This window comes from Rattus rattus, chromosome 5, assembly GCF_011064425.1.
Source record: "Rattus rattus isolate New Zealand chromosome 5, Rrattus_CSIRO_v1, whole genome shotgun sequence".
In the NCBI taxonomy this organism is placed as follows: Eukaryota; Metazoa; Chordata; class Mammalia; order Rodentia; family Muridae; genus Rattus; species Rattus rattus.
In genome coordinates, this window is record NC_046158.1 from 71,457,831 (window position 1) to 71,529,919 (window position 72,089).

A 72,089-nucleotide genomic window follows, 5' to 3' on the forward strand; every position below is an offset into this window, starting at 1 on the left:
CAGCTATTAAAAACAATGACTTCATGAAATTCATAGGCAAATGGATGAAACTAGAAAATATCGTCCTGAGTGAGGTAACCCAATCACAAAAAACACACATGGTATGCAATCCCTGATAAAAGGATATTAGCCCAAAAGCTCAGAATATCCAAGATAAAATTTACAGACCACATGAAGTTCAAGAAGAAGGAAGACCAAAATGTGGATGCTTCAGTCCATCTTAGAAGAGGGATCAAAATACTCACAGGAGGAAATACAGAGATAAAATATGGAGCAGAGACTGAATGAAAAGTCACCCAGAGACTGCCTCACCTGGGATCCATCTCATATACCGAACCTAGACACTATCACAGGTGCCAAGAAGTGCATGTTGACAGGAGTCTAATATACCTGTCACCTGAGAGGTTCTCCCAAAGCCTAATAAATACAGAGTCAGATGTTCAAAACCAACCATTGGACTGAAAATGGGGTCCCCAACTGAGTAGATAGAAAAATTTTAAAGGAGCTGAAGGGGTTTGGAACCCCATAGGAAGAATAACAATATCAATCAACCAGATTCCTCAGAGCTCTCAGGGACTAAACCACCTACAGAAGAGTATACATGAAGCAACCCATGGCTCCAGCAGCATATGTAGCAGAGGCTGGCCTGATTGGGCACCAACGAGAGCAGAGTCCCTTGGTCCTGTGAAGGCTAGATGCCCCAGTATAGGGGAATTCCAAGGCAGGGAAATGGGAAGGAATAAGTAGGTGTGTGGGAGAGCACCCTCAGAGAAGCAGGGAGGGGGATGATAAGGGGTTGCTGGAGTGGAAACTGGGAAAGGGGTTAGCATTTGAAATGTAAATAAAGAAAATATCCAATAAAAGAAACAAAAAAGAAAGAATTTAAAGCATTTAGGAACCCTTATTAAAGTGGGTTTTGAAAAATGTAAGTCTACCCAATATGGCTACTTATAGACTACCTACACCAAAGCAAGAGTACAGGATAGCTATCCCTGAATCTTATCTAATGTGCAGAGGCATGGGTTAGGAAGAGTTGCCCTCTTGTCTCTGCCCTTGTGCTCTCCTACCCATTGTTTTCCTTGCCAGCTGCAGTGGGCACGAGAGCTGGCTGCAGGTCATAAGAGCTGGCCCTGTTCCTCATCTGCTGTACCACTCAGAAGAGCAGGCCCTGCACCTCTGCTGGGCAGCACAGTAGATCTGACCCTAGTGGCAAAGCACTGATGAAGTGTCCCAAAAGGTTGGATTGTGGGAGAGCTGGTACTGTGATGTGTCTTCCATCATGCAGTAGCACAGGAACAAGGGAGAGATTCTGTCTCCTCCTATCTGTAGTCCCTAATCACCTATGGCATGTGAGAGGGATGATCCTAGGGTCATAAAAGTGAGAGAACAGGCTTTGTCCCTCATCAGCTGCAGTATCTGTGATAGCTCTGAACCTTGACTGAGTAGCTCAGTAGAGCTTGCCCTGTTGGCTGGGAGTATATGAGCCGGTCCCAGGGACACAAGAACAGGAAACCTGGCTTTGCCCCTTGCTAGTTGCAACTTTGGGTAAACTAGCTGTGGCAAGACTGGTGGTGTGGGTGAAGGAGAGCTGGGTGGGCTGAGCAACTAAGATATCTCTCAGGCCCAGATCCAGGGCTTTGAGTTGGATCATCCCAACATCTACCCCATTGATGAACTGCTGGAGTTTAGGAAGGGGTCAGCCCTATAGATCCAAAACTATAGGATCTCCATGACACAGGGAAACAGCAGGATATCTAGTATGAGTCTCAGTGAGTTTCCAGCATTATGAGGTAGATGGCAGAGGCCCAAATCAAAGTAATGATTTATTACAACGAACATTTGCATGCAAAGTAGCATTGTCAAAAGGGAATACACTAGGATACACTACAACACCCACAAATTTTTTCCTTGTGTGTGTGGGGGGGTAGGTTGCAAGTGTGGAGAGTGAGGATGAGGAGACAGGGAACTGAGTAGGCTTTGGGTGCATAAAGTGAATTTCACAAAGAACCAATAAAACATTTTTTTAAGTTCTACACAATGACATCAGCTGATATGCCAATAAGGGTGAGGGAAATTACATGGGGCATCTAGCTCTGGATTGCACATTTATCAAAAGTGTGTCAGTTTTAAAATTCATTCTTAGGAACAGAACAAATGTGATACATTCTAGTACAGTTCAAAGATAAGTATCTCTGTCTTCTACATGACCTCAGAATGAGAAATCTTCCTCAGGGACACAACCTAAACAAACCCCTAGCTTGTTATCTATATAGTAATGGGAGTCATTCATCACCCTCAAGGGCTTATGAAATACATACTTCATTCCAAAATATCCAAAACCAGAGATTCAGACTTTTGGTAAATTAGTTTCAACTGCAGGGAAAAGAATTAATCGGTGAGTTGTGAAAAAACAAATATGTCAAAAAATATCTGTTTCTAAAATAAAATATAAAAAATTAAAAATAATTAATTCCTGGGAGGGCAAAAGTGAGAAAGATTCATCTATTAATAATGTCCTCAGTAGCCTTTCTACACACAATATTTTTCAGAACAAGCTATTTGCTCATTTTTATTTCATTGAAAAAATGAAATTGTTAGAAATATTTGTTCCTCTTGTTCTTTAGTTGTTGTTATAAGTACAGAAAATCAAAAGATTCTTTATATTTCCCCATGACTTACAGTTTCAAATTCAATGTAACATGTTTCTTCCTTTCCTTTTTCTTCTTTTCTTTTCAGTTTTTGTAAGAATTATAAATACATCAGATCTTTGAAATTGTTAAATGTATCTGAAACACTTATGTCATTTGATAGTGTCTCCTGAAGTATCATTAATCATTATAGATTTTGGACACATGCATTACATGAAATGCTGGCTAATGTATGTAATGATTACTATGTGTTTCCGAACACACTGGGCATTTTCAACTACAGCTGCATCCAAGGTAGGTTACCCAGAATTCTGGTTTTTAAGCTAGTTTATCATATTTTCATTCTCTTCCTGCAAGGATTTTATAATTAAAGTAATTAAATACCCTAACTATAAATGTATCTACAGATAATGTATGAAATCTAGGATTTATACAGAGGATGCAAAGAGAATTAAGAAGCCAGTAAGTTACAGAACTTTCTTCCTATGTAAGGTATGTGATCTGTGTTTGGTAGCCCATATAATGTATTAATTTATACAAAGCCATACCTACTATTTAATATATAAACTAGTAATTTTCAGGACATCTAAAAGGGAAATCTCACTTTATATCAATAGAGGTAGACACAGGATCCAACTGAGAAGTTTGAAATGCTCACTAAAAGTAGATCTGTGACAGGGATATGGCCTTTGCCACCAGGAAGGCAGGTCAGAGTGGGAAGAACTATTTGAACTCTTTTTTCAATGGAACCCTTTCAACTCTGAAGTTAATATCAAAAGATTGATGCCCTAAAAATTCTATTTTTAAGAGGAATGTGCATACTTTTAACCATGAATTGAAATAAGTCCTAAAATTCAGAATCAAGAACACTTTTAATTTTGTTTAAAACATTTTTGTATGTTGAGATGTGTTTCTCTTACAGCAGATAAAGCTCTAGCTATACAGTAAGATTTCTGCATTTTTTTGTTGTTGTTAAATTTTATTTTTATTGGATGCTTTATGTACTTACATTTCAAATGTTATCCCCTTTCCCCTCTCTCGCATATCCCTCCCCCCAACCCAGCTTCTATGAGGATGCTCTCCCCTATCCACTCCAACCTCAACACCCTGGTATTATCCTACATTGGGGAAATGAGACTTCACAGGACCAAGAGCTTTCCCTCCTATTGTTGCTGGACAATGCCATCCTCTGTTATGTATGTGGCTGGAGTCATGGGTCCCTCCATGTGTACTCATTGGTTGGTGGTTAGTCCTTGGGAGCTCTGGTGGGGTCTGGTTGGTTGATATTGTTGTTCTTCATATGATGTTGCAAACCCCTTCAGCTCCTTCAGTCTTTTCTGAAGGAAAAACGTCTCCATTGGGGTGTCCTTGTTCAGTCCAATGGTTAGCTGCAACCATCCTCATCTCTATCAGTAGGACTCTGGCAGAGCCTCTCAGGAGACACCCATATCTGGCTCCTGTCAGCAATCACTTCTTGGCTTCAGCAATAGTTTGCTGATTTGGTGGCTGCATATGGGATGGATTGCCAGGTAGGGCAGTCTCTGGATGACCTTTCCTTCAGTCCCTGCTCCACTCTTTGTCCCTGTATTTCCTCCCATGAGTATTTTGTTCTCCCTTCTAAGAAGAAATGAAGCATCCCCATTTTGGTCTTCCTTCTTCTTGGGTTTCATATGATCTGTGATTTTTTTCCTTAGGTATTCCAAGTCTTTGGATTAATACCCATTTATCAGTGAGTGCATACCATGTGTGTTCTTTTGTGACTGGGTGATTTCACTCAGGATGATATTTTCTTTTTTTTCTTTTAAAGATTTATTCATTTATTATATATGAGTACACTGTAGCTGTCTTCAGATACACCAGAAGAGGGCTTCGGATCTCTTTACAGATGGTTGTGAGCCACGATGTGGTTGCTGGGAATTGAACTCAGGACCTCTGGAAGAGCAGTCAGGTGCTCTTAACCCCTGAGCCATCTCTCCAGCCCAGGATGATATTTTCTAGCTCCATCCATTTACCTAAGAATTTCATGTAGTCATAAAATGGTTGTTTTTAATAGCTAAGTAGTACCCCACTGTATAGATGTACCACATTTTCTGTATCCATTCCTCTGTTGAAAGATATCTGGGTTCTTTCCAGCTTCTGCTATTATAAATAAGGCTGCTATGAACATAATGGAACATGCGTTCTTGTTTCTTAAAGCAAAATTTGGCTTTTTAAAGAATCAAGACAGCTTTTGGTAAGTACTTGTATATATTTATACCATGTCATCCTAAGAAAAGTGCGACCTGAAGTAGAAAATATCAGTGTTACAGTTTAGCAAACCTAGGCTGGTCAAGAACAACTTCTGTCATTGTTTGAAGAGCTCTGGTTCCTTGAAATTAATCTGCCTAGTATATAGCTTCTCAACTTTAACATGTGTATAAGCTGATCAAATACAAGGTACCCAAGGAATTTTTAATTGGTTATTTTATTTATTTACATTTAAAATGTTATCCCCTTCCCAGTTTCCCTCCACCAGCCCCCCATCCTTCCTCCCTCCCCCTGCCTCTATTAGAGTGCTCCCCCACCCACTCACCCACTCCTGCCTCAGTGGCCTAGCATTCCCCTATCCTGGGTCATCAAGCCTCCACAAGACCAAGGGGCTCCCCTCCTAGTGATGCCAGATAAGGCAATCCTCTGCTACATATCCAGCTGGAGCCATAGGTAACCCCTGTGTACCTTTGGTTGGTGGTTTAGTCCCTGGGAGCTTTGTGGGGTCTGATTGGTCAATTGTTTTTATTTCTTATGAGGTTGCAAATTTCTTCAGCTCCTACAGTCCTTGCCCTAACTTCCTCTTTGGGGTCCCTCTGCTCAGTCCAATGTTTGGCTGTGTAGATCTGCTCTGCATTGGTCCTGCTCTGGCAGAACCTCTCAGGGGACAGCTATACCAGGCTTCTGTCAGTAAGTACTTCTTGGCATCAGCAATCGTGTCTGTGTTTGGTGTCAGCAGATAGGATGAATCTTGAGGGGATGGGTCTCCTTCAGTTTCTGCTACACTCTCTGTCACTGCATTTCCTTTTGACAGGAGAAATTCTGGATTAGTATTTTTGAGGTGGGTGGCTGGCCCCATCCCTCAACTGGGGGGCAGTGCTTACCTACTGGATATGGGTTCTACAAGTTCTATCTCCCCTTTGTTGGGTCCTGGAAACTTCTTGGATCCCTAGCATCTGGTACTTTCTAGTGACTACCTCTAGTTCCCCCCCTCTGCTACTGCTATACACCTACTTTCAAATTCCTGACCCTCTGTACTTCTCCTCCAACTCCCTCCATATCTGAACTGACCCCCTTTTTCCCTTCCTCTCATCTCTCCCACCCAGATTGCTCTCTCCATCTACTTCCCAGAGATTATTCTGTTCCTGCTACTGAGTAGTTCTGTAGCATTCACACTTTGGTGTAATCTTCTTTCTTCTTGAGTTTCATATGGTCTGTGATTTGTATCATGTGTATTCTCAGACTCTTTTTGGCCAATATCCAATTATCAGTGAGTACATACCATGTGTGTTCATTTGTGACTGGGTTATCTCATTCAGCATGATATTTTCAAGTTGCATCCATTTGCCTACAAATTTAATGAAATCATTGTTTTTAATAGCTAAGTAGTACTCCATTGGATAAATGTACCACATTTTCTGAATCCATTCCTCTGTCAAAAGACATCTGGGTTGTTCCCAGCTTCTGGCTATTACAAATAAGGCTACTGTGAACACAGTGGAGCATATGCCCTTGTTATATGTTGGAACATCTTTTGGGTATATGCCCAGGAGTGGTATAGCTGAGTCCTCAGGTAGAATTACTCCCAATTTTCTGAAGAACCTCCAGAGTGATTGTACCAGCTTGCAATCCCACTAGCAATGGAGGAGTGTTCCCCTTTCTCCACATCCTCACCAACACCTGCTATCACCTGAGTTTTTGATCTTAGCCATTCTGACTGGTGTGAGGTGGAATCTCAGGGTTGTTTTGATTTGCATTTCCCTGATGACTAAGGATGTTGAACATTTCTTTAAGTGCTTCTCAGCCATTCAAAGTTTCCCAACTGAGAATTCTCTGTTTAACTCTGTACCTCATTTTTAATAAGGTTATTTGGTTGTCTGGAGCCTAACTTTTTAAGTTCTTTGTATATTTTGAATATTAGCCCACTATTGGATGTAGGTTTGGTAAAGATCTTTTCCCAATCTGTGAATTGTTGTTGTGTCCTATTGACAGTGTCTTTCCCCTTACAGAAGCTTTTCAATTTCATGAGGTCTCATCTGTCAATTCTTGATCTTAGAGCATAATTCCTTGGTGCTCTGTTCAGGAAAGTTTCCCCTGTGCCCATGTGTTCAAGGCTCTTCCCCACTTTCTCTCCTATTAGATTCAGTGTATCTGCTTATATGTGGAGGTCCTTGATTCACTTGGACTTGAGCTTTTTACAGGGTGAAAAGAATGGGTTGAACCCACACCATTTGTTGAAAATGCTGTCATTTTTCCTCTGGATGGTTTTGGCTCCTTTGTCAAAGATCAAGTGACCATAGTCATGTGGGTTCATTTCTGGGTCTTCAATTCTATTCCATTAATATATGTGTCTGTCTCTGTACCAATATAATTGCTTTTTATAACTATTGCTCTGTAGTATAACTTAAGATCAGGGATGGTGATTCCCCCAGAATTTCTTTTATTGTGGAAAATAGGATTTCTAATGTAAAGCTGTTCTATAGAATTGCAAACTAGAGACCTCATTTACCATCTGGCTTTCTTTCAGAGCTTAGCATAGTATTGTGGAGGTTTCCTGTGACTATAACTAGTGGTTTTAAGTACTAACTTACTTCTTTGCAATGCTGACCTTAAAAGTGAACTGATCTGTGTTGGAGACACAGGTGCTGAATAAATGCTAAACAGCTAAAGACAGGTATCCTAGATTTGAATACAGGGTCCTCTCTATTTTATAATTTGGACTTTAGGTAAGTCTTTTTTTTTTTTCTTAAAAATATACCTTCAATAGTGTTTGAACATTTTTGACACTGTTGTTAGGAACAGGTGAAATACTACACAGAAATCACTTAGTACAGTGCCTATGAATTGCCAGTGCTCAGTGTAAGGGTGTCCCACAGGAAGCTTGCACAGTCCCACAGGAAGCTTGCACATGGCAAGTAAGCCTCAGCATGCTGCACAAAACATGGGAAAGCAGAGCACAGCAAATGTTTCATGTCCAAACTTCTGAGCATAGGAATTTTAAAAAATGACCAGACCAGGTTTTCTCAGTTTGGAATTTGGTTATCCATTTAGATCCTTGCTTCTTCATTTACAGTCTTCTATAGAAGATCAATCTCTCCTCACTCCTCTACAAATACCACAGGGTATGTTATTAATCTTTGAACCAGTACAGTGAATGAAACTCATTGATTTCTTTACTCTTCCATTGAGCATTAAAGACATCAGTTTTGACATATGGCTTAGTTGTTCAGTTTGTCTTTGTTTCTACATGGTGTGAGGGAAAATGAGGAATCTGAGTGTTTTAAAAGAGAATTAAAATGTATTCAAATTATTTGAAAACTTTCAGGAAATGGAAATATTAACTGAAGTAATGATGGACATTCAAGGTCTAGATATTATATGTAGTTTTAATCATAAAATATGACTTTATCACAGACATTTGAGTGACTATAAAAAACATTTTAGTCCAGTTTTTGTTATCCAAAGGATTAACTCCTCTAGAAAATATCTAGCAATTAGAAATGCACTCCATTTTATTCTCAGGGGTTCTTGGTCCTAGGTGGATTCTCTGGTAGTTTTGACTATTTAGAAGGGAGGCCATAATCATGGGCTCAGTGCTGTAAAGTTATTGTGTCAATGTTCCATTCACTCATTCAAATAGAGTATGGTCTCCTTTCCCTGGTCTTAATTATATATCACATTCACATTAGATGGGGACAAATTGCTTTACTCTTCCTTTTATTCTAGGAACACAGAAAACAATGTACTAAACCTGAAGTTTAGGAAACTGTAAGATTTAATAATTGCAAAGTTTTAAATACTATTCTGAAGTATGGGTAATATATGCATCTTCATCAAATAAATAAAAGAGAATTTGTATCAAGTGACTACTACTTTACTCAAAGTAGAATGAATGGTCACCTATGTAAATCATTGTTGACTAATGATATTAGTCAAAATGAGAGAACAAATTTAGCTGGTACAATAAAGATGACATCCAGCACACATATACAAAAGCTTAATACCTAACATCCATATTTTGGAAGACATGTAACATTTTTCTTTTGGAGTGTGGGTTACTTTTTGTTGAGAGTTTATTTATTATTTTCAGTTTTGTTCCTTCTTTGCGGAGTTGATATGGAGGGGCTTGAAAAGACAGAACATAATTTGGGTGAATAGGAAGAGGAGAAGGATCTTGGAGGAGTTGGAGGAAGAGAAAAAACATGATCATAATATATGGTATAAAATATTTAATAAAAAGATGTCATTCAGGATAATGCTAGGTATTCTGCGAGACAGTCATGACAATCTCTCTGTTCTAATCTTCAAAATGATTCATAAATTAGTAATTAAAATTTCATAGGCACATTATGATATTATTTAACCATATTAAGGTATTTCCTAGGCTGCCATAATGTCCCAATGTAAAATTTCCAGTTTCATATCTCTTATTTTATTCAACTTGAATACTCATGTATTCAGTTACAGGACTTCAAGAAAAATATCAAGATCATATTTTTTCAATCTCAAAATTAATAGTGGGATCTGAAGAAATTTAGGAAATAAGTTATATAAAAATAAAAATGCCCATAATATATAAATATTATGGATATAAATATTATGAGATAAATATCCTAAATATATTAATTTATTTTCTAATTTTTCCCAGTGTAGGTCATGATGTGATGTTTCAACATATATTCATGGTATGTAGTTATCAAATCAGTGTAATTATTTGCTTTTCCAACTACACTGTGGAGCACACCTCAGTACTATCTTTGTACGTAACAGTCTTTATGGATCATTCTATCTTTATAGTGACTTTAATTTTAGTCACTATAAGAAAATGTAATATTTTGTGCCACCCATTATTCTAAAGATGTAAAGAAAAAAACTCATATAGATATAATTTAACATCTGTAAAATCCAATATATATAACAATTTGATTATAAATTTTTCAATTTTAGTTTAACTCTTGAAATAAATATGTAAAACATGGAGTCTTTGAATTAGTTTTTCACTATAGTCAAAAATAATCATTATCACTTTTACCTCTGCCATATTTATATTATTATGAATGGGGTAAAGGAACTATTTTGTGGTTTTTCTTTTTTTTTTCTTTTTTTCCGGAGCTGGGGACCGAACCCAGGGCCTTGCGCTTCCTAGGCAAGCGCTCTAACCACTGAGCTAAATCCCCAACCCCTATTTTGTGGTTTTAATTGATCTTGTTTCATATATAGTTTTAGATGTCTCTAATTTTTAAAATTATTTTTAATGGTTACAATGTTCTATAATTTCAGAGTAAACTGAAGATTTTAATTGCTCCTTTACCCCCAAAGAATGTTATTCCTTTTTTCCTCATGTCTTGTATCTTATAAGAATAATTTGAAGTTAAAAAAGTAAAAGACTAGAAAAGACAAATAAGTTTGAGATTTCCAGAAAATTTGAAAAAAAAATGGGGGATTTTATCTTTGAAAGCAGAAGGTAGTAAAGATGTTTATTTGAGAAATAAGTAATTATTTTTGATTCCTTTCTTTTCTAAAGGTAAATAGCCCTTTCTGGATTTAAAAATAAACTATACTGCACACATGGAAAATAAAAGGAATGTGACTGAGTTCATCTTGATAGGTCTTACACAGAACCCCCAAATGCAAAAAGTAGTGTTTGTGTCATTTTTGGTTTTGTACCTCATAACAATTTCAGGCAACCTGCTCATTGTGGTCACTGTCATCAACAGCAAGGCTCTGAGTTCCCCAATGTATTTCTTCCTGAGTCACCTGTCTTTAATAGATACAATTTACACTTCTTCTTCAGCTCCAAAGCTGATTGTGGACTCCCTTCAGGAGAACAAAGTCATCTCCTTTAATGGATGCATGGCTCAAGTCTATGCAGAGCACATTTTTGGCGCTACTGAGATCATCCTGTTGACAGTGATGGCCTATGACCGCTATGTGGCCATCTGCAAACCTCTGCACTATACGACCATCATGAACCACAAGCTATGCATTCTCCTGGTGGGTGTGGCCTGGACCGGAGGATTTCTCCATGCAACTATTCAGATCCTCTTTACAGTGTGGCCTTCCGTGGCCCCAACATCATAGACCATTTTTGTGTGATTTTGTACCTTGTTGGAACTTGTCTGCATGGACACACACACCCTTGGTCTCTTTGTTGCTGCCAACAGTGGGTTCATCTGCCTATTTAACTTCCTGCTCTTGATGGGATCCTATGTGATCATCTTGCGCTCTCTGAAAAACTATAGCTTAGAGGGCAGGCGTAAAGCCCTCTCCACCTGTGTGTCTCACATCACAGTAGTTGTCTTATCCTTTATTCCTTGCATATTTGTGTATCTACGCCCAGTGACCACCCTGCCAATTGATAAAGGTGTTGCTGTATTTTATACTATGGTGGCCCCTCTACTGAATCCTTTAATCTACACTCTCAGGAATTCTGAGGTAAAAAATGCAATAAGGAAGCTCTGGAGGAAAAAATTATAAATTCAAATAATAATTAAACAAGGGTCTTTGGACATTGCATACATGGGCAATGCATTAAACCTCTTGTTCAACTTTTTATTTATAGCTGGGAATATCAACTATAATGAATATTTGGACATTATTTGGAGATAGTTATTAGAGAAGAGGTTAAATTGGGATTGTAATCCATATCTTTTCTTTTTCTCATACTTTTATCATCATAATCAAATTCCTTTTTCTCTTTTGAATTTATTTGTTTATTTTATAAGTATATCTGTGTATCTGAATGCATGTGTGTGCACATAGTAGGAACACTTGTGCACGGAGGACAGAGAGGCCTTAGATGTCCCTGGAACTGAAGGTACAGGATTTTTTGAGCCACTCATGAGTTATCAGCAGCAAACCCTCATCTTCTACCAAAGGATCAACTGCTCTTAATTGCTGAATCATTTCTTCACTCACAATTGGTTGCTTTCTAGTAAATAAATATAAACTGGAAAAAAATCTCAATGTTTTTTAAAAAATAGAATATTAGACTGATATTTAAAATAATCTTATATAATATTGAGATTTTGCTTATTACACATGACTGAAAAGAATATGTTTAGTTATATTCTTTTTCTTTGGACTATTAGCTTCAGATAAATTCTTTGTGGATTTTATTATTTATTAAACATCAGTTGTATAGCAAAACAATATGACTGGTATTGTTTCCATACTTTATCATTTAGGGGCCAATTGACATAAACCAACTCAACACTTTGATTAAGAGAGCAAGGTTAAAACAGAGACTGAAGGAACACCATTCAGAGCCTGCCCCACATGTGCCCCATACATATACACAACCAATTGACAAGATGGATGAAGCAAAGAAGTGCAGACCGACAGGAGCCGGATGTAGATCGATCCTGAGAGACACAGCCAGAATACAGCAAATACAGAGGCAGCAAACCACTGAACTGAGAACAGGACCCCCCATTTGAAGGAATCAGAAAAGAACTGGAAGAGCTTGAAGGGGAGCTCGAGACCCTATATGGCTAACAATGCCAAGCAACCAGAGCTTCCAGGGACTAAGCCACTACCTAAAGACTATACATGGACTGACCCTGGACTCTGACCTCATAGGTAGCAATGAATATCCTAGTAAGAGCACCAGTGGAAGGGAAGCCCTGGGTCCTGCTAAGACTGAACCCCCAATGAACTAGACTGTCGGGGGGAGGGCGGCAATGGGGGGAGGGTGGGGAGGGGAACACCCATAAGGAAGGTGGGGAGGGAAGGGGATGTTTGCCCGGAAACGGGGAAAGGGAATAAGACTCGAAATGTACATAAGAAATATTCAAGTTAATAAAAAAAAAAAAAAAGGTTCTCATAGACCCCACCAAAGGACAGTTCCAATCTAGTGGTCACACAGACGACCCCATTTACATGAGATGGGTCATAAAGCAAAACCAGAGTCATGTATCTGGGAAAGAGACTGGGGTGGAGGCTGCTAGGAAAGGAGGGAGATAGGAGGGTGGGGCTAGAGGACAATCAGAATGTATTGTTTACACCTATGGAGTTGTCAAAGAACAGATGTAACTAATTAAAAACTACAATTAAAAGATAAGATTTTTGTTGACTCTAAAAAAAAGTGAAGTTTATGCACACTGAATTAATTTATTAATGAATTAATGATAGGAGATTAAAATATGCCCTGGGGTTGGGGATTTAGCTCAGTGGTAGAGCACTTGCCTAGCAAGCACAAGGCCCTGTGTTCGGTCCCCAGCTCCAAAGAAAGAAAAAAAATATGCCCTGAGTATATAAGATGGATATCTAAGTAAGGTACATATTTTAAGAGAAAGTTCTTTCCTGAAAAATGGCATTCTAATATACATATATATATTCATTTATTATGTGTAGTTGTTGTCTATCAAGTGGTGGACATATTCAATATATATTCTTTGTCCAGGACTAGTTTATAGTTCTTGGTCAGAAGCTTGTATATAAAAAATGATTCTGTTACTGTAAGTTGTGAGCCTTCCACCAGGATAACTGAGATTGATGGAAAGAAGCTATGTCCTAGATTGACAGTCTAGGATAAAAGGGTACCAATGATAGAACATGCCCAGTCCAGTACAGGTAGATGGAGGTCATGACATTGAAATGAAACGACGGATAAAAGGTAAGTCTGGTCTGAGTTAGACAAGTGAGTACAGATTAATATGATCAAAATGCATTCTACACATGTGTGAAATTCTCAAAGAATTTTAAAAAATGAGTTTATGGACAGCACAAATTGGATCAGGTACATGACAAAAAAATAAGTCCTATTTATTAAAGCATATGAAATTAAATATTCAGGAGTGCATTTAATTAGAGAGATGAAAGCTGGTAATATATGTACAATGAAGTCTATCAAATATTTATAGATGTCATTGAAGGTAATAATGCATAAATGAAAAGATATCCCCTGTCCATTAATTAAAAGTTAACAATATTAAAATCTCCATAATATGCAAAGTTAAGTTTCTTTCTAAATGAATGTGAGTTACTAAGAAAGCTGATGCCATGTGAATCATAGGGTGCCCTAAATCCAGTGCATAGATATAGGTATGGTTTCACAGTTGACTTATATTACAGAAAATGGGGTTTGTACCAGTATTAAGCCTGATATCTAGAAAAGTGATGCCATAAAATTTGGTTTTACCTACTGATTTCCCATTTTAATTTTATTTTCTTTTTTTTTAATTTTTATTAGATATATGTCTTTACTTAACATTTCAAAGGTTATTCCCCTTCCCAGTTTCCTGTCCATAAATCCCCATCCCCCCCCCCTGCATACAGGTATTTCCCCTTTACATCCCTCTTATTGCCCCCCATATTCCCCTGCACTGGGGGTCCAACCTTGGCAAGACCAAGGGCTTTCCCTTCCACTGGTGCTCCAACAAAGGTATTCACTGCTACCTATGCAGTTGGAGCCCTGGGTCAGTCCATGTATAGTCTTTGGTAGTGGTTTAGTCCCTGGGAGCTCTGGTTGGTTGGCATTGTTGTTTTGATGGGGTTGCAAGCTCCTTCATCTTTCAACACTTCCTCTAATTGCCCCAAGGGGGTCCTATTCTTAGTTCAGTGGTGTGCTGCTAGCATTGACCTCTGTATTGGACATGTTCTGGATGTGTCTCTGAGGAGAGATCTATATCCAGTCCCTTTCAGCATGCAGTTTTTAGCTTCATCAATATTATCTATCTAGTTTTGGTGCATATATATATATACATATACATATATATATATATATATAGGCTGCATGTGTGTCAGGCTCTGAATGGCCATTCCTTGAGTTGCTGCTCTAAACTTTGCTTCCATATCCCCTCCTATGAATATTTCCCCCTTTTAAGAAGGAGTTGGAGCATCTGCATTTTGGTCAACCTTCTTCTTGAGCTTCCTGTGGTCTATTAATTTCATTTTCACATAGCTAAATGGCATTTGGTCTATAAATTCACTATGTAAGAATTTGATGCATATATACATTGATCTAAGCTGTTAACAGGAAAATAAACAGATAAACGACTGGTCCTGATGTACACTAGATTCCCCAAACCTTGTTCATGCTCACACACCTGTGGGTGTCACACTAGGTCAGATCTGGTCCCCACACTGACTCTACAGCTACTGCTTCAGGCTGCTGCTCAGCTGTGGGTCTGTTGTATGCCTCTGTAGTTTGGTCTTTTTATTGATGTGTAGGGTTTTGTATCAGCAGAGTACTAGTATCAGATATTCCCTCTTTGCCAGTTGTTCTGTGTTGAGCATACAGGAATAGTATTTTAAAAGTTTGGTGTGAATCTGCAATTAAGTCACCTATTTATTGGATTTTATTTATTAGGAGAATTTATTATTATTGCAACTTTGTTACTTATTATATATGAAAAAATATAAACATATATCCAATTTTAATTTTATTTTCAAACAGATAAATGACATTTGGTCTATAAATTCAAAGTGTATGTATACATGGTATATATATATTATATATATACATATATATACATATATATAATATATATTAACATTTTAAAAAGAATTTTAGATTTCTTTTGGTTTTATGTTTGTTCTGTGGGGATGTTTTTAATTAAAATATATCATTTTATTACCTGAGAACAAGTTCTTCTTTTTAATCTCAATAATGTTTTTTTCTCCACTTTATTAAATTGGGTATTTCTTATTTACACTTCAATTGTTATTACCTTTCCAGGTTTCCAGGGCAACATCCACCTAACCCCTTCACCTCCCCTTCTATATGGGTGTTCCCCTCCCCATCCTTTCCCCATTACTGCCCTCCCCTCAACAATCCCGCTCATTGGGGGTTCAGTCTTGGCAGGACCAAGGGCTTCCCCTTCCACTGGTGCCCTTACTAGGCTATTCATTGCTACCTATGCAGTTGCCATTGTTGTTCATGTGGGGTCTCGAGCACCTTTAAGTTCTTTCAGTCCTTTCTCTGATTCCTTCAACGGGGGTCCCATTCTCAGGTCAGTGGTTTGCTGCTGGCATTCGCCTATGTATTTGACATATTCTGGCTGTATCTCTCAGGAGAGATCTACATCCAGTTCCTATCAGTCTGCACTTTTTTGCTTCATCCATCTTATCTAGTTTGGTGGCTGTATATGTATGGGCCACATGTGGGGCAGGCTCTGAATGGGCATTACTTCACCCTCTGTTCTAAACTTTGCCTCCCTATTCCCTCCCAAGGGTATTCTTGTTCCCCTTTTAAAGAAGGAGTGAAGCATTCACATTTTGGTCATCCTTTTTGAGTTTTTTAACTAAGTAAAATATAATAAAATAAAACTATCACATTGAATTTGGAGAGGACAAACCAACAGAGAGAAAGGTACACAATCAGAGAACCAGTCATTTACATATTCAGGAGTTTCATAAAAGTATGAAAGTGTAGGCTACAACGCATTTGCAAAGGACCTAGTACAGACCCATTTAGGCCCTGTACTTGTTGCTCCAGTCTCTGTGACTGTACTTTGTTCACATGTACGTTGCTCAGTTGATATAGAAATCCTTATTCTGAAGATATCTTCCATCCTCTCTGGCTACCACATTCCTTCACCTCCCCTCCAGTGGGATCTGCCATTAACATAGATGCAGGGATTGTTCAATATTTGAAAATCAATAAACATAACCCACTATATAAAGAATCTGAAAGAAGATGACCACATGATAACAGAACAAAAAGACAATGGAGGATATCAAGAAGATACACATTGGAAAGAAAGAAGTCAAAGAATTTGTATTCATAGAAGATGTGATCCTAAAATTCCACCTGGAAGCTCGTATAGCTGATAAATACATTCAGCAAAGTAGTTTGATACAAAACTAACATGCACACACAAACACACACACACACACACACACACACACACACACACACACACACACACAAATCAGTAGCCCTGCTATACGCAAATGTAAAACAGACTAAGAAAGAAATCAAGGAATGAGCACATTTCACCGTAGCCTCAAGTAATATAAAATATCTTAAGGTACCTCTGACCAAGGCAATGAAAGACTTGTATGACATAAACTCCATGTCTTTGAAAAGAGAAATTGAAGAAGATATTAGAATATACAAGGATCTCCTTTGCTCGTGAATCAGTAGAATTGACATAGTAAAAATGGTTATCATACCAAAGGCAATCTAAATATTCAATATAACCCCCATCAAAATTCAACAAAACTCTTTGCAGACCTTGAAAGGACAATTCTTAAATCTAATATTTTTAATATGGGGAGAAATTAATTCATTTATCCTAGATTTTCTTCTAAGCTATTGTTGTATGTATATTAAAGTTCTAGAAGGGTATAACTCTATCTTTGGCATTTGTTGTCTTCCCTACTTTTCCTTCTCTTTATTTTTGTTTATTTGTATATAATTGTCTTGTCTTTGTCTCCTTAAATTTTGCATATGATAAAGGTGTTATAATTTTTATTGTTCATTTTATTGATGTGTGCCATGATACCAGTTGATTTATCACTAGTCTTCTATTTTGTTTGTTCTTGCTTTCTTAGTTCTTTGGGCTGTACTTTTATAATATTCATGTGAAATCTCTTGCTAGGGGACATAGATGTTTAATGACATAGGCTTTCCTCCCACTGTTCTTAGTTATGTATTGTGTAATTTTGGCATGCAAAATTACATGACAGGGTTTCTTTACATAGCCCTGGCTGATCTAGAACTCGCTAGGCAAACCAGACCTCAAACCCATAGAGATCCACCTGCCCCTGCATCCTATCATCTAGGGTTAGACGTGTACATCATCAAGCCTGGCTTCTCTAATTCAAAGTTTATATTTATGTTTTAATTGCCACATTGATTTCTTCATTTATCCATTTACTGTGGATTACTATATCTGTATTTCTAATTTTTCATGTTTTCTTCCAATGATCACAGTTCATTTGTAGTTAACATGCATATTTTATTTTCTATGGTCAGAAAAGACATGTGATTTAATTTTTTAATAATTTATTTGTTTATTTTTACACTCCAGATTTTATTACACTCCCAGTCCACGACCCCCCACATAGTTCGACACTCCCATAGTTCCACATCGCTCCCCATGTCTCCACAAGGATATCCCCACCCTACCCACTCCACCGGACCTCTAAACTTCCTGGCGCCTCCAGTCTCTTGAGGGTTAGGTACATCTTCTCTGACTGAACAGAGACCCAGGAGTCCTCTGCTGTATATGTGTTGGAGGCCTCATCTCAGCTGGTATATGCTGCTTGGTTGGTGATTCAGTGTCGGAGAAATCTCAGGAGTCCAGGTTAATTGAGACTGCTGGTCCTCCTACAGGGTTGCCCTCCTCCTCAACTTCCTTCAGCTTTTCCTAGACCAGAGAGGCTAGCAGCTTCTGTTCATTGTTTGGGTGCACATATCTGCATCTGACTCTTTTAGCTGCTTGTTGGGTTTTTTGGAGGGCAGTCATTATAGGTCCCTTTTTGTGAATGCTGCATAGCCTCAGTAATGGTGTCAGGTCTTGGGGTCTCCCCTTGAGCTAGATCCCACTTTGGGCCTGTCGCTGGACCTTCTTTTCTTCAGGTTCTTCTCCATTTCCATCACTGCATTTCTTTCAGACAGGAAGAATTATGGGTCAGATTTTTGACTATGGGATAGCAACCCCATCCTTCATTTGATGTCCTGTCTTTCTGCTGGAGGTGGGTTCGATAAGTTCCCTCTCCTCACTGTAGGGCATTTCATCTAGGGTCCCCCACCCCCTTTGAGTCCTGAGAGTCTCTCAATTCCAAGGTCTCTGCATCCTACAGATTGAGAAAAAAAATCTTCACTAACCCACATCCATTCGATAGAGGGCAAACATCCAAAATATATAAAGAACTCAAGAAGCTAACCACCAAAAAGACCAAACAACCCAATCAAAAAGGGGGTAGTGTTTGATTTCATGCAAATTTATCTTTGGACTTACTAAAATTACACCAAGAAGTTATTAATTTAGAAAAAGCAGAGCTTTTACATTTTGATGCAACTCTAAATGAAGAATGTTGCTTTTATATTGATCATTTAGGAGTAGTTAAAGACTCCATGGCCTAAGTTAGGCAAGGACTACCCAAAAGGAAGAGAGACAGAGACCAGAATCAAGAACGGTTTGAGTCTTGGTTCACTACTTTCCTGTGGTTGACAACTTTGATTTCAACTTTATTTGGACCCCTGATTATTATTATGCTACTTTTAACTTTTGGACCGTGTATCTCTCTTTTTAATATTAGATATATTTTTTTTTTTTTTTTTTTTTTTTTGGAACTTGTGACCGAACCCAAGGCCTTGCATTTGCTAGGCAAGCGCTCTACCACTGAGCTAATTCCCCAACCCTAGATATATTTCTTTACTTACATTTCAAATGCTATTCCCTTCCTGGTTTCCCTGTCCATAAGCTCCCCATCCTCTCCCTCCCCCCCCCCATACAGGTATTCCTCCATACATCCCCTTACTGCCCCCCCATATTCCCCTGCACTGGGGCGTCCAACCTTGGCAAGACCAAGGGCTTCCCCTTACACTGGTGCCCCAACACGGATATTCTCTGCTACATATGCAGTTAGAGCCCTGGGGCAGTCCATGTATATTCTTTCTGGACCATGTATCTTAAATAGATTGATTGCCTTCATACAGGATCGCTTTCAGCAAGCCCAGCTATTTGTCGTGGCAGTTATTAGTCACTATGAAGAAATGCATTAAGCACATGCTTGGCTTTGATATGTTCTTCGTGGCCTCGATCTGACTGGGAAAGATTGTGCTATAGAAGGCTGGTTAATCAATGACGGTAAGATCTTACATGGGTAAGCCAACCTCAGACAGACATGGTCACCTGGTCAATCTTTGCCCTAGACGGAATTATGAAAAATAAATAAAGCTTATGCCCTCATCCTACAACTAGTACTGTCAGCCTTAAAAAAATGAAAAAGGGGGAAACTGTGACCTCCTCAGCCTGGCAGGCTAGGGAGACTGTGAATATGCACAGGAAATGCAGCAGACCTTGAGTTACAGGACTTACTGGCCTGAGCAGAAACATCTGCCTGAGCCAGCTCTGAGCTTTGATGTTCTGGAACTAGCAAGTTCCAGCATTGTTGTGCTGGAGTAAAAGAGCTGCAAAGAAATGGAAACTTATTGGATTTACTGCTGTGCTCTTGCTATCCCTACTCTACTGTTCTGGGGATGGGTTTTCTAGTCTCCCTTTACATACACTGTGCTGAATAGTAAACATTGAGTCTTGATCAGAAAAAAAAAAAATGGGGTATAGAACTAAACCAAGAATTCATAACAGAGGAATCTCGAATGGCTGAGAAGCACCTAGAAAATGTTCAAAGTTCTTAGTGATCAGAGAAATGCAAATCAAAACGGCCCTGAGATTTCACCTTACACCAATCAGAATGGCTAAGATCAAAAACTTAGGAGACAGCACATGTTGGTGAGAATTTGGAGAAACAGGAGCACTGCTCCATTGCTGGTAGGATTGCAAACTGGTACAACCACTCTGGAAATCAATTTGGAGGTTCCTCAGAAAATTGGAAATAGACCTACCTAAAGACCCAGAAATACCACTCTTGGAAATATACCCAAAAGATGCCCCATCATGACACAGGGGCACATGCTCTACTATGTTCACAGTAGCCTTCTTTGTGATAGCCAGAAGCTGGAAACAACCCAGATGTCCCACAACAGAAGAATGGATACAGAAAATGTGGTTCATTTACACAATGAACTCAGCTATTAAGAATGAGGACATCCTGAATTTTACAGGTAAATGGATGGCACTAGAAAATATCATCCTAAGTGAGGTAACTCAGACCCAAAAGGAAATGCACAGTATGTTCTCACTAACAAGTGGATATTAGAAAAAAAATACAGAACATCCAAGATACAGTCCACAGAACTCAAAAAGATCAACAAGCAGAAGGGCCCAAGTGAGGACACCTCAATCCCACTTGGGAGGGAGAAGAAAGCATCCACATGAGGGGAGGGATGGAGGGATAGGGGAGAGAAAGGGGATAGGGGTGGGAGGAGAGGAGAACATGATCTGGTATTGGGTAGGGGAAAAGGACTGAAGCTCCGAGGGTCAGCAAAAAGAATGGAAATGGGCGACCACCAGAGGAAGGAGATTGGGAGAACCCTCTAGAATGTGGGTTGATTTTGACGTTGTTAATATCTGGAGATGTGATTCATAGGCTAGTATAATTTCTATCCTAAAACATGTTCTATGTGATGATAAGAATATTTTGAAACACTGAGAAGAAATACTTAGTAAATGTGTGCTATATCTATTTCGTCTGCACTGTGTCTTAATTTTAGTATTTGTTTTTTATATCTATGATTTGTGATGGAAGTAGGATATTAAGCTCTAGCTAGCATTATATTTTGGAGTCATTCACTTTTCCCTTTCACACACACACACACACACACACACACACACACACACACACACACACACATATGGTGATCCAGTATTGTAGAACTGATAAATGACCCTCTGTGTTTTTCTTTACAATTTTGTTTTCAAATGTTTTATCTGAAATAAATATAAGTAATTCTGTAAGTTCCTTATTTCAATTAAAGTGTATGTATTTTCATGTTTCACTAATCTCTCTTTTAAATATACATATTGTCTCGCATGTAAACAATGGAATAGGGTGAAGGTGTGTCTTAAGACAATGAGAGAGAGACTGGCACTGATCAAACCACCACTATGAACACCATGAGTTTAAGGCAAGCGGCAGCTCTCTGGTCCTATTTCCCATGGGCTTACATTTGTAGACATTAAATGACTAATGTCATTAATAGTCCTACTTAGGGCTGGCAACACTTATTTCCGTGGAAAGCATGAGTGATATTTAAAAGTTGATAAACCTATATCCTCAAAGCATACTTATGTTTCACAGAAAACATAATATTCTTAGAATTGTTTTGTCATTTAAGAGAAGGGAATGATTTTTAATATAATATGAATATATAGACTTTAAACTCAAAGAAGTATTACGTTTAATAATGAAACACTAAAACTTCTCTTTACTTTCCATGGGTTATTTTTCTTAAATATTCTCTCTATTTTTGAGATTATAATAGAATTACATCATTTTCCCCTTCTCTTTTCTCCTTTAAAACTCTCCACTATGCTCCTCCTTGTTCTCATTCAAATTCATGGCATCTCTTTAAATTAATTGGTGTTACGTCTGCGTGTGTGTGTGTGTGTGTGTGTGTGTGTGTGTGTGTGTGTGTGTCTGTGTATTGTTCATTTGTATACTTTTTGTATTATGTTTTCAGGAAAGACCAATTGGTGTGTTCCTCCCTGGAAAAGACTATTTCTCTCCTGTTTAGCACTCCTTAATTGCCTATAGTTCTTTGTGTAAGGTTGAAGGCTTGTGTATATTTCTAGTTTGCTATGAGACTGTTTCCTAATAAAATCCAAGGTTACCCCTGTAAAGCCTTCAAGTTCATTTTAAGAATAAAATGTTCCTCCTCTTCATAGAATCTTCATGTAATAACAAAAATAGAATTCTGATGTTATAAGTCTCCTATATCATATGGAGGAAAAGTTTGGAGCAGAGAATAAAGGAATGGCCATTCAGAGACTGCCCAACATGTGGCCCATATATATACAGCCACCAAAACTAGATAAGATTGATGAAGCTAAGAAGTGCATGCTGACAGGAACCATATATAGATGTCTCCTGAGAGACACAGCCAGAACATGTCAAATACAGAGGTGAATGCTAGCAGCAAACTCTTGAACTGAGAATGGGACCCCCGTTGGAGGAATTAGAGAAAGGATTAAAAGAGCTGAAGGGGCTTGCAACCCCATAAGAACAACAATATCAACCAACCAGAGCTCCCAGAGACTAAACCACTACCCATCGACTATACATGAACAGACCCATGGCACCAGCTACATATGTAGCAGAGGAGGGCCTTGTTGGGCACCAAAGGAAGGAGAAGCCCTTGGTCCTGCCAAAGTTGGATCCCCAGTGCAAGGAAATGTCAGGGGTATGTGGGAAGGAGAATGAATGGGGAGGGGAACACCCTTATAGTAGGGGAGGGGGATAGAATAGGGCGCTATGTCCGGGAAACTGGGAAAGGAAATAACATTCAAAATGTAAATTAAAAAATAGCCAATAAAAAAATTTAAAAAAGAAATGTTCAAAGTCCTTAGTTATCAGGGAAATGCAAATCAAAATGACCCTGAGATTCTACCTTACTCCAATCAGAATGGCTAAGATCAAAAACTCAGGTGACACAAATGCTGGCAATGTGGAGAAAAGGAACAGTCCTCCATTGCTGGTGGGATTGCAAACTGATACAACCACTCTGGAAATCAGTCTGGAGGTTCCATAGAAAATGGACATTCTACAACCTGAGAACCCAGCTATACCTGTCTGGGCATATACCCAAAAGATACCCTACTATGTTCGTAGCACTCTTGTTTGTGATATCCAGAACCTGGAAGCAAGCCAGATGTCCCAAAACAGAAGAATGGATACAGAAAATGTGGTTCCCTTACACAGTGAAATACTACTCAGCTATTAAGAGAAAGAACATCCTGGGGGTAAGCAGAAAGAATGTAAATAGGTAACTTCGGAGTTAGGAGGTTGGGTGGACCCCCCACATTATACCAGAAACCTGGGAGGTGAGAGACTCTTAGGATTCAAAAGGAGGGACATTAGATGAAATGCCCTGAAGTGGGGAGAGGGAACTTGTAGAGCCCACCTGCAGCAGAAAGACAGGGCTTCAAGTGAGAGAGGGGTTTGCTATCCCAAAGTCAAAAACTCTGACCCATAATTGTATTGTTCCTGTCTGAAAGAACTGCAGGGATAAAATGGAGAACCTGAGGAAAAGGAGGTCCAGCCACAGGCCCAAAGTGAGACCCAACTCATGAGAAAGCTCCAAGGCCTGACACTTACTAAGGCTAAGGACTGTTCAGAAAAAGGAACCGATCATGACTGCCCTCTGCAAGATCCAACAAACAACTGAAAGAGTCAGATGCAGATATTTACATCCAACCAGAGGAGAGAAGCTCCTGTCCCCTGTGGTTGAATTAGGGAAAAACTGGAAGAATCTGGGGAAGAGGTCAACCCTGTAGGAGGACCAGCAGTCTCAATTAATCTGGACCCCCGAGATCTCTCAGACACTGGATCTCCAACCAGGCAGCATACACTAACTGATATGAGGCCCCCAACACATATGCAGCAGAGGACTTCTGGGTCTAGGTTCAGTCAGAGAAGATGTACCTCAACCTCAAGAGACAGGAGGCCCCAGGGAGTGAGAAGGTCTGGTGGGGTGGAAGATGGGGATGAGGACATCGTCATGGAGATCGGGGGGAGATATGGGATGTGGAACAGTCAGAGGGAGGACTGGAAAAGAGATTAAAATCTTGAGTGTGAAAGAAAAGATTAAATAAAATTTTAAAAAAGTCTCCAACACCATAAATAAATTAAGGACATGTATCAGTTTCTCTGAGTGAGAAGAAGCACTGGCATAATGACTGTCCCCAAGTCTATAGTCTGACTAGCATTTCTGCCTTTGTACTTTGGCTCACTACAAACCAGTTGCATGGTCTGATATTTCATACTAGATGAACCTGCTAGAAACTTTTGGAGACAAGTATCAATTAAAAGTAAAAAGTGAAATGAAGCCCTATGTGTTCCAATATAGGTAGCCTGTGATCTATTAAAATTGTATTGCTCAAAATTTTGGAGTAAATATGGCTACATATACCAGTCTTATCTGAGAAACTGTCTCTGAGCAGAAAAAAATTCCTCACCAACAAATAGTATAGACTACAAAGTATTCTGTAGTGGCTACCCCTTGAAATTTACAGAGGCTCCAAAAGAGATAGTAGTACCAAATCTCAATAGCGTCTGCAAACGTGTTTTGTAGGTAAGGTCAAAGTTCTGAATGACAGAAGCACAATGAAGGGAATAAGGAAACACCAGCATCACCAAATGATAAAAATTTACCTCACCAATAAATAACAGTCAGTGCCTCCTAATATGGTACCTGAGAAAACTTCAGCCTCCCTTGTAAGATATTCCTGCTAGATCCAAAATTGAACTTAACATAGGGAACAGGAGACAAACATAATTTAGAATACACAAATATTCTACAAAATAACTGCCCTATACTCTACACAAATATCCATCTGATAAAATACAAGGAGATTCAGAAATGGCTTTATGTGATGGAATGCATGCCTTGATGTGCACACTATGGAGGCAGTGTGACAACTTGAGTTCCCTTTAGCTACAAGGGGAACTTTATTAGGACAGCTAGTGAAAGGGTAATAAGCTGTGTGGCTGCTTTTAATCTTATCTCTCTTTTTAATTGTGCCATTCATTTTTTGTGCATATATTCTATGTACAAGTATACAAAAAGAAGATAACAAAAACCAAATACGCAAAATGTGATTCTGTGGGGAGCCAGAGTAGTTCTATTCAAGAATTTTTGCATTGTATCTGATTCTGAATAATACTTAAAATAATGCATAAAATACTTTTCAATTTTTATCACATTCATGCATTCACCTACTTATTTATTAGTTTTTTTTATTTATTGATTTGTGTGTATGTTCATGTGCTTAGGTGCCATGATAAATGTGTGGAGGACAGAAGACAGCCTATGACAGTCAGTTCATTCTTTCTATTATGTGAGTCCCAGGGATTTCATTGAGGTTCATTGGTCTTGGTGACAAGTGCCTTTATTTTCTGAACCATCTCTCTGGTACTTAAAATTATATCATTAAATGAATTATGCATTAAAAGCATAGACATATAAGCACAGGAAAAATAAATATGTATTTTTCAAAAACACAATCAATAAATAAATATAATTAGATTTTAATGAAATAGCATTGATATGACCTAAATAGCTTACCATTTCATCAATTTGTTTTATAAAAAGTTCTATTCATAGAATATGAGAACCCAGCATGCTATACTGTATTGTGTCATTGGTGCATATGTATAAATGAAGGCAATTTTCTCAATTTAGGTAAGTAGGTCAGAAGTCCTTGGCAATTTCCCCTTGTAACCATACCTACCATATATAAACAAAGACTGGACTTTGGCAACTCAGCTTTTGGCAATGTTTTTTTTCCCTCAAGATAAACAACTTGGAGGAGGGTTCTGAAATTTTGTGAAGAGTGCTTGTCCATATAAAAAAATGAGTTCAAAAATATGCCTAATGAAGTCAATGTTCAGAATAAGTAACCAAACACAAATATTATGTTTAATGTGGTTCCTGGAAAATGATAAATTTTATAAATTTTAGGCATAGCTGATATACATAAACTTTAAAGAAAATATCAAATCCTACTCAAAATATGTCAGAAAATATATTAATTTAAAAACTGAAATTATTTCTATAAAGCAGTCTTTCAAATAATTTACTAAATCTATCACTTTCATGGATCTAACAGGAATCTTATGTTCAATAAAGAAAACATACAATAAAAGCAGTTTAAGTGAACTAACTAGTCAGCATTTCAGCCACCAAAAATACATTACATATGACTGAGAGATTTAAAGCCACATAAAATACTTTTAAACTTTTATCACATGCATGTATTTGCTTATCTATTTGTTTAATTACCTATTGGTTTGTGTGTATTTCATATTCTTAGGTGCCATGGTACACCTAAGGATGAATTGTCAAAAGGGTGAGCAGGTCATGTTTAGTGTATAATGATTCCCCCAATATGGGGGAAATCCAGCCTTGGCAGGACCAAGGGCTTCTCCTTCCATTGGTGCCCAACAAGACCATCCTCTGCTACATATGCAGCTGGTGCCATGGGTCTGTTCATGTGTACTCTTTGGATGGTGGTTTAGGCCCTGGGAGCTCTGGTTGGTTGGCATTGTTGTTATGCCCCTTCAACCCTTTCAATCCTTTCTCTAGTTCTTCCAATGGGGGTCCTGTTCTCAGTTCAATGGTTTGCTGCTAGCATTCACCTCTGTATTTGATATTCTCTGGCTGTGCCTCTCAGGAGACAGCTATATCCAGCTCATGTCAACATGCACTTCTTAGCTTCATCAATTTTACCTAGTTTTGGTGGATGTACATATATGGGCTGTATACCCATGTGGGACAGGCTCTGAAAGGCCATTCCTTCAATCTCTGCTCCAAATTTTGCCTCTATACCCTTCCATGAATATTTTTGTTCCCCCTTTTAAGAAGGAGTGAAACATCCTCACTGTGTCCGGGGGAGGGAGGCTGGAAGGGGGACAGATGTGGAGAGGAACACTCTTATAGAAGAAGGGGAGAGGGAGGAGAAAGGGGGCTTATCTCCAGGAAACAGGGAAAGGGAAATAACACTTGAAATATAAATAAAAAATTATCCAATTAAAGAATAAAATGTATCACTACTTAGCTAACTAATAAATCCCTCCCCTTGCATGATTAATTTTTCTTAATTTTGTTGTTATCTGAACATTTAAGATCTTCCCTGTTACAAAAATCTCAAGTATACAGTACATTATGATCAGCTATATATGCCATGCTATACATTAAACTCTTGGAATTATTCATCTTTCATAATAAATCTTCACATTCCCAACATTTTCTGTTTACTCTGCCCATAACATCCATAATTCTTCCTTTGCTCCTATTAGTATATTTTGTATCCCACATGTAAATTACTTTGGGTGTTATTGGTTTGCCTATTTCTGGCTTCTATTATTTAGCTAGTGTCCTCCAGGCTCACCCTTTTCAGGAATGATGAGAGCTCTCACTTAAGGATTCTTAAAGCATAGTACAGCCTTAGCATCTGAGAGTGGTGGCATCCAGATTAGGGATAGGTATACTAATTCTATGTTTTGACCCCTGTTGTGGGTTCGATCCCTACTATTTTTCCTATTATTTTTATTATACAGAATCATGACACTTGTAATTATACACATGTAAATGAAATGTTGGCAAGAGTCTAATGATATTTAAATATTTAACTGCTATAAAAAATAAATCAACATAAAAATAAAACAAGATATGGTAATATATCTATAGATACAGATAAAATCAGTGCAATCCATAAATATTTCATTCACTAATCCATTACTTCTTATTCGTTGATGTCCTATTATAAGTTCATTATGCCTGTCCAGGTATAGTGATATACAAGATATTACAAAAGTTATACGGCATTGAATTTTATTAATAGTTCAAACACATAGTTCATTTGTATTTTTAAGAAGTGTTTTTAAAATAAGGGAAGGTAACATCACAATTTCGAAGATATGAATCATAAGGAGACAGCATCACAATCAGATGACTTCAGTCATTGTAGAAGACTCACTTATTTGTGTCCGGAAATAACTTTTCTTCTCCACAGCTTCTTCATAGCATTTGTCATCTCTGAGTTTCTCAGAGTATATATCAAGGGGTTCATCATGGGGGTAATGACTGTATAAAACACACTCAACAATTTGTCAATGGGGAAAGTTTTAGCAGGTCGTGCATACATGAAAATACAGGGAACAAAGAATGAAACAACTACAGTGATGTGGGAGCCACAGGTAGAGAGAGCTTTCCACCTCCCTTCCTGATTAAGGCTCTTTAGAGAGTACAAGATGACACCATAAGAGATGAGTAAGAGTAGAAACACAACCGTGCAGATCAGCCCTCCATTGGCCATCACTAAGAGGCCAATGGCATAGGTGTCAATACAAACAAGTTTTAGTAAGGGGTACATGTCACACATAAAATGATCAATGACATTAGGACCACAGAATGGGAGTCCATATATAGTGCTGAGCTGAATCACTGAGTGCAAAAATCCTCCAATCCAAGATAATATCAACAGCACAACACAAACCCATTGCTTCATGATAGTTGAATAATGCAAGGGCTTACAGATGGCCACGTAACGATCATAGGCCATCACCAACAGAAGAAAAACCTCTGAACCACCAAAAAAGTGTTCTGTGAAGAGCTGAGTCATACAAAATTTAAAGGATATTGTGTTTTGGCCGAAGAACAAATCTGAAATCAATTTGGGAGAAATGGCAGATGAATAAATGATATCCACAAATGACAAGCTAGCAAGAAAGAAATACATTGGTGAGCCCAAGCTGTTACTGATGGTTACAGTCATAACAATGAGCATATTTCCCACCATGGTCAAAATATAGGAAAGCAAGAAAAGAACAAAGAGTCCTTTCTGCACCTTTGGATTCTCTGAGAGGCCCAAGAGGACAAAGTAGGTTACATTGTTCTTTGGTTCCATTTATTCTTTCATTGGTTCTGATTTCAGACATGAAAAGACATTACCTACAAAACAAAGATCTCCTTAGAGTATTATGACATTATTGCTTCCTTATTCACCTGTTTAAATATACAGATAGAGGGAGGGGGAGAAAGAGAAAGACAGAGGGAAGGAGGGACAGAAAAGGAGAGGGGCGGGGGAGGGAGAGAGACTTAAGTCAAGATCACTGTTATAAACATGTGGATTTCAAGTCATTTAAGACAAGGTTCCATGCCCTAAGTAATTTGATGCATAATGGTGGGGTCAGCCATCAAAAAAACAGCTTCATAAGCGTCATTGAAAACATTTATGCTCCTCCATAGAATCATAGAATTGAGATTTCTAAATTCACCAGGTCCGGGAAAACTTCTCAGAGGAAGAAAGCTTACATGAGTTTAAAAGAAAAATAGAGAACAACAGAGAACAGAAAGGAGATTCCATGAATAGGTTCACCTTATGTGAAGTCACAAAATAGAGTGATCACTCTTAGGGAGACTACAAACATAAGATAATAAAATTGCTGTATTAGTTATTAGCTTTGCTGCTTTAAGAGAATGAATCTACTCCTTCCAGTTTCTAATAATATGTTCATTTTTATTTGAGACCTCAGGCACAGTTACCTTAATGTCCATGGATCTGAAAACATGTTGTTGAGGGTGTGTGTGCAGGGAGGGTGTATGTGTTGTACATTCTACAGCTTTCATCTTTCATTTCTAAACTCTTAGCCGCAATCACCTTTCCATGTCCATACTTCAAAATGTAATCTCTTTCTTCAAGGGAGTTTCAAGTTTTCTTATTTGTTTGTTTTGTTTTGCTTTGCTTCGTTTTATTTTGTTTTGTTTTAATCACGAGTGCTAACACTATTCCGTCATCTAACCATGACCTAATCTTAAAGCTACTTCTGCAGCTTTAGATTGCAGCTACACTTTTTTCTCCAACTCTAAACATGATTCGTTTTATTTTGTATTTCATTTATAAATACAAATTTTAAAATGCAATATGCGTCCATTCATATGAAACTCGGAAACAGCTAAATTAAGATTGCATAAACAGATTAGATGTTGGTAAGTTGTTAAAAATTGTATAAAGGACCTAGAATAATAATGTCAATTAAATAATACGAAATTAGGTGGAAGATAGATGACTCAGAAGTTGAGAGCACCCACTGTTCTTCCCAAGAACTCAAGTTATCTCATTTCAAACACAAACATAGAAATTCATAATATTCTAAGAATATGGCATTATAATTAGGAAGAGGAATTTGGGGAATTCTTGGAGATATTCTATTCTGATCATTTTGTGATGTTTAGAAATATTTATAGCATTTCATTAAACTTTTCATTCTTTCTCTGTTATTTAACTTTATAACTACATTTTATATATTTATATATATATATATATATACATACGCACTATAGACAAATAGAGACAGAGACAGAACACACTAAAATATCAACACCTTTACATGAGTTAATGATTGTTTTACTTTTCCTGTATTTTGTAGAAGTTTTTCATTACCCAGTGTCATTATTATATTGCCATATTTGCTAACCCTCAGTAATATGTGATCAGCATTTAGCTTGTTGCATGTTACTTTGAGGAGCTAGTTATTACGAATTCTATTTGAAGAGCCCGGAGATGTTTGAAAGGGAACCAGGTTTAACCATTCCCATTGTACATGTGTTAAATGACTGAAAGCAGGTTATGAGATAAATTTATTTCTGAAATATAGTGGACTTTTAATACTTAAATTGAGTAAATTGATTAATTGGTTTGTAAATAGGAAAACTTTTGTGATTCAAGTACTTTTTCTTGTAAGTAGCTGTCATCGAGTCCAAATAATGTATTTAAAATGCTAAGCATTTAAATTTAGCTGAATGTGTAGCAATTAATTTTTCTGTGTCATTTTATGTTCACTGGGAAGTACAGGAAAAAAGAGCAACACTTCTTAGTACCTAAATCATCATTCTTTGGCAAGAGTTTCTGTTAAAAAGAAAAAAAGTTAAAAGAAACACAAACTGGGATTTGGTAAGTTCTGCATGCTAAAAATTCAAAATCAAGTAAATACAGTGATAGAACCTACAGCAGGCCATTAGAAAACAATCTGATCCAGTTCTCTCCCTAGTATATCCACCAACAACTTTGCATTGATATAGTACTTTTCCTGTACCAAAATTTCTTACTTTTTTTGGCAAGTCTCATGTAGCCTGGATTGATCTCTGACTTGCTATGTGTCTGAAAATGGACTTGAACTCTAGATCCTCCTACATCTACCTCTCAAGTTCTAGAATTATAATAGTGTGCCACAATGTTTATCTAAATTTCCTTTATAATAAAGACATCCAATCATATGTTACCTTGCATAAAAAATTAACACTATCACAAAATAAAGTCACATTCTGAACTTCTATAGGTTGCAAGATCAGTATTTTAGATGGAGAAATATTTGACTCAACTGGACCAACCTTCTTAGGAGCTAATCACCAGGAAAGAAATAAAGCATTTTTGTTTATTGTGAAAAGACAAGAATCTAGCATAACTGTCTCCTGAGCATCTTCATCCAGCAGCTGATGGAAAAAGATGCAGAGACCCACAGCCAAACATCAGGAGAAGCTCATAAAGTCTTGTGAAATGGTAGGGGATAGAGGGAGTGGGTGGGTAGTGGGGGAGTACCCTTATGGAGTCAGGGATTCGGGGATGGGATGGGAGTTTCTGGAGGGGAAATGTAAAGAAAATATCCAATAAAAAGATGAAAAAAGGATGTAAGCAAGCAGAAGAAGTCCAGGATACTATAAGAAGAATCACAGAGTTAACTAATCATAACTGGACCCCTGGAGCTCCCAGAGATGGGACCACCAACAAAAGAACGTGTCTGTGCTGGACCTAGGCCCCCTACACATTTGTAGCAGATGCACAGCTTGGTTTTCATATGGCTTCCCTAACAATTGAAACTGTTATCTGTCTCTGACTCTGTTCCCTGCCATTGGATCCCCTTCTGCTAGCTGGACTGCCTGGATGGACCTCAATAGAAAAGGTTGTAGTTAATCCTGCAGAAACTTAGTGTCCCAGGGTAGGGTGCTACACAATCGAGGAGTTATGGTGGAAGAGATTTCTAAGGATGGGACTGGGAGGAAAGGAAGGAGAGAGAACTTTGATTAGGATGAAAGTGAATAAATAAATAAATAAATAAATAAATAAATAAATAAATAAATAAATAAGAAGGAGAAAAGATCTCAACATATAAATATATGGAATGAATAGTAAGAAAACTAGGATGTTTTGTGTAATAAAATGTGTGACCCAAACTAACACAATCTCAGATGTCTAACAAGGTCACTGAGAAGTTCATTTAGCATCTTAGGTATTCCTCCTTTTCCCAACCTAAATAAATGTGTAAAGTACTCCAAAGTAGTATGTCTCATTGTTCTCTCTCCTGATGTCTGTATTTCTAATTATATATATCCATTTAATATTTGCAAAAAGAAATTTGAAATCGTTGAGATGAATCCCTTCCCTCCAGGTTTTCTCTACTGAAATATCACTGCTCTCTTTGGTATATGTCCCTACAAATCCTGTAACTATCCTTCACTCCTTTGCTACTTTCATATTACTTTTTCATCAGTTTAAGAAATCCCATAGACTCTCATTTTTCATTTATTCTTTTCTATAGACTAATTTCAGAGACTGAAAGCACGTCACACAATCTAAAATGGAATGGTGGTAAATACTGTACAATCTGTGATGCACAACAAATGGCTATAAGTACACTTATTCCATGATGATGATCAAGATAGAATTCCAGACATCACAAAGAGTCAATGTCTTACATTTATACCCAAGGTTTATACCAGGGCCTCATATCTAAGTGCAGGAGCTTTCACATTGGCTGAGGAACCACTTTTGCATGATTCTTCTACTTTACAATTTGGAACTATGGCTTTAAGGGCGTAAAATAAGTCCTAAAAATTTCCTTTGGCTTTCTAAAACTATATGCATTGCATGTCACATGTAATCTGCCAGTAACTGTGTGGGTCCAGAAGTTTCCTTGGCATATTAATTGTAATAAACTTGATTAATTGTGTAATTAAAGTGTATTCAGTTATAAAGTCTGATTTGCACTACTAATGGCCGAAGTCTTACCTTTTGAGAGCTTCTTTGCAATTCGAAGGATTTTTTACTTCATAATAGAATAACTTCTTCCATCCAGTATGTGCATAGAAGCCAAAAAAGCTAAATTAGTTCTTGAAGATAATTTTGAAATAATGTGGCTTGTTTTCTGGACTTCTAAATATTTCAAAAATTCATTGTCTTCATTGTGGAACTACTTCAAAGAAGTTACATAATGCAAATAAAAATTAAAATTTTTATAGTTTAATAACAACAGCCATTCAATTAAACCACATAATAAAACAGCATCTAATCTTCATTACAAGGAATATTTTTCTCTCTTAACCTATATCTAGTAACTTCAATAAAGAATTCCCCTTCAGACGTTTAACCTACCTCTTCTTCTGTGTTGATATAAACAAATACACACACTAGACACTGAGAGACATCATTCTTATGACTTCTTTAAAGCATGAATTAGGCCAAGTAAATCATTTCCTAGCAATTATGTCAGTTATAAAGAGGACTGCACATTCTGTCTGGCAGAAGCAAAGATCACCTGATGGTTTTATACCTGACAACTGCACTCATTGATTGTAGATTCTGGAGTATGTCCAAGGTAGACTCTTAATGAAATTCTCTGTGATTTCAAATATTATGACAGATAACAGTTAGATAAACAATGATTAATATCATTATTAAAAAGTTCCTTTAAGTTGCAATTAATAGGTGAGATGAGAATCATCTTTTTAGGTAGCTAGAACATTGTAAAAGACTTAGAATACACCACAATAGAACATTAAAAAAGCCAATGCAATGTCTTGGATTAATTTTCCAACACTGAAGGAATAAATAAAGGAAAAAATAGTAGAAAATGATGAACTAGAGGAGAGGAAGGAGAGGAAGGAAACGGAAGTAAAATGCAAGAGGAGGGAAGAAGAGAAGAAATAAGAGAAATGTTTTGGGTCTCTTGGAACATTTGTTATTCTTTATACTTTTAATTGATTTACAGCAAGTTTTGTGATGATGTTTTCATATAAGTTTTGGTTGCTGTTGGCTTTTCTCAGACTTTTTCTCTTCATCTCCCTGCTCCTCACCCCTGAGCCCTACTTATAACATTTTGTCTCTTCTGACTTTCATATCATGTGAATTCCTTTACCCTCCCTAATCACTCCCCTGTTGAAAACTGCTTCCCCACCCTCTCCTAGCCCCTTTCTAGTTTCCTGGAATCTGTTCGTGCTCATTCCCATTTATGTACATATGTAAAGATCAGAATCTAAGCCATGCATATGAGAAAGAATACCCGATGCTTGCCTTTCAGAGCTCAAATCGCATCATCGTTTTCTTCAGTTCAATCCATCTTCCTGAGAATGACAAACTTTCATTTTTCTTTATGTTTAAATAAAACTTTGTTGTATGTATGTACCATATTTTCACTATCCATTCATCCATTGATGGACATTTGACCTGCTTCCATTTCCTTGCTAGCTTTTTAAAAGAAAAACTTTAAGGAAAGGAAATATCAACAGATATAATCAGTTTAGGACAGTTCTCAAGCTATGAGTTGTAACCCCTTTGAGGATTCAAATGACACTTTCACAAGGGTCACCTAAGAACAGCAGAATTATCAAATATTTACATGATGATTCATAACAGTAGCAAATTACAGTTAAGAAATAGCAATATTTATAGTTGGAGGGTCACCGAAACATGAGTAACTATACTAAAAGATCACAGTATTAGGAAAGTTGAGGACCACTACCTCAGGAGAAAGTGAATTGGTATGGAACAGAAGACACTCAATGTAGTGAAACTACTTTGTATGATACTATCTATGGTACTAAATATGTATCATGATACATTTTTCCAAGGCCACAAAAGTATACCACCACAAATGAGTGCCAGTGTAAGCTATGAATCTTGAATGAAAATAATGTTGTTATGAACTAACCAACTGTTAAAGCCTAACCAGTGTGATATGGGATACTGACATTGGGTACTATGGTTTGAATGTCCCATGAATTTTATGTATTAGAAACTATGACACACTTGAGAGGTGAGTGTGTTACAAGTCAGTGAATGAATAATGCTTCAAAACCTAGAATTGCATTGTGAATGGGTTCCTATAAAAGTAAGAAATAATATGTAATTATATAATCTTTATGATAGCACTATATAATGTGGATGAACACCTTACATCATGCCAGATACACCGAGTGTACAAATCTTTTGTTGTTGTTGTTGTTGTTGTTGTTGTTGTTTGTTTTTGTTGTTGTTTTGTTTTGTTTTCGCCTTTTTATAAATGTAAGTGACTTGGGAGGTGATTGTCTGTGTTTGGATTTTATTTGTATCTACAGAGCTAAGTGGTCTTCAAATCAGAAAAGCAACACCCCTTCAGATTCATGTCTTTGAACACATATTCGTGGTCTCAGCACTAGCAACGCATTTTCCAGAAAGCCTGAATAGGGACCATACGTCCCTCAGCAAATAATCCCTAGAAGTTCACTTCACCCTGTGATTCTAACCCTCCTAGTAGCTTCATACTTTGTACATGATAAACCACTGTGTAAAATGCTACAGATGACCCTGTATATTTAAATAAGAACTCTGGCTGGTAAACAAAACTTATCATAATGGATCCATTTTAATTTATTAGCAAGAATCAAAAGTGCTCAATATTGTAATCAATAAAAAGATCTCTTTTTAAAATGAATTTATTCTGAGTTTCAAATGGACATTATGTTCATTTATTTAGTAAATATTTGTGCTATACCAAGTCTAGGTGTTAGAAAAGTGGTAGTGTATGAAACAGACAGTGCCTCCACTTTCATAGAATTTAGAAACCAGATAAGATAGTCAGATTGTTAAATGTTGTTGAGAAAATATTAAAGTTGTGTGTAGTGACTGAAATAATGAAGAACGGCTTTACATGAGTGTTCAAGGACCACTGAGGAAGTAGGAACCTAACTACAGAATAAATAGAGTTCAGAATACAGCCTTTTATTCCACACTTTTCATGAAGAATTAAAAGTTGCAATTGCCACCAGTTTTGCTATGAAAAGTGAAGCCCAATAAATTATTAAACAATACAATATTGTAATCAGCAAGTATATTATTTCTTAAAGTGTATACATAGACATAGAGCATTTGCTTTGATTCATCCAGAAAAAAAATATACCACAAATGAAGATATGTCTGTCAACAACAGCCCTTTGCTTTAAAATAATGGAGCTATGACCTTGGAGTATTTACTTCAATAAGAACCCTAATCAACTTTGATAGTACATTAAAGTTGTCAAGCAAATGAGCAATGTATAAATCTAACAGGGACATTTTAATAATCATATTTAAAGGATATCATTTTTTAGAGAGTTTGACATACTAGCAATGCCCTTTAGCATAAGTAATCACTATGCTCAGAATCTTAAGAATGATGATTTTTTTTCTCTAAACCATTTGAAAGATAGTTCGTTTACATTATGTAATTCATGATTTCTCAATTTAAATCAACTTGGACACAAAGTTTCTTCATAGCATTTTTCACCTCAGTATTTCTGAGGGTATAAATTAAGGGGTTTAGCATAGGAGTTATCATGGTATAAAATACAGCCACTGCTTTATCAATAGAGAAGGTCATTACTGGGCGCAGATACACAAATATGCAAGGCACAAAGAATAAGATGACCACAGTAATGTGAGAGACACAAGTAGAGAGGGCTTTGCGCCTTCCCTCCTTGCTGTGAGATTTCAGAGCATCGAGGATGACTATATACGAGATCATCAGAAGTAGAAAGTTTAACAGGCAGATAAAGCCACTGTTGGCAGCAACAAAGAGACCCAGGTTATGTGTGTCCATACAGACAAGTTTCAGCAAAGGGGTCAGATCACACATAAAGTGGTCTATGACATTGGGACCACAGAAAGGCAACCAGACTGTGAAGAGGATCTGAATGGTTGCATGAATAAAACCTCCAGCCCAGGCCACCCCCACCAAGAGGCCACACACAAATCTGTTCATGATGATCGTGTAGCGTAGGGGTTTGCAGATGGCCACATAGCGGTCGTAGGCCATAACTGTGAGAAGAATAATCTCAGCAGCGCCGAAAAAATGCTCCGCAAAGACTTGAGTCATGCATCCAGTGAAAGAAATGGTTTTCTTTGCAGAGAGGGAGTCGACCAGCATCTTTGGAGTCATGGATGAGGAGCAGCAGCCATCTATCAGAGAGAGGAAAGAGAGGAAGAAGTACACCGGGATGCCAGGGCTCTGCTGCTGCTGATGGTGACCATGATAAGCAGGTTGCCAGCCAAGGTGAGCAGATAAACAATGAAAAATACGACAAATGAAAATATCTGAAGCTCCATGTTCTGAGTCAAGCCCACAAGAATGAATTCGGTGATATTATTCATCTTCTCTATTGATTCAGCTCATCTGACAGATGAATGTCCTAAAAATAAATGACATACTCACACACTTAAACTATGGCTGCCTCTGTTCTTTTGCCTTTAAAAGCAAAAAACAAAAAACAAAAACAAAAAAACAACAACAACAAAAAGCATGCTCCTAGGAGGCCCCACACTCAAGCACATTTGGAAATCACTAACTGGACTTAGTGGGTAATTAAAAAAATAGTAAGTGTATGAAGTCAGGAGTGGGACCTATTGAGAAGTATACGGGAAAGAATGGAGGTAAGGAGATATACATGGTCAGATTTCATTGTGTACATATATAACATTCTCAAGAACAAAAAACTTAAACAAGTACAATGTCATAACAACTATTTCCTTTTTACTTTACTTTTTCATATATCAGTGAAAATGTGCTTATTCTACTTATAATTTCCTCATATGTTTTCAATTTTTAAGTCTATAGAAAGTGTTATTTCTAAAGCTAAAAGAGCACACTATCATTCATGAAAACTTAAGAACCAATCCATGGTGTGGCCATATATTAGCACATAAAAGCTACACAAAACACCATGCATTTTTACCTGAAAGTGTGAACCTCTGAGAGAAAAGTACATTTTTTTTCTAGTTTTATGCCTCATAAAAGACCCAAGAACACTCAGAGATTCTTTCATGAGCCATCCTTATTCTTGCTTTACTTATGTATAATTTTCATGGTGTCTCCAGTAGACAAACTCAGAGGTCATGATAAATACCCATTACTGAAATCGTCTCATGTTTATCTGGCAACATTCAGCAATACGATCCTTGAAGAAAAAATTTTGCTTACTGCATTCTAGTCACATTTATTTTTAGTAAGTCCTAGTAGTGGCCAAAACATAAATACCTAAAGCATTTAACTAAAAAGGGAGAAAGAAGATAATGTGAGGGAGAAAAGGAAAAGTACATTTTACAGTGTATTTAAGAAAAAGAATGGTTGGTGAACTTAAAGTTCCAAGTGTACATTTTGGAATCCTACATCTATTATTATTAACTACATAAAATTTTAAATTTCAGTTTTAAATCTATTAACCTAAGGACAAATGTAGCTAAATTTACCATTATTGCAAAAATTAAAATTGTGTCTAATTGACTATTATTTTGTTGTATAATTTTACAGTTCTCGTGGAAGTATTAATAGAATTTTTCTTAAAAATGTCTTTGAAGACGACTAAAGGATAAATATGAAAATATAGTCAAGGTGTGTGACCAAAACTTAAAAGAATGAAAGTCAAAAATAAAGCTCATCATATTAAAAGTAAAAAACAAACAAACAAACAAACAAACAAACAAAAACATCCTTTACAATAAAAATAATTTTGACTCATTTTTCTTTCTTATGTTGAAGTTATGCATTTCTGGATTCATGTGCTAAAGCCATTTGCCAATCCATAGAATATGCATTTCTTCTCCCTTGGCTGCTACAGCTAAAGGTGAAGGGTAAGCCAAGTTTACTATTCAGATAAATGCTTACCTGTATCTGTGGCTACAGAGCCGGCCTAGAAGCTGTAAAACACTTGAAGACGGGGAAGCAATGTGTATGGAACAGAGAGAAAATAAATGGAGCAAAGAAAACAAAGAGTAAGAATAGAAAAAGAGAAAAGAAAGATAAAGAGCATAAAAGAAGAAAATTAGGAGAGAATGAACAGAGCTATTTGAGGATCCCCCCCTCTGTGTGTGTGTGTGTGTGTGTGTGTGTGTGTGTGTGTGTGTGTGTGTGTGTCTGTGTGTGTGTGTGTGTGTGTAGGGAGACCAGAGGACAGCTTTGTAGAGTAAATTCATGCCTGCCTTTCACCTTTACATGGGTTCTAGGAATCAAACTCCGGTTGCCAGACTTGCATCTTACCAAACCAGATTTCATTCAAAAGTAGCTAATATTTCAAACAATTTTTTTACTTTAAATCCAAAGTCTTATCAGATTCACTTGATCGTTACTGCTCTCAGGATTAACATTAGAAAAAAAATCAGCAAGTAAGTATCCTACATCCTTCTAACAGACTAGCAAGGCAAGGGTTCAGTCTGCACAATTACATACAGAGTTAAAAACAGCAACCTTGCCATTAATTACAGATGCAATAATACTTAAAATAAAACTTTGAGTACCCTATTTTCTTCACTCTTCTATAAGAATTTGCCTTACTGAAAAACGTGTGCAAAGTAATTGTCATGTTGGTTTACTGTTTTAAAAAATAGTGTTTCTGTAAAAATAAAATCATGAAATAAAATTTGAAAATGGAGGAGAAAAATGTATGTTTATTCTACTTACCAACATTGATGTCTCTGCATGTGTGAGACTTCGCATTCTAGCCCATAATGAACTGTCCCAGGTAATAGATATTGTGACACTGTGTTTAAATACATTTTATTCATGTTTTTGAGATTAGAATTTAATTACATTTCCTTTTTTTCCCTCCAGGCCTTCCTGTAAACTCCACCCCACTCTCCTTTAAACATGGCCACTGATTTTGAACAGACAGGAATGGTTCCAGCATTCTATCCAGATCTACCTGTTTCTCTGTGAGACTCAGAGAAGTCATAGAATTTACCTAAATTTCATCCATTCTTTTGCCCAATAGTCCTGATTTGGACATTAGGTACTAAGTCATCATTTTTAAAGCTAGCAAAGTAACACTGATTTCCATGTATCCACAGCTGGTAAAGCATTTCATGGGTGAGAAGTGCCTTCAGCCAATGCTTCCATGCATTCACTTAGACTCTTAGAGCATTGATGGGAAGCTCAGTGCAGCACAGTTGGCCCATAAGAGTCAGATTTCTTCCTCTCAGAATTCCAGTTGTACCTGTACAGTATGGCTGAGAGGAAAGGCATTACCTTTGTTATGCACTCAACCCAGAAGTCTTACCCACCTGCACTCTCAGTTGCTTAAATTCATAGAACATGAATACATAAATGTTATACTCCACCCTGTGCCATTTTCACATGGGAAGAGCAATTAATTTCAAGTGTCAGTGCCAAAATGTCAACCTTTTATCACATCCTCTTACTGTCCCTATGAAGGTGAATAATACAGATTGGGAATTTATCTACAGTGTGGAGCTGATAATCAACCTACAATCAGAATGTGGATCATTTATCTCAGTTTTTCTTCAGCGAATGTTATTTAAATAGCTAAATGTGACTGTGTTGTGAGCAATCAGCTGCTTTTGGTTAGAGCCCAGGCTGACATCTCACAGGAGAAGGGGGATTAATTACTGTTATTGTGAGTGACTGACATTGTCAGCCTGACAACGCAGATCTGGAGAGGGGAGGTAGTAGTGCCATGTGAGGAACTTATAAATAAAGGATAAATAAAATGACATGGAAGCAAACTGTCTAAATACCTATATCCATACTCATAGACAAAAGTGGTTTCTGGTCATTCTTTTCTTAATTAATTTCTTTATACACTTTACATCCTGATCTCAGCCCCACCTCCCTCCTCTCCTCCTAATCCCACCTTTATAAATCCCTCCCCCCCCCATTACCTTGTCCCCTTCTACTCTGAGAAAAAAAAAAGCCTACGTGGGTAGCATCCCTGCCCTGGGACATCTAGTCCCAGCAGGACTAAGCACATCATCTCCAACTCAAGCCTAACCAGTTAGAGGAAGAGAATTCAATGGAAGGCAACAGAGTCTGAGACAGACCCTGCTCCAATTGTTTGTGGACCTGCATGAAGACCAAGCTTCACATCTGCTACAAAAGTATGGTGGGGGCCTAGGCCCAGCCCCTGCATGCTCTCTAGTTGGTGGTTCAGTTTCTGGAGGGCCCAGAATAATTTACACTATAAGTCTTGTGGTATCCTTGACCCCTCAAGCCTGTTCACTGCTATCCCCTACTCTTCCACAAGACTCCTCAAGCTCTGCCTGAGTTTTGGTTATGGGTCTCTGCATCTATTTTCATTGGCTACTGGCTGAAGCCTTCAGGAAACAGTTATGCTAGGCTCCTGTCAACATATTATAAATGTTTTTAACTACAAAATAATGTTTTCTCTGCCTTTTTCAAACATTCTTAGTGTTATTTATCCCTTCCCTACCTGTCCTTATGCATTGCCCTCCTTTCCCCTCCCAGTTAGATCCATATCCCATTTTTCTCATTTTCTCCATATTATTTCCTTCTCTAAAGTTCCTTCTCTCCCTCTCCTGTGGGAACAAACACAGAGACTCACAATGGGACAATTGGCAGAGAATGAGAGGCCTCAGAACATTTAGTATTAAATTTGACATCTTCATCAAGCCCTTCCCTTCAGAACTCAAAGAGCTATGTGAAGGAGGAGTGATAATGATTGTTAGAGTCATAGGGGAGAGATGATATCAAGGAAACAGTGTCTTTCAGACACAACAGGACTGATCACATATGAATTCACAACACACTAAATGATTATATAGCCATATCTGGGAAACCATGTAGTATTTTACTTTATGAGTCAGTTACCTCACTTGGTATAATATTTTTCAGTTCCATACATTTACTTACAAATTTCATTATTATATTTTCTTAAAAGATGAAGAAATTTATATAGTACATATGTACTAGGTTTTCTTATTACCAATCCAATAGTTGAAGAAAATTTAGGTTCTTTTCATTTCCTAGTTATATAAGCAAAATGGCAATGAACATGGCTGGGAGGTATCTGTGAGATAATCTATTGAATCCTTTCATTATATGCCAAGGACATACTTTTTTTCTTTCTTTTTTTTTTTTTTTTGAGTTTATCTCATGCCGATTTCCAAAGTGACTGCAGAAGTTTACAATTCCACCAACACTTAATGAGAGTTCCATTTTCCACATTTTTGCCAGCATTTTCATAAGTTTTTATCTTATATTTTACTGAAAATTAAGTTATTTTCATACAGTATAGCCTGACTATATTTTCTGCTCCCTAATCTCCTCTCAGATCCTTCCCATTGCCCCCACCCTTCCAACACCATAGTTTCTTTCTCTCTCAGGAAGACAAACAGGTGGATAAAAAAAGGACAAAGAAAGATATTTTTAAAAGGAAAGAAATAACAAACAAAAACAATTAATAAAAGAAAAAGGAGGTGGGGAAGAGAGCTGAGCACCCAGGAGTGCAGACATCCTGAGAAAGCAGGACAGACTGACACCTCTGTACACCTCTGCCACATCCCTGGTCCAAGGGGAAACTGCACAGTGCCTCTGGACACAGGGATATGGGAACAAACAGCCGCAGGTACTGGTCTGCGCCCAGGACGGAAGGGAACCGGCCAAACAGCTCCCTGCACCCATATCCTGTGAGGGAGAGAGTTGGACTTTCAGAAGTGTGGATATTCCTGAGAAGTCAGAGGATAATATCCTCTACCCACAATCCAGATCCAAGAGAGAATCGCCTAATGCCAACTGTGCACGCTGAATGCAAGGACCTACGAGAAAACAGGGGCAGGACCCTTTGATTCCTGCCCACGCCTAGAGCTGAAAGACAGTCTCCAGAAGTGCTGACACACCTATGAGGAGAGGTAAGACCCACTTTTCTGCTACCAAGTGACCTGCCTGGTGGATTCAGGACACACAGAGGCAGAAGTCCTCTGGGTCAGAGCACTTCCTGTTTCTGGCTCTGCCCGGAAGTGAACTGATAACATCCCACAGTTCCCCGCACCCAAATCCCATGGGGAAGAGAGCTGATCACCCATGAGTACAAACATCCTGAGACCACAGGACAGACTGCTACCTCTGCACACCTCTGCCCATGTCCCTGGTCCAAGGGAAAACTGTATAGTGCCTCTGGACACAGGGATATAGGACCCATGGTTCTGGTCTGTACCCAGGACAGAAATGAACCTGCCAAACGGCTCCCTGCACCCAAATCCCATAGAGCAGAAGTGTGACTTCTCGAGAAGTCAGAGGAGACAACCCTCTGCCCACAGTCCAGACCCAAGAGGGAATCACATAGTGCAAGGACCTAGGAGCAATCAGGGGCAGAGCTTTGATTCCTGCCTATGTCTAGAGCTAAAAGAAAGTCTCAGGAAGCGCTGACACACCTGAAATCAGAGCACCTGTTCTCAAAAAAGACTTAAAGTAAACAGCAAAACAGTTCTACAGGAGTGCTGACACAGAGGCCTACAGCAGGGTCAAGCCACTCTTAGAAACAGTATGACCATCAAACATCAGATACAACCCAGTGGCTAGAGGCAAGCACAGGAACCTAAGCAACAGAAACCAAGACTACTTGGCATCACCAGAGCCCAGTTCTCCCACAAAAGAAAATACTGGATATCCATACACAACAGAAAAGCAAGATTTAGGTTTAAAATCACATTTTTTGATAATGATGGAGGACTTCAAGAAAGACATAAAGAATTTCCTTAAAGAAATGCAGGAAAACAAAAGTAAACAAGTAGAAGCCCTTAGAGAGGAAACACAAAAATTCCTGGAAGAATTACAGGAAAACACAACCAAACGGGTGACTGAATTGAAAATGGAAATAGAAACAATAAAGAAAGCACAAAGGGAGACAACCCTGGATATAGAAAACCCGAGGAAGAGACAAGGAGCTGTAGATACAAGCATCACCAACAAAATACAAGAGATAGAAGAGAGAATCTCAGGGGCAGAAAATACAATAGAAAACATTGACAAAACTGTCAAAAATAATGTAAAAGACAAAAAGCTCCTAGCCCAAAACATACAGGAAATCCAGGACACAATGAGAAGATCAAACATAAGGATAATAGGAATAGAAGAAAGTGAAGACTCCCAACATAAAGGTCCAGTAAATATATTCAAAACCATTATAGAAGAAAACTCCCTAACCTAAAGAAAGAGATGCCCATAACATACAAGAAGCCTACAGAACTCCAAATAGATTGGAAAAGAAGAGAAATACCTCCCACCATTTAATAGTTAAAATACCAAATGCGCAAAACAAAGAAAAAATACTAAAAGCAGTAAGGGAAAAAGGTCAAGTGAAATATAAAGTCAGACCTATAAGAAATACAACAGACTTCTCACCAGAGACTAGGAAAGCTGGAAGATCCTGGGCAGATGTCATACAGACCCTAAGAGAGCACAAATGCCAGCTCAGGTTACTGTATCCGGCAAAATTCTCAGTAGATGGAGAAACCAAGATATTCCATGACAAAACCAAAGTTACACAATATCTTTCTACAAATCCAACCCTACAAAGGATAATAGATGGAAAACCCCAACACAAGCAGAGAGACTAGACCGTAAAGAAAGCAAGAATACAATTTCCTTTCAATGAATCCAAACGAGAGACAAACATAATTCCACCTCTAAAAAGGAAAATAACAGGAAGCAACAATCACTATTCCTTAATATCTCTCAAAATCCATGGACTCAATTCCCCAATGAAAAGACATAGACTAACAGACTGAATATGTGAAGAGGACCCAGCATTTTGCTGCATGCAGGAAACACACCTCAAAGACAAAGACAGATACTTCCTCAGAGTAAATGGCTGGAAAACAACTTTCCAATCAAATGGCCCGAAGAAACAAGCTGGAATTGCCATTCTGATATCAAATAAAATTGACTTTCAACCAAAAGATAAGGAAGGACACTTATCATCTGATCAAGTGGGGAGGTCCTGTTGTGGATGATACCATCCCTGGGTTGGTATTCTTGGGTGCTATAAGAAAGCAAGCTGAGCGAACCAGGGGAAGCAATCCAGTAAATAACATCTCTTTATGGCCTCAGTATCAGCTCCGGATTTCTGACAAGCTTGAGTTCCAGTCCTGACTTTCTTTGGTGATGAACAACAACATGGAAGTGTAGGCTAAATAAACCCTTTTCTCCCTAACTTGCTTCTTGGTCGTGATATTTGTGCAGAAATAGAAACCCTGACTAAAATAGTCACCTATCCCGGAATCCCCTATGCTTTAAATCAGTCCTGCAAGCTCACTTAGGTATCTATCTTATTAATGGGGAAACTCCAGCAGGCTGGACTTCTGTAGAATAAAATACCCTTCGCATACTATTTGAGTCCAGGGTGTCATTTTTCAGTGAATCATGGACCATTACACTAGAGGGCTCATCCCAGGATTCAATGGAGACCCCCCTGACCCTAATAGTAATAGTAGTGTTTTTCCAATTAGTAAGTCTGGGTATGTGGTTGTCTTTTGTCTGTATTTGTGTTCCTGTTTTGGATTTAATTCTGTTTCAAGTTTAATCTAGAGGTCAAGAGGGATAAAGGTCAGGGGCAACAGAAGATGTTCCCAACACTCTACCAGAAGCTTGAGAACTTGCTAGTTTTCATCTGGATTCTGTACTGCCTATGGGTTTATGGGTCTCCCACGCAAAGGGAGGAAGACCTTCTGAGACAGCCTTTCAGTTTTTCTTTTGCAGGGAATGTTCTTCTGTTTCTGTCTGTGTGTGTTGTTTGTGCCTTTTGTCCTCTTGTACAAATTTTTATTTGATTTCTAGGATGGGACAGGCACAAAGCACTCCACTGGGCTTGGTCCTGGACCATTTTAAGAACTTTCACTGAGTCACAGAAGACTCAGGTCTGGTTGTTAGTCCCCGAAAACTAACCATCTCTTACAGGAATGAATGGCCAACCTACTCCCCATCATTTACAGGGTGAAGATTTAGTTTATGAGGCCTGGGCCATAGGAACCAAATGCTATGGGCCTCGCCACTCACCACTCTTCTTCTTCTAAAGGAGAGTCAACCTCAGCCCCATGCCTTGCTCCCCATTTCTGCTCCCAAGGAGAATCTCTGTTTTCCTCCTTATTTTCCTGCTCCTGCAGGATTAATTGTGGGGTCCCACGTCTGCTCTGCCATAGGGATCAGGCTGCTCAAGGAGGCAAGACGCAGGAAGATTGGCAGGCGGGTGTCCGGCTATGGGAAGCCACTAGACACCACTCCGGGGTTGAGAAGGTGCAGTCAGAGAGCTGCTGGACACAGCCTGAGCTGGCTAAGGGGTTCCTAGACCTGCAAGGAGGCAGGCCCGACGGGTTCTCCGGCTCTTGGGCATCCAGGCACCGCTGAGATGCCTCCACAAAAGAGCAGATAATGGAGTGGGGCCTTGTGGGGCTGGATCTAGCCAGGGTCCCAGGGGAAAAACAGGGAGCTCAGACTGGTCCTGTGGGGAGTAGTCCTTGGCTGGACACTAGTAGGCTTGAGCTTAGTGGTGGGTGCCGCTGGGAGCACAGGGAGGCTTTCTTCGGAAGATTAGACAGCGGATCTGTAGGCGAAGGCCTTCTCTGTGATTCTCCAGGGCAGATCCTGATGAGGTAGTCCACAGTTTCAAGGCATTTATTGTCATAGAGGAAGGTGGATGAGTAAAACCGTACCCCCTTTCTCAGAGTGGGCCTAAGATTAAATGCAGGTACCTCATTATAATAGAGATCTGTGTTGAGCCTACATGAGCGGTCATCTCCTCTACCAGTGGAGGGGCTTGGGGCGTTGCCCTTACGTGACTGATGGTCAAAAAAATCTATGGAGTGCTGAGGGCCAGTGACAGACCTGGTTTCCTGTGAGTTAGGTGAAACGCCTACTGTCCCTCAGGGCGTCTTTCACTGTTTCACATTCTCCTGCCACCACTGCCCCTACCCAGCCAGCACAGGCAAAGGGAGGAGCAACCGCTGATTCCCTCTGACTCTCCTGACTCCACCTGGGAGTCCACCTCATCTTCTGATCCATACTGCCCAGAGGGCTGACTCTACTAAGGCCTTACCCTTCTGTGTTATGGGACCTTCAGATGCTCAAGGCAGACGGTTCCTGACATATGTGTCATTTGCCAGTAATGATCTTTACAATTAGAAGCTGTAGAACTCTCCAGTTTTAGAAAGACCATTAGCTCTCACAGGTCTCCTAGATTCAGTCATGCTGACTCACCTACCCACCTGGAATGACTGTCAGCAATTATACCAGGTTGGTTCTGGGATCAAATGGGCTACCAACTCAAGTTCAAGCTGATTTGGATGCAGCCTTTCCTTTGACTCAACCCAACAAGGATTTTAACACAGCTGAAGGTAAGTAGAGGCTATGGATCTACCTTCAGATTCTGATGGGGGCCCTCTGAGAGGCCACCAGACGGCCCACAAATTTACCTAAGGTGAGCCAGGTGGTACAGAAGGAGAATGTTAGGCTCAGGGAATATCTAGAAAGACTTCTGAAGTCTATAGAACTCACCCTGCTTTTAACCCAGAAGCCAGAGAGCACTAGTCAGCTGTGAACATGATTTTTGTTATCCAAACTGCCCTAACATCCACTGGAAGCTTCAGCTACTGAATGGCTTTGTGGCCTGCCTCTGGCACCCCAAAGCCAGGCTCTATTTACCTTTGAATGGCAAGACTTTGGAGAGACGCTTTACAGGAAAATGGACTTGGACATGCCTGACTCAAGGAATCAAGAATTCACCCACCACCTTTGAAGAGGGACTGATGAGGACTTGAGTAAGTACTGGCAGGCCACCCCCAAATAACTGTGCTCCAGCATGTATTTCAAGCTCCCAACTTGGAGACAAACCAGGAGGCCACACAGATACATGAAATCTACTACGGGAGCTGCCTCAACTTGAATACTTAGTGTCTGCTATAAAGGCCCAACTTTGTCAACCTGAGGTCACCTACCTGGGGTACGTATTCAAGGGGAGCTGGCCAATATATGCTGTCAGATGTCCCAGAAGCAAACCATTTTTAGCATCCCAGTTCCATCAACCTAAAGGTAAGTATGAGAATTTCTGGGATCTGCCAGGTTTTGTAGACTTTGGGTACCAGGGTTCACTGAGATAGTCAAACTGTTATATGAGGCCACCAGGAGCCAAGAAGACAAAATAGAATGGACCCCTGAGATGGACATGCCTTTTAAGACTCTAGGAAGAGCTTTATTGAAGGCATCAGCCATGATCCTCCCAGACATTCACAAACCTTTCCACCTGTATGTAGATCAGAGAAAGAGGATAGCAAAGGGGGTTCTCGCCCAAGTGTTGAGACCTTGGAAACAACCTTAAGAAGCTGGACCTGGTGGCCCAAGGATGGCCAGCCTGCCTCTGGATCATAGCTGCCACTGCCCTGCTAATCAAGGATGCTGACAAAATAACCATGTGGCAGGAACTTGTTATCACCACCCTACCGTGCTATTGAGGAGACCCTCGAGAATCCTCCCAGCTGTGGCTCTCCAACTCCAGATTGGTGCACTTTCAGACTCTACTTTTGAGTATCCCTCACATAAGATATAACCCATCATGTGCTCTAAACCCAGCCACCCTGCTACCTGACAGGTGCTCAGATGTGCAGCATGATTCCTCTATGGTTCTGGGGCACATCCAGAACATCAGGCTGGACTTGACTGGCATACCCTCGCCAGATGTGAATCATATCTACTTCACAAATGGGAGCAGCTTCATCCAGAGTGGAATCAGGTATGCATGGGCAGCAGTAGTGGACTTGAACTCTGTTATTTGGGCAACTGCTCTGAGGCTGAGAGCTTTAGCTCAGAAAGCTGAACTAAAGGCTCTAACCCAGGCTTTAAAACTGGCAAAAGAATCCATAGCAGATGCACCTTTGCTATGGCTCATGTACATGGGGCTATGTAGCAAGAGAGGGGATTATTGACTGCTGAAGGGGAAAAAACATCAAAAACAAGGAAGGAATATTTGCTTTATTGGAGGCATTATGGCTTCCTCTCAAAGTGGCCAAAATTTATTGCCCCGAGTATCAAAAAGGGACATCAGAAACAGCCTGAGGAAAGAGTGGCTAATAAAGTTGAAAGGAAGCTGCCTGAGCTTCCACTGCTGACATTCTAGCAGCTTGGCTGCATCCCCACTCTTACCTGCTGCTCCCAGCCATCCCTAAAGATGCTGGTGAAGACAAATGACATTGGGTGACATGTCAAGGAGTTTACATACGAGAAGGCGATTGCTGACCTCTCAAGGCTGCACCATCCTACCTAAGGAGTTTGCTAAGCAACTCATCCATCAGATTCATCAAGTTTCACACAACTGAAAACTGAAGGAATTGCTGTGAGGGGCAAGCTACAAAATATTTGACTTAGGACACTTGGGTAATCAGGTAATCTCAGACTGTGCCACCTGCCAGGCTGTGATCTCCCCGGGCCCCAGTCAAGGAGATAATCCAGGAACCAGAATCAGGGATCAACAGCCAGGGGCTAATTGGGAAATAGACTATACAGAAATAAAACCAGGAACTTATGAATGTAAGTATTTGCTAGTTTTTATAGATACCTTTTCAGGAATGGCAAAGAAGCTTCCGGAAGACAGCATACCCAGGTTTGGATTGCTTACCCTGTTTGAGTCTGACAATAGACAAGCACTCATTTCTCTGACACAGGTTCTGGAGACCGATTGGAAATTATACATACATACTCCAAAGTTCAGGGGAAGAATAGAGGATGAATTAGACCCTGAAGGAAGCCTTAGCCAGATTAACCCCTGAAACTGGCAGTGACTAGGCATATCTCCTACCTTATGCTTTATATAGGGATAAGAACACCTTCTATGCTTTAGGTCTCCCCACCCTCTTTTTGAGATCCTATATGGGAGGCCTCCTCCCATGCTGCCTAATGTCCAGTCTGATATCTTAGCTGAATATGATCCACATAAGTTTTTTAAATTCTTGGAAGCCCTCCATAGGGTCCAGAAGCAAGGGCCAGCAATCCACCAGGTTTATGAATCTGTTTCCCCTGACCTAGGTGACAAAGTTTGGGTTAAGAGACAAAACCACAAGACTCTTGAACTTTGATGGAAAGGACCTCACACTATGATCTTGACCACACCTATGGCTGTTAAGGTGGATGAGATCAGGACATGGATACACCACTCCCACATTAAGCCTGCTAGGAAAAAGATGATCCAGCAGTTGAGGTCTCAGCGGAGGAGACTTCCGGGCAAACTACCACAAGAATGATGGAAGGTCACCCCATACCCTGTCAGTTCGCTGAACTTTGACTCTAGTGCTCCTGATCCCACTTGCTTGCTGCTTCAGCTTTGCCACGCCAACCAATAGTAACAGATAGTAACAACCCAATACGAACAACCTTGTCATCAAGTCCACAGTGGCTGACAGGGCGGCTGATTGGACTGCCCGTTCTTAACTCTGCTTGTTTCAAACTTAACATGGAACTACTGGTTACCAGACAGGGACTCTGCATTGGGAATAAGATACCCCCGGCCTATTCCTACCTTTGAAACCACATTGTAACCCCTACAGTTGCAGAATACATACTACTCCCAGAGAACCCTTGGTGGGCTTCTACCTCAGGGCTTACTTCATGCATTTATGGCCTGATTGTAAATATTTTTATGTTCTAGTATATCTTGTACCCAGAGTGACTTATTGCTCTGGAGAGGATGTCTTCAACCAGCTAGCGCCTCCAATCAATTGGTTTAAAAGGGTGGCCATTTCCACTGTGTTACTAGGTTCTTTCCTTGGTATAGGGCTGGCTGGAGCTACTAGTATAGGGGCCTCAGAAACATCTCAAAGATTCAAGATGGCCCATTACTGAAAGGGGGAAAAAGAAGGCTAGGCTGATTCCATAACAGGCTTCAAAATGACAGTTATGGAGATAAGGCCTAAATCTCTGTTTCCAAGAGCTGGGCAATTTCAGGCAAGTCCAGGCCCCAGAACCTGGCCTACCACCTGGCCTGAGGCAAGGACAATGGGTCAGCATCAATTTCCAGACTTCTTCAGCTTCTTCTAAGCCAACAGTTTCCAGACCTTCCTAGCAAGTTTCTGGCCCCAGTACCCTGGTAATGGAATGTCTGTGGAGATAGACCCACATGATTAACAGAGTTCACCTGCCCTGGAATTCCCTAATGTGCTTTAAATCAGGCCTGCAAGCTCACTTGGGTGTCTCTCTATCTTGGTAATTGTGAGACCCCAGCAGGCTGGACTTCTGCAGAATAAAACATTCTTTGTGTTTACATGTATTTGAGTCTGGGATATCATTCTTCATTGAATCATGGATCCATACAGTACCACAGTTGCTGGTCTTTAATACTTTGATATCTGGGCCTTGGTAGTCATCCTCAGGATGTAAAAGTGGCTAAATAAGAACTACCTTGGAGGCTGGCTTCATGAACGTAATCTAACGGGTTTTATTAAGGCAGAGAGAAATGGGGAGGACAAGGCCTGCTGGAGCAATGTTTGCCATTCTTAAGTTGGTTAGAACCCTTCATCCGTCCATCATGGGTGACAGGTCACAAATTTTGGAACATGGAGCCCATAGCACAGTTGGCAGGCAGCTCGACAGGTTGGGGAGTGTCCTTTCCAGTTGGTCTAAACCTCTTCCAAGCAGATTTGCCTGCTTCTTCCAGTACAGTCCGATCTCAGGGTCTTTGCAACATGGTATGTCTGAGAGTCTGCAGCTTGGTTTATCTGAGAGTTACTTTTATCTGTCTTTATGTTTATTCCTGGAAAAGAGGAGTTTAGGGATTTGGTCAGTTTCATGGACTTCATGAAGATATTTTGAGTTGTTTATCTTCTGTGTTAAAGAAGTTTCATGCCTGTTAAAATGTTTCGATCTTGGAGAAAACTGCTACACAACATTCCTCTACTGAACTGGTTCTCAACGTCCCTAATGCTGTAGCCCTTTAATACAGTTCTTCATGTTGTAGTGGCCTCCAATCATAAAATTATTTTTTTTTTCGGAGCTGGGGACCGAACCCAGGGCCTTGCGATTGCTAGGCAAGCGCTCTACCACTGAGCTAAATCCCCAACCCCTCATAAAATTATTTTTATTCCTACTTGAGAACTATAATTTTGCTACTCTTAGGAATTATAATGTAAGCATCTGTGTTTTATAATGGTCTTGGTGACTCCTGTGAAAGAGTTGTTTGACACCCCCAACATGGTGATGAGCCACAGCTTGAAAACCACTGCCCTACTGTAAACTATGTGATCTAGGTTTCTCCACATCAATTTACCTTACCAGGTGATAATGTTAGTGAGTGAAGACTCAAACTGAATACTTGTGTATTTGTTACTTTTATGTTACTATAATTTAAAAAAAGACAAATTTAAATATATATGACAAATTTAAATATATATATATATATATCACTATAACAAAAATAGACTTTTGGGGTGAGGGGAGGATTTTATTTCTATTTACAGTTCCAAAAGAATAAGAGTCTATCATGACATGTAGAAAATATACAGTCAGTCCAAAGCTAATTTCATGCTAAGTGATGAGGGAGGGGCATACAAAATACATCCATTAATTTCAGAAGCAAGTCAAAGATGTCCACTCTTACTGTCCTTGTTCAACATAGTACTTAAAGTCTAAGCTAGAACAGTAAAAGAAGAGGCATAGGAAAAAGGCACAAATAGAAAAAGAAAATGTCAAGTTATACTTATTTGATATGATTTTATTTGTAAAAGACCTCCAAGACTCCATCAGGAACTTGGTGCTTGTGCAGTTGATAAAACCTATTTAGCAAAGTAGCAGGGTACAAAATTAAAGAAAACCACCAGCCTTCCGATTTTTCAAAGACAAACACCCCAAGAGAGAAATCAGGGAAATAATCCAAATATATATATATATATATATATATATATATATATATATATATATATATATATATATATATATATATATACACCTAAGGAAGTGAAATACTTGTCTGATGAAAGCTGAGACAGTTGAGAAATAAACTGAAGAAGATAGAAGAAAGTGGAAAGGCCTCCATGCTCATTGCCAGGATCAATACTAGGAAAATGGCCATCCTAACAAAAAGAATCTATAATTTAAACTCAAATCCAATGATCTTTTCTTTTTACCAATTAGTACATTTATCAATTCTCATCAAAAAGCTATTTTTGTCTGTACATGGTAACGTAAAGACCCACAATGGGTCATTATGCAGATAATGAGAGCCTGTGGAATGCACAGCTCTAAGTCAGACAATCCACAAGGTACAGGAACCATAGGTGAAGAAGGTATGGAAAATTGCATAAACTAGGGATAGCAGCTATTAATAATAAAACAGAGCTTTCAGGACAAGAAAGGGTAATTAAAGCAGCTGTGACTGTAAGAACAAGACCAGCACAAGTAAAGCCAGCCAAGATCCCAGCACGGATGAGGCGGGCAGGCTGGGTCTTATTAGGAGCATTAGGATGTGGTCCCTGAAAGGTGACATCCATGTCCATGTGGTTAACACTAAGTGGACTCAGTGGGCTTAAATAAAGACCACATGAAGTTGAGAGTGACAGTGATGTAAGAAATAAATAAACAATGAATTGGGTGGCAAGGAACATGGATAAATTTGAACAAAGAATATGCAGGTATGAAGTTTTCAAGCAATAAAAAAATTATCATGAGAAAGAGGAATCCAGATCTTACTAAACAGTAGCTTCAGTCACTATTCCCAGGGAACGGTGAAGAGCTAAGTGACTTTTCTATTTGGAGAACAGTGTTGTATCTTTACTTGCTGTATGGACTGTAGGTTGCTAATCTTTCTGACAAAATTTCATAGAATAGCAGAGAAGGATACACATACCACTGAGAAATGGCATTCGGTATTTTTAGCAAAGATGTTAAAATGTTGATTTATAATACCTTTAGAATCAAATCAAGTAGAAAAGATGTAGATTTTCTCTTAAAAAAATAAGGCTGAAACCACATACCACCTTAAATCATAAACCTTTAAAATAGTTGGAAGAATAGGTAAAAATGGAAAAGACTGCCTGACATTGAACAGGATGTGACCTGTGACCTCAGCACCCAAAAAGGAGCAATATCAGCCAGTTTGGCAGAGTGAGAAAATTCCTCTAAAAATCAAAATGTAACTGAATATTTTACAATTATAAAATACTCAATAAAAATGTAGTCTCTATTCATATACTTCCTTGATGGAATTCTATTCCAATCAGCTCAATTCCTTATGAATATTTTACACATGATGCCTAGGCAACAAGACTTATGGGCACTGAAAAGGAGTTAAGACCTTTCAACTCCTTTGCTATGCATATTATGGTAAAAGCTTTAACCTATTTAATTTCTTGGCCAAGGAAGGCAGTGAATATAAATAAATGCTGTGCATAAATGCAGCAAGTACATGAAACTGTGAAAAATAAATTATCTCTGTGAAATGTTACTTGGAAAGTGAAGCTCTTTAAACCTATACCATCCGAGGAACAGTTGGTTAAGGATGTTGTCTTTTAACAAATAACAGGTATATTAGTTGGACATACCTCATGTAAGACTGAGTGTTCCAAGGTTTCTCTCTCTGTGTGTAATATCTGATTGTGGGTAATATCTGGATGTGATCCCATCTGCTGCAGGAAGAAACTTCTCTGATGATAGCTTAACAAGATGCCGATTGATCTCTGAATATACCAGAATATCATTAGGAGTCATTTTATCACTACATTTTTTATACCAGTGTTACTTGGTTTTACCCTGTGTCAAGCAGTGTGTGTCAGTTATAGGTTCCATCCTGTGGAGTGGGCCCTATGTCAAATAAGTTGTTGGTTCTTTACTCCCACAAGATTTAGACCTCCACTGCCCTAGCATATCTGGCAGGCAGGACTGAAGTGGAAACTTAAGGGTTCTTTAGAAAGTCAGTTGTGTTGGAATGTGTTTTGCTGGGGCAAACACATGAAAGGGTGTTTTCCTGAAGTGGACACAGGTGTAAGGCTAATGCAGACTCACGAAGGAACATTTCCCTGAAGCAGACACAGGAGAAAGGATGTTCTGCTAAAGCAATCACATGAAAGAACACATGATGAAGGATTCTTTGCTAATCGTATGCATGTATTAGTCCACCTTACATTGCATAGTTGAACTCCTTTTGTTGGGACTCCATAGAGAGAAATGTACCAAAAAACTTCTGGTGGTGTGCTGCAGTCTCTCTTCTCACCCCCCAACCCCTGCTTCCCAGACTCAGGCTGATAGACAGAGTGATATCAGCTGAGCCAGGCACACATGCTGACGCAAGATGTCTTTTAGAGGGGGTATAAATAGAACTGGATGGACAGTGACTGAGGCAGAGCTGGGCTTGCCTGTAGAGCTAACTGTGCAGTGCTGATTGGTCGTGTTTTCGATGATTTTCAATTCGCTGAGAGAGACACAGTCAAGAACTTCTGGCACTCCTGCTGGTCTCTCCTGCTGACTCCTGCTGAGGTTGAAACCTGGCTGTCTCTGCCAGTTAGTGCCACCGCTGCTGATTCATGTTTGCTATCTTCACTCTACTGAACTGGACTCTTGGTGTACCCATGAAGTGTTTGCAAGTAGATCCAGCTGCCGCTGCTAACCTGTGAACTGAACTACTGATTTCCAGACAGGTCCACTTCCCCATAGCCTTTCATTTCCACTCTACCTTTTGTGATTGGTGAACTACTAGGGAGGTTAAAGTATTTTAGAACCATCATTAAAAATAGACAAAAATTAAAATTACACAGGTCAGCACTGTAGACCAAAAGGTTTGTAGATGGCTTGGTGATTTCATTTCTCTTTTTATAGTTTACAGAATAAAGTCTTGTACCAAGGATTCTGGAACATCAAGTGCAGGTTCTATGTAGGCATTGCGTGGACATTTTCATATTCAGTGAGTGGTGTGTGTGTGTGTGTGTGTGTGTGTGTGTGTGTGTGTGTTGTATTCAGCAATAGGGCCTTGTTGCCAGTGTGTGGAAAGAAACCTATAGTCTCTGACACAGCCTAGGTTAGGTGATTTCTGTGAAGTTCAGAAAGAATTTAAGGAGATGGGGGACACCAAGAAAACAAAGTCCTCTAAATCAGCATGAGCAAGCTAAGATGAACTCTGAGAGACTGAAGCAACATGCACAGAGCATGAATAGGTCTGTACCAGGTCATTGCATCCAGGTTAGTATTTTCACAAGGTTCCTAGGTGTACAAACAAGTCAGTATCTGTAATTTTTTTGTGACTTCTCTTAGGTTCTTTTCCTTCTATTTGTTTCATCCAATTCTGTTTTTCTTTTATCTTATTAATTTTTTTATTTTATCTCTTTTCATTTTATAATTATGTCTTATAAGCCTGTTTTATGACAAGACACAGGAAGGGAATGGATCCAGAAGGAAGAATAAGTAGGGAGGAACTTGAAGGAATATAGGAAAGGATACCATAATCAGGGTATACTACATGAGAAAAATATGATTGCTATAAAGAATCTAACTAGAATATAATAAAATGAAAAATTAAATAGAAAATCACCAAATCAATAAATATACTAATGAGCTGAATAACAGTTCTCAAAGAAGAATTGTAAATATAAATAAATATTTGGAAAAGGTGTTCATCATGCCTAACAATCAGAAAACTGGTTGTTTCAGCTCTATTTATAAGACATGAAATGAAATAAGTCTAATTGCCCATCAAAGTACAAATGAATAAAGAATGATTGAGAGAAGGAGATTTCATATACAAAATTCAATGTCATTCCATATTGAAAATGAAGAAAATATTGCTATAAGAAGCAATCCTGATGGACCTGGAAGGTACTTCATTAAGGGAAAGAAACCAGATGAAGTGCAAAACTGTATAATGGCACCTGTACTCTGGAACAGAAACAGCCAATGCCACAGACATCAAAAGTAAAAAGGTGAGTGCCAAGGACTTAAGATAGAGGAAATCTGGAGAACCTAAGTTAAGAGTCAAGTTACTCTACTTAGTGACCCCTTATTACATACTTGGAATTTACCATGAGAGCAGACGTTGCTTACTATAAAAAAGCAGTTAACCAGAATGTTCAATTCTTTACTGAGTTTGCTTGTTGTCGTTATATTACATTGTATACATATAAAAAATTAATAAATTTTAATTTAGATTATTATTATAAAATATATCACGAGGTGGTTGGGAAGGAAACCAGTATTTATATTTAATTTTTTATTTATTCATTTCTGCATTCCAGATTGTATTCCCCTCCTGAAAGTTCCACATTCCATACCTCCTCCCCACCCCACCCCTGTGTCTCCACAAGGATGTCCCCACCTCACCCACCCCACCAGACCTCTAAACTTCCTGGGGCCTCCAGTATCTTGAAGGTCTCTTCTCTGACTGAACCCAGTCCTCTGCTGTATATGTGTTGAAGGCCTCATCTCAGCTGATGTATATGCTGCCTTGTTAGTGATCCAGTGCTTGAGAGATCTTGGGGTTCCAGGTTAATTGAGACTGCTGGTCCTCCTATAGGATTTCTTTCCCCCTCAACTTTTCCAGATTTTTCATAATTCAACCAAAAGGGTCAGCAGCAGGGTTCATTAGTGGGGTGCACATATCTGCATCTGACTTTTTCAGTGCTTGTTGAGTCTTTTAGAGGGCAGTCATGATAGGTCCCATTTTGTGAACACCCCATAGCTTCAGTAATGGTGTCAGGAAAGGAAACCAGTATTTAGAGAGATGTAGGTTAAAGGCTCCTATTAATGTCCTCATTGCTTTATCAAGACAAAATAAATTTTCTGAGAAACTTTAATATTTATAAGAAAATTGAAGCTGCTTCAGTGGCATGACTTAACAACAAATTTAAAACACAGTTTAATATCTTGAAGTTATGCCACCATGATATTGATACGACACTCGGATTTCCTAACCTTAGATAATATATAGAGAGGACTGTTACCAGCTTTCATTCCAATTCAGAAAATACAACTCCCATTCAACCAATAACGTCTCTCCAGAATTTGCTTCCAAGACAAATCCTTTCCATCAAAAGAGATAATTAATCTCAGGAGAAAAAAACAACAGCTATGAGATAATACCTCTGCATCCTTGTAGTGTCCTCTTTAAATATGTGTAGAGTCCTTGACACTAACAGATTTGCTGTTACTAGCTCCAAATCAGGATTCATCATGAGTAAAATGGTTTGTCTAAATTTATTTCTTCCATCCTTTCTGCATTTTGCCCTGCAAGAACAACGGTTTTACATGGAATATCATTTCTCCATAAAAATCTATTAAAAATTCAAACCTCAAGTTTTCTGCAACATTGTTTTGAGACTTTACTCTAGAAGAAAAGATTTGGGTTAGCAGACTCAACTTTTGATTTCATATGAACTTATCTAAGTGATTCTTTTTCTAAGTGTGGCATATGTTTCACATTGAAATTGATTATGCAAATTGGTCAGTTTGAAGATGATATTGTGTCTAAACATTTTCAGACATTGGAACCAACTGAGATTACTAAGGTAAGATTTATATTGATATTGATAATTATAGAAAATTATTACTTTCCATGTATGATAATAATTGTTTTTCAATGTCTTTCAAATATATTTATTTATCCTCACCTTAAGTCTATAACACTTAAGTATTAAGTTTCAATCACATGATTTCACAATTGAAATTTAACACTTTAAAGGATTTATAAGACATAGTATTCTGAAGCAAAATGTCATGCATTTGCCATGGAATACCTCCTGCAAAAATAAAAAAACCAGACAAATTATGAAAGTTTCAGTACATTCCAAACACACAAAAGATGTAAATACAAATTTTAGGCGACATAAATTATCAAATGTTTACTCAATGCATATAGAAAACCCTTCCTGAGATAACTGTGATTGATAACATGAGTCCATTGTACTGTGAAGAGTAACATTGATAATAATTCTCCCTGAACTTACTGGCAATTAAATATTTCTCTACAGTATTGTTTTACTTTTTATACTTCCTGTATAATACTGTGGTGTGATTTCCTATATGTTCTTTGCAATAATTCTCATAACAATCTGTAAAATGTTTCATAATATTTTCACTTTATAGAAGAGGAAATAAGAACATAACATAACAAGAAATGCACCTAAGATAAAAAAAAAAAAAGAAATCGCATATGAAAGAACCAGGATTCTAAACTGGAGTTTTTATCTCCTTATAAAATTGATATCAATGTTTTGAAGTACAATCCTGGAGCTCTTCATTTTGCACTTATATTAAATAAGAGATGAGTGGGACCATGAAAAAGGCCAAAATGTTCCACATAAATTCACAATAGTCTCAAAATAATTATGTTATTTTGGTCACAATAAAAAGACTAGAATGATTAAAGTTCACTTATTATGATATAAAGTTTAAGTCAAGACTTTAAAATAAAATGATAAATACATAAAACTAACCCGAAATGCAAGTTTGACTGCTTTTCATTATTTCCTTCGTTTATGAATTCAACTGCTAATGTATGTGGTTCTATTTGTCTAGTATTTTAAGTAATGTAAAAATAGCTATTGTAAACATCTCTTTAAAAATATAATGAGAATTAAATTGGAAAATATCTACAAATTCAGAAAGCACTAGGAGATCAGTCATTTTAGCAATGTTGTTCTTGTTGTGCCAAATAACATTCAATTTTCATGACTCTTGCCTCATTTAAAAAAAGGATAAAGCAATGTCAACCACACCATTTGTTTTAAATGTTAAGAAAGAAACATGTGCAGGAAATGGTCATAAAACTCAACCACACGAAAGCATACAGCACTGCTGTGACATCATTAGATTTAATAAGCATTTTTACTTTTTAATGTTCAGATTTTTATTAGAACACAAAGAATCAGGCTTCCCTATATCATTTTCAAGCAAAAAAAATCTATGTGGTTTTTTATCTCCCCCCTCTTCTCCCAGACTCCTCTCCCCTTGCTTTTTACCTTCCACCATAGCCCTTACAGCCTCTGCGTTGTCATCAATTACCCCCTACTCTAAATAAGGCTTGAACTCCTATCTCTGGCTTCCATTCTAGTACTCAACCTCAGACTTTCTCATCCACCTTACCTATACGTTATGTGTTATTTATGTTGTAATGACATAGTTATTACATTATATATACATTTTCCCTTCTTCAATGTCCTCTTACCATTCCACTTACATTCATATACCTGCCAAGTTTCTTTATTTTATATGGACATAAGAACAATGCTTTAGCTTTCATTCATGACCTTTATACATACCATTTACCTCTTTATTAAAGCTTAGATAGCACTGGCATATAATCTTCTGAAGTAATATATTCATTTGTCTCCTGTCCTGCACACTTACAAAAGTTCCTCACATTGAGTCTCTTAAGAGAGTTGTCACCTGAGAAGCAATTTGAAGAATTGAAAAACTTTTTTAGAATTCAAAAATCTTATGAAAATTCATAGATAAACATTATGTAGAGATTTGAAACCTATTAAGTTGCAAAATTTTAATAATGGTCACATTAATATTTTTCAGGTGATATAACTAGCCATCATATGAAATAAATGGAGAACCAAAACAATGTGACAGAATTTATCCTTCTGGGACTCACAGAGAACCCAAAGATGCAGAAAATTGTATTCATTGTATTTTTTCTTATCTATATCATTTCTATAACAGGAAATGTTCTCATTGTGGTCACCATAATTTCTACATCATTATTACAGTCCCCCATGTACTTTTTCCTGGCTTATCTGTCCTTTATTGATGCCTGCTATTCCTCTGTTAGCACCCCTAAACTGATAGCAGATTCACTTTGTGAAAACAAGACCATTCTCTTTAATGGTTGCATGACTCAGATCTTTGGGGAGCATTTGTTTGGAGGTGCTGAAATCATCCTGCTGACAGTAATGGCCTATGACCGCTATGTGGCCATCTGCAAACCCCTCCATTATGCAACCATCATGAGTCGAAGACTATGCAGCCTGCTAGTAGGAGTGTCATGGTTAGGAGGTTTTCTTCATGCCACCATACAGATCCTGTTTATTTTCCAATTACCCTTCTGTGGCCCTAATATAATAGATCACTTTATGTGTGATCTTAATCCTTTGCTCAACCTTGTCTGCACCGATACGCACATTCTTGGACTCTTTGTTGCGGCCAACAGTGGCTTCATTTGTCTGTTAAACTTCCTTCTTCTGTTGGTCTCCTATGTTGCCATCCTGCGCTCCCTAAAGAACCACAGTGCAGAGGGAAGGCGCAAAGCCCTCTCCACCTGTGTTTCACACATAACAGTAGTTGTCTTGTTCTTTGTGCCTTGCATATTTGTATACATGAGACCTGTAGCTACCTTACCCATTGATAAAGCAGTTGCTATGTTCTATACCATGATAACACCCATGTTAAACCCCCTAATATACACCTTAAGAAATGCTCAGATGAAAGATGCTATTAAGAAATTGGGTAGCACCAAAATTCTTTCAAGTAATAAATGAACATACCTGGAACACAGCATTAATTAAACTGAATTGGAAAATAAAACAGGCACTTTCTAGAATTTGGATAAGACTCATTTATTGGATAAGAAGAAAACTAGATAATTCACATTATTTACAAATTCTTCACTAAACAGTATAGAAATGGGTGCAAGGGAAGACAGCATGTATTCCATGCGTATTTGGGAAATTCTATAAAATTAGACTTTTTCAATCACTCACCCTCATATATGTACTTGCACGGTTACCAATACTAAAATGGGGAAGAAATAATACATATCAGTGGTGAGATATAATCTCTCTGACAATCCAAAGGGAGTTACTGATAGTCTTCACATTTTTAGGGACCAACAAAAGGGAAAGAACTATGATAGTTTGTATATGCTTGGCCCAGGGAATGGCACTATTAGGAGGTGTGGCCCTGTTGGAATACGTATGTCACTGTGTACATGGGCTTTAATACACTTGTCCTAGCTGTCTGGAAGCCAGTCTTCTAGCAGCCTTCAGATGAAGATGTAGAACATTCAGTTCCTCCTGCACTTTGCCTGCCTGGATGCTGCTATGCTCCTGCCTTGATGATAATGGACTGAATCTCTGAACCTGTAAGCAAACCCCAATAAAATATTGTCCTTACAAGAGTTGCTATGATTGTTGTGTCTTTTCACAGCAGTAAACCCTAAGGCGAGTATCAAAACCTTAGGCATTGTTGTTGATGAATCAGTGGGCAGAACATGACTAATTTTCCAGACCAGTCTTGTGAGCTGATGGCAACAGAATGATGATATAAACTCAGATTCACAGTATGTGAATGATGTTTTTGCCTTAATATTCCCTGTGTTCTAGGAAAGATTTTATTTTCTGAAGAACAATATTCTGTTTTTACCACTTTATTTTTAAATAACAACTTCCTCAAGTTGCACTTGATCACACCAATAAAATAATAATGGACACATACAGCGCCAAATACACACACACACACACACACACACACACACACACACACACACACACACACACACACACCAGAATGAATACATTCTAGTTTTTATGTCTCATGTACTAATCAACAATTACTCTGAGTCCAGTTTTATTATTGAAGGCTATTTTCAAAGTGTGGTTATCCCTAGGGATGGTTTGGAGGGAGGGAAACATAGAGGTGAGTGGTTAATAATAGTGGATAAATAGATGAAGCTGAATTGGAGGTGTATATAACTCTTTCTGTTCTATAACATCATGTAGGTGATGAAAGTTTATGACAATTAATTGAATTTTAAAATAACCAGTAAAGAGAAATTGAATGATCCAAATAAAAAGAATGTATATCTGAGATGAGATATACTAATCTATATTGCATATCATATACATGTATTAAAATACCATATTGTACCCCAGAAACATGTACAATTTTTCTGTGTTAATTAAAATTAAAATACATTTAAAATGTATGTCTCCTTGTGGTAGCCTAAATGATAAATATCTCCTATTGGCTCAGATACTTGAACACTGGTTCCCAGTTGTTTGTCATGTTTAGGGAAGTGATACAGCCTTGCTGAACTAAATAAATTTAGCAGGGTGAGTTTGAGAATTCATAGCTTTGCCTTACTTTTAGTTTGTTGTCTCCACCTTCTTTTTTTACAGTTGAAGATGTGAATTCCCAGTTCCCTGCTCTTGCAGCCTTATCGACCACTTGATTCTATGCCTTCCCATCACAATAGGTTCTTATCCTCAGGAACCATAAACTAAATTGAACTATTTCTTCTACAAGTTGCACTTGATCACACCAATAGAAAAATTATGGATGCATGTAGCTCCAAACACACACACACACACCACACACACACACACACACACACACACACACACACACACACACACACACACACACACACACACACACACACACACACCAGAATGAATACATTCTAGTTTTTAATGTCTCTTATGTAGTAATCAACAAGTACCCTGAGCCCAAGAAACCTATCAAAAACATTGACCTTTATTGTTGTTTTAATGATAAATAATGAGAAATTCAGGTCCTTGCTTGACTTAGCTTAGGATATTCTGAGAAAAAAAGACAAATAATCGCATAAATAAGACAGTAAAGTACATTGTGTTGTGAAAGCATGTTAACACAAAATTGAACGATCCTAGAAAAGAATTCTTATGTAAAGAAAGAAGAATAGGAGCCCATGAGTTAGGAAAAGTCAGACAAAGGGTGATGGCTCACTTACTGAAGTGTTTGCTGTGCAAGCATGAGGACCTGACCCAAATCCTCAGAACTCTACCAGCAACATGAGAAATAGTCTTCCTCACAGAAAATCACATTCTTCGATTGTCCACTACCAAATGGTCATCCCTAAAAACATATACACAAGTAACATTATACAGACTTAACAGGTTATATTTATGCATTTAGGAATATATATGTGTATACATTGATATATGTAACAACAAATGGTGAAAAATAAAAAGCAAGCGGTATTTGGAAGGTCTTGGAGGGAGGAAAGGAAAGGAAAGAAAGGGGGAAATAGTGTAATTATGTCATAATCTCAAAAATAAAGGAAAGTATTTTAAATCTGTGCATGGTTTCTTGATTCTGAAACCTCAGCACTGGTAGAACAAAGACCAGAAGACCTCAGAGCTCATTGACTGGCCAGACAAGCTAGACAATGAGCTCCAGCTTCAAGAGAGAACCTTCCTCGAAAGAGAAGGCTAATGAAAGTGGAACACACTGAATGTTCACCACTGGCATCCTCACACACATGTACATACAAGCACACATGCCTATATACATATAAAAACATGAAACATACACTAACTACACACATAAAAGTGTCAGTAGGATGCCTGGGCATGAAGCTGATCTGAAAGTATTTCAAACAGAAGAAATGCATGCAAGAAACCTAGGTCTTTTTTATTAGGGCATTTCTATGAGAGATAGTTTTGAGGAAGCTTTCTTGATGTTCTGGCTCTTACAATCTTCTCACCCCCCTCTTCTTTATATTCCCTGAGTCATGGATGCAGGAGCTATGTTATAGAGGTATCCACTGAAGCAGGGCTCCCCATGATCTACTCTAACCACAGCACTGGAGAGGAAATAAAAGAAACAGGATTGGAAGCATGAAAGTAGCTTCCGCGTACTGTAACGACTAAAGCATGAATTCCGTGGAGAATTTAGATGGAGAGTGCGACTGATTCTATTTCATCCAGGTGAAGTCTATTCTACCAGCCTAGAACACACCTATGCTCCAACCATCACAAGTCTAGATTGCTAACAGTTTATAATCCAATCCATCTCTGTACAGTGCATAAGAACAAATGTAAGGAAATGTATTTCTGAACTTCCAAAAGCCCAATACGATTTTGAAAACAGTTGCTTCCTTGTGTCCAAGGGAAAACAGTTCTGTAGCACACAAAAATGATTTCCAAACTCTAGGCTAAAGCCAATTGCAGTTGGGGCCACATCCTTTCCCCCTTCTACAATCAGATTCCTTTAATTCATTCTCCTTAAAATTCATTATCCTCATAATACCCATCTCAGGATCTCCACCTACATACCTCTACCTAAACTAATAATCTGAAATAGAATTCAAGAAACACATACTAATTATAAACAAAAAGATTGTATATAGAATGAATGTTAGACAAAACATAAATAAAACAGCTTCTGATTTATATCACTGGAGAATGAGGGACCTTAAAATAAGGAATAAGGTACAAGAATCCTCTTATCCTATGGAAAAAGCCTCTCCCAATCAGTTAAAGGCCTGCATATATCAAAAGGATGAATTATTAATTTCTCCTGATCTGAGACGTCAGCTATTTTTCCTGTCTTTGATCTGTAACAGCAGTTTTTTCTGCCAGCATTTGCCTTGAAACTACACTGTTGGCTGTTCTTTTTCTTGTATCAGTCTTAGGCCACAACTATGCTACAAATTCTGCTAGGTCCATAGGTATTTGTAGACCTTGGAAATTTTCATCTTCCATAACTATATGAAAGAAATATGACTTCAGAATACAATACTTATATTTCATGCACAAGGCCCTGAGTTCAATCCATAATACTCTAAAGAAAGTTACACAATCATATGATATATTATTATATTATGATTATATTATAATATACATGTATTGTGGAGGAATTTTTTTATTAACTTGAGTATTTCTTATTTACATTTCCAGTGTTATTCCCTTTCCCGGTTTCCGGGCAAACATGCCCCTAATCCCTCCTCCTCCCCTTCTTTATGGGTGTTCCCCTCCCCATCCTCCCCCCATTGCCGCCCTCCCCCCAACAATCACGTTCACTGGGGGTTCAGTCTTAGTAGGACCAAGGGCTTCTCCTTCCACTGGTGATCTTACTAGGATATTCATTGCTACCTATGAGGTCAGAGTCCAGGGTCAGTCCATGTATAGTCTTTAGGTAGTGGCTTAGTCCCTGGAAGCTCTAGTTGCTTGGCATTGTTGTACATATGGGGTCTCGAGCCCCTTCAAGCTCTTCCAGTTCTTTCTCTGATTCCTTCAACGGGGGTCTTGTTCTCAGTTCAGTGGTTTGCTGCTGGCATTCACCTCTGTATTTGCTGTATTCTGGCTGTGTCTCTCAGGAGAAATCTACATCCAGCTCCTGTCTGCCTGCACTTCTTTGCTTCATCCATCTTGTCTAATTGGGTGGCTGTATATGTATGGGCCACATGTGGGGCAGGCTCTGAATGGGTGTTCCTTCTGTCTCTGTTCTAATCTTTGCCTTTCGCTGCCAAGGGTATTCTTGTTCCCCCTTTTAAAGAAGGAGTGAAGCATTCACATTTTGATCATCTGTCTTGAGTTTCATGTGTTCTAGGCATCTAGGGTAATTCAAGCATTTGGGCTAATAGCCACTTATCAATGAGTGCATACCATGTGTGTTTTTCTGTGATTGGGTTACCTCACTCAGGATGATATTTTCCAGTTCCAACCATTTGTCTATGAATTTCATAAAGGCATTGTTTTTGATAGCTGAGTAATATTCCATTGTGTAGATGTACCACATTTTCTGTATCCATTCCTCTGTTGAAGGGCATCTGGGTTCTTTCCAGCTTCTGGCTATTATAAATTAGGCTGCTATGAACATAGTGGAGCACGTGTCTTTTTTATATGTTGGGGCATCTTTTGGGTATATGCCCAAGAGAGATATAGCTGGATCCTCAGGTAGTTCAATGTCCAATTTTCTGAGGAACCTCCAGACTGATTTCCAGAATGGTTGTACCAGTCTGCAATCCCACCAACAATGGAGGAGTGTTCCTCTTTCTCCACATCCTCGCCAGCATTTGTTGCCACCTGAGTTTTGATCTTAGCCATTCTCACTGGTGTGAGGTGAAATCTCAGGGTTGTTTTGATTTGCATTTCCCTTATGACTAAAGATGTTGAACATTTCTTTAGGTGTTTCTCAGCCACTCGGCATTTTGTGGAGGAATTTTAATCCTGCAACATTACTGCTCTGGCAAGGGATCATATCCAAAGAACTTCCAGATCTGTATGATCTGTCTGAAATATAGACAGTCCTTTAATCCCAGGAGACACGGGCAAGCAGACCTCTGAGTTCGAAGAAAGCCCGGTATAGAGCAAGTTTCAGGTAAAGAATAGGTTCAAGTATAGTAGCACATCCCTTTAATCTCAGCACTCAGAATACAGAGGCATGTAGATCTCTGTGTTCTAGTCTGTCAGTTTGGTTGAGCCAGTGAGTTGAAAGGCAGTGCAGTGGAGTGGAGTTCATGGCAGTTCAGGATGTGGAGCTCAGAGGCAGTTTTTACAGAGACAGTTTTATAGAGACAAGTTGCTGAGAGAACAAGCTAGATAGATACTAGTGAAGACATAATGAAGCAGAGAATGGAGCCAGAAAATTAGAACAGATTGCTAGAGTTATTTTAAAGACAAGCTGTGCAATTCACTTAGAAGTTAAGAGAAGATAGCGTGAATCAGTCAACTGGGAAAGGAGTTTGAGCCAGAAGAGTTGAATTGAACCAGCCAGCCAGAATTCAGAAAGAGTTAAAGAGGGTGAGCTTATTTAGCAGTAAGTCTTGGAGATGACAATTCTGTCAGATAAAGAAAAGATATTTTTACAGTGTCTTCCTATAACAAAGAAATATTCTATAATTCATTATAATTAATCAACATACTTTATTTTTCAGGGTCTTTTATTCATCAGGTTTTGCTAAAGCCATGAAATCAACAGGAGATGATGAATGGATAGATAAAGGCATGCATATGTAGTCAGAGAGAGCCACAGTCTATATAATGTTACTGTAAATATATGTTTTCATAGCTGACAGTTTGGTATTAGATAACAATTAATTGGTGTGTTCTTCCACGGAGAAGACTATTTTTTCCACTCAACATTCTCTATTTGTCCATAGTTCTTTGTGCAGGTCTGAGGCTTTGTGTTTTTCCCCATCTATATTGGTATGTCTATTGATGTCATCCTTTCTCAGTCCACATTTGGGCAACCATGTTGGTGAGACATTGTGGGTATAGCTTCTGATATTCATAAGAGACCCAGTATCACAGCAAACTCCCTGATTCTGGCCCTTACAATCTTTCTGCCCCGTCTTCTGCAATGTTCCCTGAGCCTTGGATGTTGGCTTCCACACCCCTGCATTTTGATTGGTTGTGCTGAAAGCCATTTTTAAAGCTAGGAAAGAAAATCCAGTTACCGATTGAACTGGCTAGTTTTATGTAAATTTCACATAAGATAGGGTCATCAGAGAGGATCATGCCTCAATTGAAAAAAATGCTTACAAAAGAGTAGGCTATAGGCAAACGTATAGGGCATTTTCTTAATTAGTTATTGATGAGGAAAGGCCTATCCATTTATGGGTGGTGCCATCTGTCCTTGGGCTGGTGGTCCTGGCTTCTATAAGAAAGCAGACTTAGTAAGACCTGCAGAGCAAGCCAGGAAGCAGCACCTCCGTCCTCTCTGCATTAGCTTCTCTATCCAGGTTTCTGCCCTGTTTGAGTTTCTATCCTAACTTCTGTTGATGATGTACTGGGATGTAGAAGTGTAAACCAAATAAACCTTTCCTCCTCAAGTTGCTTTAGTTATAGTGTTTCATCTCAATAATAGTAACCCTAAGTCACCAGAATATCAGCATTTCATTTAAAAGTCCCTGGGTGAGAAACTTCCTAAAGCTAATTCTTTTCAGCCCTTTTTCCTGTCTGTCTGTCTTTTAGTATTTTATGTACTTTTTCATTCTTCAAAATTTCATACAATATACACTGATCACATCCACCTACCACTATCTCCCTCTAAATCCCCCTAGTGCTCCCATGTCATCTCCTTCCCAACTTGATGCCCTTCTTTTTTCCCACTAATTTATTTATTCATTTTATGTCCTGATTGCTGCTCTCCCTCCCAGTCCCCACAACATAATCTTCTCTCCACTCTTTCCCCACCTCACTTCTCAAGTCTCTACAGAGCTAGGTCCATTTTCTCCAGCTGAGGTCAGACAAGGAAGCTCAGTTAGGGGAACTGTATTCACAGACAGGCAACAGCTTTAGGGACAAGATCCCACTTCAGTTGTTGGGGGACCCACATAAAGACTGAGCTGTACACCTGCTACATATGTGCAGGGAGCCTAGGTCCAGCCTGTGTATGCTCTTTGGTTGGTGGTTCAAATCACTGAGAGACCCAAAGATCCAGATTAGTTGATTCTGTTTGTCTTCTTGTAGCGTTCCTATGCTTTCTGGGTTCCTTGATCTTTCCCTCAACTCTTCTGTTGGACTCCCAGAGCTATGTTCAATGTTTGGCTGTGGTTGTGGCTGTGGCTCTCTACATCTGTTTCAGTCAGTTGCTAGTGTTCTTCTCTTACTTCTAAGTCTGATGTGGACAGAATAGGTTAGGGCAAAGAGATAGTATATTGGTAGGTTGGGTGTACAGCCTGGAAATATGTTGAGTGGGATAAAGTCAAGTAGACAGAGAAGACTAGACTGGTGTACAGGTGTGCTTCCTGTTCCAAGCCTAGAATGTGAGGATAAATCTTTCTGGGTGGATAGATGGGATGAGGTATAGGAGGAGCTTATGGTTTGGGGGACATGCAAGGAAGATCTCAGCAAAAGCCTAGAGATTCCTTTTGGCACTAAAAGGGGAGGCCGAAGTAGGTTGAGACGCTATAAGACAAAGGCTATTTTGTGCTGTTTAGAGAGAAATTCTACATGGGAAGATCAGGGAAACTTACCAGGGATGGGGAACTAAGGGATTTTTGCCAGTCTAGACCCTGCAGTTTGGTTTGGTTATTTTAATTAATTATTATTCCCCAACTTTGATGAAAAATGTTTATCAATTCTGTTTTATGGTTGAGTCTTTTTAGAATATTATAATATCATCTATAAATATGAATAATTTTTCTATTTCTTTTCTTATTTATATACATTTTATTTCTTCCTGCCCCCTAATATTTTCTTAGTTCTTTGAGTTCTTAGAATGTGTTTGGTCATAATTACCTCCTTCCCTAAATCTTTCCATATCCACAATATACTTTCCTACAATCCAAATGTTCCTTTTTTAACCCATCCAGCCCAGTTTCAGCTACCCAAGTGTTCTTGGATGTGTGACCTTCCACTAATGACCTAAATTCCTGGAGAAAACTTAATCTCCCTCTCTCAGTAGCTAACAGTAGTTCTTTGGGTAGGGCTAAAATTTCATGCCTAAGTCTTCCTCCATGTATTGGTGTGTTCTGATTTGACCTTGCTTAAGTAATATACAATATATACTAAAAGACATAATCCACATGATAATCTCATTACCTTCATAAAAACCCTTTGACGAAATTCCATATCCATTCATAATAAAAGTCCTGGAGAAGCTAGGGATATGGTAGACCTATTTCAACATAATAATGGCAATATATAGAAAGCCCCCAAACAGCGTGATCCTGAACAGAAAATGACACAAAACACTTCCATTAAAATCAAGAATAAAACAAAGGTGCCCACTCTTTCTCATCCTACTCTACATTGTAATTCATGTCTTGGCTAGAGCAATAAGGAAAGTGAATGAGATACAAATAGAAAATGAAGTCAAAAGCCACTACCCAAAGACTATACATGGACTGACCATGGGCTCCAATTGCATAGGTAGCAATGAATAGCCTAGTAAGGGCACCAATGGAGGGGAAGCTCTTGGTCTTGCCAAGGCTGGACCCCCAGTAAACGGGATTCTTGTGGGGAGGGTGGCAATGGGGGGAGGGTTGGGAGGGGGATACCCATATAAAAGGGGAGGGGGAAGGGTTAGGTGGATGTTGGCATGGAAACCAGGAAAGGGAATAACAGTTGAAATGCAAATAAGAAATACCCAATTTAATAAAGATGGGGAAAAAAGAAAGAAAATGAAGACAAAGTATACTTATTTATAGATAATGCATTTCTATACAAAAAAGACTCTATTAGAAAACTCTTAAAGCTGATTAATACATTCATCAAAGAATCAAGATACAAAAATGACCCAGAAAAATCAGTAGCTTTCCTATATACAAATGACAAACATGCTTAAAAAATATTAAAAGAAATATACTATTTAAATTTCCTCAAAAAAAGATAAAACAGTTTAAAAAATAAAGTAACCAAGAAAGCAAAGGACTTTTTCAACAAAAATTTAAAAGCATGTTGAAAAGAAATTGAAGGTGATACTAGAAGATGAGGAAACCAAAAGATTAATAGGATTAGTATTGCAAAACTAGCTATCCTAACAAAAGCAACCTCCAGATATAGTACAATTCTAATAAAAACTTCAACACAGAAATCCCATAAAAACACAAAACCAGAAGCCACAATATTTATTCAAAGGACCAAAACACTGCCTGGCAAAACAGTATGAGACAAAAACAAAAACAAAAACAAACAAAAAAACTTAAGGATTCTGAGTTCATATTCTGTTAGCCATTTATACTATAGGGAAAAACTATTTTCAATAATAAAAAATAAATTTAAAAATTCCAACATAGTTCTACACAGAAATTGAAATTACAGTCTTCAATTTAATATGGATATACAAATGCCCCAGAATAACCAAGATAATCCTGAAAAATAGTTGCCGGAAGTATAATCATCACAGATTCCAAGTTATATTACAAGATCACATGCTATAAAAATAGCATGATACTGCCATAAAAGCAGACTCATTGATCACTGAAGCAGAATTAAATACCTGTATGTAAGTCTATACTCCTACAACCACCTAATTTTTGATGAAGATAAAAACAATGCATATTGTAAAGATGATAGCATCTTGAATGAATGGTGCTGGTCAAACTGGACAGATACATATACAAGAATAAAACTAGATAGATCTTGACACCCGCGGATCCCGGCCCGCAGCAGCTCTCTGCTCCCAGAACCCGTG

General features: G+C 38.4%; 4 protein-coding genes across 4 annotated transcripts; 2 read left to right on the top strand and 2 right to left on the bottom strand.

Annotated features, from left to right (window-relative positions):
• Positions 1 to 10,451: 10,451 nt before the first annotated feature.
• LOC116900472 (olfactory receptor 4C12-like) lies at positions 10,452 to 11,372 on the top strand. Its single transcript, XM_032902207.1, is given in 3 exon segments — positions 10,452 to 10,950; positions 10,953 to 10,998; positions 11,000 to 11,372. Coding segments are annotated over 3 exon segments (906 nt in total). The 5' UTR covers positions 10,452 to 10,463.
• A 16,799-nt stretch (positions 11,373 to 28,171) lies between these two features.
• On the bottom strand, positions 28,172 to 29,104 carry LOC116900473 (olfactory receptor 4A47-like). Its single transcript, XM_032902208.1, has one exon. The coding sequence runs from the start codon at positions 29,099 to 29,101 to the stop codon at positions 28,172 to 28,174; it is 930 nt and encodes a 309-aa protein (XP_032758099.1). The 5' UTR covers positions 29,102 to 29,104.
• A 7,618-nt stretch (positions 29,105 to 36,722) lies between these two features.
• LOC116900474 (olfactory receptor 4C12-like) lies at positions 36,723 to 37,636 on the bottom strand. Its single transcript, XM_032902209.1, is given in 2 exon segments — positions 36,723 to 37,486; positions 37,489 to 37,636. Coding segments are annotated over 2 exon segments (909 nt in total). The 5' UTR covers positions 37,634 to 37,636.
• A 23,157-nt stretch (positions 37,637 to 60,793) lies between these two features.
• LOC116900475 (olfactory receptor 4C46-like) lies at positions 60,794 to 61,723 on the top strand. Its single transcript, XM_032902211.1, has one exon. The coding sequence runs from the start codon at positions 60,794 to 60,796 to the stop codon at positions 61,721 to 61,723; it is 930 nt and encodes a 309-aa protein (XP_032758102.1).
• Positions 61,724 to 72,089: the final 10,366 nt, after the last annotated feature.

Coding starts and splice junctions, on each gene's coding strand:
- LOC116900473 (XM_032902208.1), bottom strand. CDS start 29,101: ATGGAACCAAAGAACAATGTAACCTACTTTGTCCTCTTGGGCCTCTCA.
- LOC116900475 (XM_032902211.1), top strand. CDS start 60,794: ATGGAGAACCAAAACAATGTGACAGAATTTATCCTTCTGGGACTCACA.